The sequence below is a fragment of the Lemur catta genome, chromosome 1, assembly GCF_020740605.2.
Source record: "Lemur catta isolate mLemCat1 chromosome 1, mLemCat1.pri, whole genome shotgun sequence".
In the NCBI taxonomy this organism is placed as follows: Eukaryota; Metazoa; Chordata; class Mammalia; order Primates; family Lemuridae; genus Lemur; species Lemur catta.
The window spans coordinates 716,362-775,680 of NC_059128.1; the positions used below are offsets into that span (position 1 = coordinate 716,362).

At 46.7% G+C, this 59,319-nt stretch overlaps 1 pseudogene and 3 gene segments (V, D, J or C); all 4 read left to right on the forward strand.

The window, feature by feature from the left end:
* Positions 1-397: 397 nt before the first annotated feature.
* On the forward strand, positions 398-964 carry LOC123621808 (the record flags this gene model as incomplete). The annotated part of the segment is given in 2 exon segments: positions 398-522; positions 627-964. Coding segments are annotated over 2 exon segments (384 nt in total), but the record flags the coding sequence as incomplete, so codon positions are not given.
* Positions 965-2,109: 1,145 nt separating this feature from the next.
* LOC123643469 lies at positions 2,110-6,066 on the forward strand (annotated as a pseudogene). The gene is made up of 2 exons (XR_006736801.1): positions 2,110-2,126; positions 5,655-6,066. The product of XR_006736801.1 is annotated as an immunoglobulin heavy variable 3-23-like (transcript).
* Positions 6,067-20,085: 14,019 nt separating this feature from the next.
* Positions 20,086-20,649, forward strand: LOC123621859 (the record flags this gene model as incomplete). The annotated part of the segment is given in 2 exon segments: positions 20,086-20,233; positions 20,336-20,649. Coding segments are annotated over 2 exon segments (360 nt in total), but the record flags the coding sequence as incomplete, so codon positions are not given.
* A 10,251-nt stretch (positions 20,650-30,900) lies between these two features.
* On the forward strand, positions 30,901-37,335 carry LOC123643477. The segment is given in 4 exon segments: positions 30,901-30,946; positions 36,068-36,392; positions 36,956-37,058; positions 37,246-37,335. Coding segments are annotated over 4 exon segments (564 nt in total).
* Positions 37,336-59,319: the final 21,984 nt, after the last annotated feature.

The following is a 59,319-nucleotide window of genomic DNA, read 5'->3' on the forward strand; positions in this document are numbered from 1 at the left end:
TATTCTTATTACAGACTCAAGGGTCCAGATAGCATCCTCGCCTTCTCCAGCTCTAGTCTGCAGTGAGTCCCAGGGATCAAATTATAGGCCCAGACACTGAGCCTAAATCTTCCCAGATCTGTGCTACTTGACGTACCAGACACCCTCGATACCGATTTCGGACTACGTTTATGTCTCTAAAATACACGAACACTGACACCTACAGCACATGGTTTATGTGTGTTTGTAAATTGGATAAGTGAATAGGAGTCAATTATTTATCACAGTACAGTCATGTAGCTTTTCTCTGTATCCTGCCCTCTCCTCAGCCACCCCACCAAGTGCTTGGTATATAGCAGGGGACATGCAAATAGGGCCCTCCCTCTGCTGATGAAAACCAGCCCAGCCCTCACCCTGCAGCTCTGGGACAGGAGCCCCAGCCCTGGAATTCCCAGGTGTCCCCATTCGGTGATCAGCACTGAACACAGACACTCACCATGGAGTCTGGGCTGCGCTGGCTTTTCCTTGTTGCTCTGTTACAAGGTAATTCATGGAGAACTGGAGATATTGGGAGTGGGAGGGGATGTGAGGGAGAGAAACAGGGGTGTGTGTGGCAGTTTGTGACCAGGATGTGTCTGTGTTTGCAGGTGTCCAGTGTGAGGTGCAGCTGGTGGAGTCTGGGGGAGGCTTGGTCCAGCCTGGAGGGTCCCTGAGACTCTCCTGTGCAGCCTCCGGATTCACCTTTGATGACTATGCCATGAGCTGGGTCCGCCAGGCTCCAGGGAAGGGGCTGGAGTGGGTCTCAACTGTTTATACTGATGGTAGCACAAGCTACGCAGACGCCGTGAAGGGCCGATTCACCATCTCCAGAGACAACGGCAAGAACACGCTGTCTCTGCAAATGAACAGTCTGAGAGCCGAGGACACGGCCCTGTACTACTGTGCCAGTGACACAGTGAGGGGACATCAGTGTGAGCCCAGACACAAACCTCCTGCAGGGCAGCGCGGGGCCGCCAGGGGGCGCACAAGACACGGGAGCAGAGTCAGCCCAGGGCAGGTGCAGGTGGAGGGTGAGGGCTGGTTTCCTCTTGGGGTCGTGGCTTCCTCTCCATAAAGCGGTTTCCTCTGGGGAACTTCTCTGAATTCACGATTCTGTGTTTCCCTCTGCAGTCTCTGAGTTAGATATGTTTGTGGTAATGAGAGAAAATATTGTCACTTGCTCAAAAGGCAGAGGATGAGTTCCAATCACTTTCTCCTGTCCCCAAATTGACATTAATTGTCAACAATTCTGAATAAATCCACAAATACATAAAATATTTTGTCTTGGACAGCACAATGGAGCACAGCACACAGGACTGAACGTTCCTTCTAGCCGGCAAGCAGCATAAAGTGTCGTCAGGGGCAGAGGGAGTCAGCGTCCTAAGCAAGAGAAGGAAGACCTAACTCCTCGGTCGCATGTCATGAGTGGAAGGTTTTCAGTCTCCAAGATCATCAGCTTATCCTGAAGGTCGTGGGTCAACCGTGGCCTTCAAAATACCAGAAGCTTCACTGGTTCTATAAAAATTCTCACTTTGGCATCCTCCACTGCAGTAGCCAGCAAGTGCTCCGAGCTCTGAATTGATGCTGTAGTTGTCAAATATGAACCCAAGAATTGCCTCCCTGTAATTTCACTACTGTATTTTCTTAAAAGTCCTTACTAATATTCGTTCCAATATGGCCCAAGTGCATTGCTCTGATATCTCTTCCAGTACACACATTGTCCTGGTTGAACTTCATGAGGACTTTTACAAAGATGCAGTAAAAGGCAGCCTGAAGCTGTGAGTGACAGGAGTGGCTATAACACATGAATTACTTTCAAGAATTTTTAACTCTTCCATGCAGTAGGGAGAATGCTAGTACTCACGGTATAATCTAAGTGTTTGAACTGTGCAGCTACCAAGCCATAGGGTAGTAACTGATGTGTCCTCCAGGGAGGGGACCCTAATGCCACAGTGCTCATGGTAGAACCATTGGCCAAGGGAGTTCAGGAAACTCTTAACATTGTGACATTTTCAACTTAATAATGTCAATTTGATGAACATTTTCAGAAGACTTTTAATGAATGGATGGTGTGTTTTATAAGTAGTGGTAATGCCTTACAAGCTTAGGTGCGTTTATAAACGAGCTCAAGGCTGCTTTTTCACTGTAATGATATTCTACAAGACTTGTTTAACTCCCATGCTATTATTTTTTTTGCATGATTTCCAAAGTTACATTTGTCAGATCTCTAGGGCTTAGAACTTTATCTAAAGTCCCATAGCTTGTTGTTCATTTTGATAGGGTCTCCAGAAGTTGTGAGAAACACTTTTCTTTGCAAAGCATCCCAATTTCATGCACTACTGCAAAAACATATGAATTTTATCCCAGTTTTGGCTAATCCACAAGCTCTAAAAAGTGCAATGACTTCTGTCATGAAAGCCAGTTTTACACCAGGCTGAGGACTATATTCTAATGAAAAGTTTACATTAGTAATATGAATTACTGGTTATCAACCTCCAGCTTTATTATTGACATGTGATTCATATTTCATAGAGGTTGCATTAATTTGCAGTCACACCAACAGCGTGTGAGTGTACCTTTCTCTCCACATTCATGCCAGCATATAATGGTTTGAGACTTCTTGGTAAAAGCCATTGGAGTTAGGTGATATCTCATTGTGGTTTTGATTTGCATTTCCCTGATGATTAGGGACATTGTGAATTTTTTCAAATATTTATGGGCCATTAGTTGTTGAGCGTAAGAAATATTGATTTATAGAAACGTCCCCTATATTTTTAATAACAGAAATGATTTCAGGAGTGTTGCAAGGCTTTGCCCTAAAGGAAAATGTAAACATATTAGTTCGCATATCAAAAGCTGCCTGGCCTCAGGAGGGAGTCTCAATGGTCAGTAGCAGCTGCATTCCAAGGTGATGCTGCAGTCTCAAGCCTGTGGTTTTCACCTGCTTTGAAAGACAAAGCAGGTCTTGCATGGAGCCACAGGAAGTGGACCTGATCAACAAAGACAGGCCCCAGGAAATGAGAGCTGATCAGAGATAAAAGCTGATCAATAAGATATGCTTTACTAACAGGGCCCAGACTGAACCATGCAGGTAAAGTAAATAGCATAAGGGACAGCTCATGCTTGACTTCGAAAATCTCTCTTACACAATAACCAGAGCCAAGATGTCTCTGTTTTTCCTAAGTAATAGCCTTATCATAAAACTTAGAGGTTTGCCCTAAGAAGATTTTATAACCCATTGTTCACCTAAACAGAGTTAGTTAAAAGATCTATAGAAGCCTTTTAGAAGACTTTGACCCTAAGCCAAACTACCTGTTACTATGTCAGCCCTGCTACCCCTGGCAACCAAAACTCTGTACATTATAAATATCTGTGTAAAACTTCAGTCTTGGTTGCATGTCTGGTGGGAGGGCAGGTAATCTTCTGGGCACCCTCCTTTGCCTATCTTCATAAATCTTTACTTTATAAACTATATCTTTGGCTCTGTGTCTTATTTTTATATCTGATTCCTTCTATTTTTTCATCCTTTGTGACGACCCCTGTCTGAGGGACCCCAACTTTTGCTGGGAGCCTAGCTAACGCCCCACAAACTGGCGTAGTCAGCAGGATGTTCAGATAGGGTCTTGAAGGCCAAAGGCTTTGCATCAACCAAAGAACATTCCTGTATTTCATCACCAAGGGCCTGGAGAATGCTAAAAGTCGCACACGCATCTACCCAGAGAGAGGTAAGTTGGAAATCTCCAGGACATAAGTAAGAGTTAAGATTAACATTCTGCTCAGAGTAAAATAATGAGTAAGACTATCTCTTCCGAGTATCTGAAATTGTTGAGAACTTATTAAAGAGTACTAGAGTAGTTGCCAAAAAGAAAAATCTACAGGAATTGTTTCATTTAATTTCCAAACATTGTGATTGGTTCCCACCTCCAGATGATTTCAAGCTGCAGCAACAGCAGTTGGCACTAAAACATTATGAAAAGCCTTCTCTAAAGGAATTGGACGCATGCTAATCACAGAGCTAGTGGTCTTGCGTGAGTCCTTGTGTTTGGAAAGACACACACATGCACTGGATCCAGTCAAAGTGAGTTTCTGTACCTTCCAGAGTCAAAGGTCTTAGTGAATTTGCCATCAAGTGAATCCTTCACTCAGTTAAGGAGCCCTGTGACATCCATGGTAACAACCTCTGAAATCTTTCCTCTTACTGCCACAATAGTAGACTGTGGTTGGTTAGAAATCGTTGTTCCCAGGTAGGATCATTCCTACTGGGGACACAATGTGCTCCCCTGAATCTGAGACCTGGTCTGGTGCCACTGAATTGGGGTCCTCATGACTGTGGACCAGCCAAAAATGAAAGGCCCTTTCCCACCGATAGATACTAACTCTGCTTTGGAGGCTAAGCTTGTGTGTTCCCATGGAGGCAGGGGCAATCCCTTGGGCTGAGGCAGTTTCTGGGGTTTCTCCACTGCATTCCACACTGGGAAGGTCAATTGCATCAACCACATGGCTGCGGGTGGCCAAGGGACCGAGGACAACGGCTCTGCAGTGCTCAGGCCTGAGTCACTACATCAGGGAACAAGACACAGCAACCCTCACTGCAAAATGCTGCTGTGTGTTAGAAGGATCCATAGTTCAGGTGGGAGGGGACACTAGTGAATGTCAAGTATGACCACAGGGCCACCTGCAGCAGTGGAGAGTGCAGCCTGACCACTCACACTCACAGTGTGACTTCCACAGAGATCAGGGCTGGTTACTGTCCCAGGCACGTGGCAGCCCCATGGACTGTACCTGGGCCTGTGTGGGCCTGCCTGGCAAGAGGGAAATGTAAGGACAAACTGCAGTGGATCCTTCCAGGCCCCACTTATGTGCCCTGGGCCCAACACAGAGGAAACCGCAGTTGTATTAGACAGTTTGTGAAAACCTGAATCCCCTCAGCTGAGTGAGGCTCATGTCAAAGTTAATGCACAACAGTGTCAAGGGCAGTGTGGATTTAGGCGGTCCAAACTTTGATACAGCCTTGAAGTTGTAACGTTAGAATATAGCAAACTGCCATCACGTTCTCATTACAGAAAGGGGATTTTGCAAAACCTATGAGGCATGTTCACATCGATCCTGGAGCTGGTTCAGGGCAGCAGTAGGATGTAGTGTTGGGGTGCTCAGGCCAGATACTGCAGGTGCCTCTCACCAGATATGTGCTTCGCCTTGGGCACATTGCATGACTCCTCTATGCTTCTGTTTGTACGGTTTCATCTATAAAATACCATGACCTATGAAGTCCCCCAGGATTCTCACCTTATCTTTGGGCCCTGCCGTCACTCAGCTGTCCCACCCAGGGCTGGCTATATAGTAGGGGACATGCAAATAGGGCCCTCCTTCTGCTGATGAAAACCAGCCCAGCCCTCACCCTGCAGCTCTGGGACAGGAGCCCCAGCCCCGGCATTCCCAGGTGTCCCCATTCGGTGATCAGCACTGAGCACAGACACTCACCATGGAGTCTGGGCTCAGCTGGGTTTTCCTTGTTGCTCTGTTACAAGGTAATTCATTGAGAACTAGAGATATTGGGTGTGGGAGGGGACGTGAGTGAGAGAAACAGGGGTGTGTGTGGCAGTTTCTGACCAGGATGTGTCTGTGTTTGCAGGTGTCCAGTGTGAGGTGCAGCTGGTGGAGTCTGGGGGAGGCTTGGTCCAGCCTGGGGGGTCCCTGAGACTCTCCTGTGCAGCCTCCGGATTCACCTTCAGCAGCTATGCCATGAGCTGGGTCCGCCAGGCTCCAGGGAAGGGGCTGGAGTGGGTCACAGCCATCAGTAGTCCTAGTGGTAGCAGCACATACTACGCAGACGCCGTGAAGGGCCGATTCACCATCTCCAGAGACAACGGCAAGAACACGCTGTCTCTGCAAATGAACAGTCTGAGAGCCGAGGACACGGCCCTGTACTACTGTTCGAGAGACACAGTGAGGGGACATCAGTGTGAGCCCAGACACAAACCTCCTGCGGGGACGCGCGGGGACGCCAGGGGGCGCCCAAGACACGGGAGCAGAGTCAGCCCAGGGCAGGTGCAGGTGGAGGGAAAAATAATGGTTCATTTCCTGTCAGAGTTTGGGGCTTCCTCTCTAGAAATTTCATCCTGTGACCTATCTTGTTCTGTGTCTCTTTGCTCGTCACTGTAGGCTCTGAATTAGAAACGTCTTTTTCCAGTAAATGAACACGTTCTCACCTGCACACAAGGCAGAACGTCACTCACTTGGGCAGAAGTGACCCTGCGGTTGTCACAGGGGACAGAGGCCTGAGGGAGCCCAGGGGAACCTGCTGCGCATTTTCCAACCAGACTCAGCACAGACCTCAGTGTGACCCCTGAGTGGGACAGTCTTTGGGATTCAGATTGGGACATGCAGGGACCTGGGCAGGGTCAGTGTCTCATAAAACCTAATGGTTTTAGATTTTTCTCTCCTCATTTAAAACTAAACATTCCTGATGCAGAACTAATTCAGTTCTATTTTCTTCTGCAAGTCTGTTTTCTTTCTCCCTAGGTTCTATTTTCAAAACTTATCTCCTTCTTCTCCAAGAAAATGGAGGGTGTGGTCTCCGTGTCTAAATCCCAGGGCTCAGGCCCTTTACCTGGAGCTCAGGTGTGGCCCAGGCTGTGGCTCCTGTGGGACTGGGGAAATATTGATGGGACTGTGTCACCCACCACTGCTGGGACCCTCCTGCTGTCACCTGGGCCTGGACTCACATTGGAAACGCAAGTGGCCATTAGTAGCTGAGAGAATGAGAGTGATTGGTCAAAGTGGGACGTGTCCACTGAGACTCTCACAGAGTCACCTTCAACACCTGTGGCATCGGGGAGACCTGCAGGTGGAACCTGAATGTGCTGAGCTCCCTGTGGTGGCATCCAGGTCCTTGTGACTGGTATCTTTATGGCTCCACATGATGACACAGCACCCTGCAGTCAAGTCCCTCCTGTGTGAAGTGCCTGCCCCAGATGGTCCTTTGTCCAGGAGCCTCCTCATCCTCCCCCCTCTGCTCCTCCTGACTGCCCTCTCCTGTGTCCCCCTCCTTCCTGTGGAGAGCAAACTCGTCCCCTGGTTTTACTCTCACACCCACCGTCATCAAGAGGGAACCAGGGTCATGTATTGAACAAGGATTTGTCCCTAGACAACATGGGATTTGGAAAAGATTTCTTCCAAAATATAGTTTGTCATGAGAGACTCTCATGGAAAATGAGGTGCACCGTCCATCTTAGGAAGAAATTTCCATTCTTGAGTTATTTCTATGTCTACCTGTACACACAGATATGTCCTCCTCATAAGTAGGAAACAGTTGAATGTGTGAGAGGCTTTGCCACCTTGTACAGTCCCTGCCTATGAAATGGCTACAGTCAGACAGGAAGATGGTAACACTACACTGCACATCAGGGAGTATGGAGGAAGGGACAGGAGCAGCAGGACAAATGTGCCCACTGCTCCTTTAGAGTTATTCTGTTGAGTTTAGCTATTTATATAGTATTTTTAATTGTAAATTCCTACAGCACTAAAACACACTTGATTTATGTAAAGCCCAAGAGAGCTGCAAGCTCAGGTGTTGCTGAGCACATATCATGGTGCAGGACGCTGTGGGTGGCCCTGAGGTGGCCACAGGAGAAGGGTCACTCAACGTGAGGGTGAGGAACAGGGACATTATGACAAAGAAGGCAGGTGTCCTCCTGGGGACAACAGGACACGGGGACTCTGTGGGCTGAGTCTGCAAGGGCTCGGCCAGGGGCCCCAGGGTCTGTCCTAGAGAAGTGGCATCAGATGACAGGACCTGATGTTGAGCGGTTCTGGAATAAAGTGAGGAGCAGGGAAATCAGCCTGGGGGGCTCCCCTGAGGCCTTGAGAGAGGTTGCTCTATGAATGTGACACCATCTTGGAGCAGAGGAGCAGAGAGCCACAATGGAGCAGCCACCACCCCGGACCTGTTGGATGAGATCACGTGTGTGTGGAAGCAGCACAGCTGACGCACGGCAGGAACGGATGGCGTGGATGGGTGTGGCTGCACGTGTGTGTCGTGGGAAAGTGGGATCCGTGCAGGGCAACTCAGGTCAGCGCAGGATCCTCTCTTCACAGTAGCGCAGCTCGGAATGTTCACATCTACAGTTGGCAACATGCTTATTTTCTTGGTTTATTTGCTAAAGGCAACAATATATATTTTAAATAATTTATGATTATTTCATATTTCCTGATATGTATAGTGTTTTTTTTCTCAATAAATTTGGTAAACTGTCCCTGGCAGCCTGTTTAAATATGCCCCCATCAGAGCATAGCAACCAAATCTACAAGAGAAAAATGTTTCCCAGTTGTTGATTGACAGGAGTCAGCGATTTTAGTAAGATGCATATGGTGACAGCGTGTGGAGCCACAACATGACCTTTGCAGGCACCTACCGTGAGATGCCTTCATTCTCTCCCAGTGAAACACAGCAAATGGGGACGGCTACAGCAGACACAGTTGGGTTAATCTCCTCTGTTCTAACTGCTCTTGCATAATGGGTTTCACCTTTGAACAGTCTATTTTACCTTACGTCAGCGTAAGGAGATGATACATGGGGGTCTTGTTTTGTCATACCTAAGAGTAAGTCATAATGAAATAATTTAATTTTAAGTCACTACTCGGTGAGTCAGAGCATCCAAGCCCACAGGATAGTGTTTTGGGACAATGTGTGCTATTTCCATGGTGATTTAGGCAAGCGAATCCTTTCAGCGTTTAAGGTGAAGTGGACCTCCTTGTCCCTATTATATATGGCCAAACCCATAACAATATAGGGATACTTTTCAAAAATTTTTTCATGGGATTCCTAGATATAATTGTAATCTGTGCTTCCGTATTAAGGATATGCAATATTGTCAGTAGGTGAATATCTGCCGTGAGTAAGATATTTACAGCCTTTGTCAAAGGGACTAAAAGCCAGACGACACCCTGGTATATTTTATCATACATTATTTTAGTATATTTTGGATTTCTAATTGAGTCACTCACAGACTGCTCTCTGTTCTATTGCACAGTATAACCATGGTTAATAATAATGTATTGCATATTTAAAAATAGCTGAAACATTGGAATTTAATGTTCTCACTACAAAGAAATAACAAACATTTGAGGTGATGGACATGCTATTTATGCTGATTTGATCATTCCACAATGTATACATGTATGGTTATCCCGTCACATCCCTTCAATATATAGAATTATTGTCAATCAAAAATAAATAAAATTTTACCCAAGTGCCAAAAAATACATGAGTGGATTAATAAAATGTGATATCTGTATCACATGGAGTTCTACTCAGCTACCAAAACCAATGATGATCTGGCACCTCTTGCACTACCCTGGATGAGCTGGAGCCCATCCTGCTAAGCGAGGTATCACAAGAATGGAAACACAAGCACCGCATGTGCTCACCAGCAAATCTGTGCTGACTCATCAACACTACGGTGTTCACATGGTAGTGATACTCAGTGGGTGCCCGACAGGTGGGGACGTGGGGGGTGAACTGACAAGTAATGCACGTTGAGCGCACTGTGTGGGGGAAGGGCACTCCTATAGTCCTGCCTCGGGTGGGGCAAAGGCATTATATGCAACCAAAATATTTGTACCCCATAATATTGTGAAATAAAAAAGAAATAATAAATATTTTGGATGAGGAATATGATAATTTCATTAATTTGGTCAATATGTAAGGTATATATATACAAAACACATGTTATGAGATTAAGTATATGCATTATTTTTCAATTAAAATAAAATAAAATGTTTAAATGCAACGGTACAACAAAACCCACCCAGGTACATTGCTTTTGTGCAAATTGTATAATTTCTTGTATTTTTTATTTAATTTTTAACATATCTTTTTTTATTTCATAATATTACGGGGGTACAAATGTTTAGGCTACATATATTGCCTTCCTCCCACCCGAGTCAGAGCATCAACCGTGTCCATCCTCCAGACCCCAAAGGCAATCACAGCAACAACAAAAATCAGTAAATGGGACCTGATCAAATTATAAACTTCTGCACAGCCACGGACACAATCAGGAGAGCGAGCAGACAGCCTACGGAATGGGAGAAAATACTGGCATGCCGCACGTTTTATATTCTTTGTCTTTTCATCCGTGTCTGTACGCAGATCATATGCAAACTGGTCCTTGCTGTGAAAATGTACAGACCTCTCTGGAAGCTCCATGTGATCTCTCACGGCCTCTGGGCACCTTCAATGTTCAGTGAAAGAGAGGATGGTGTGAATATTGCAGTTCTTTTTCTTTTTTTTTTTTTAATTTCAGGATACTATGGTGGTACAAATGTTTTGGTTACATTTTATGTCTTTGCCTCACCCACGCGAGGATTAGAGGCATGTCCTTCCCATCTACAATGCTCACCTCATCCATTAGTTGTGAGTTTACCCCCCTCACTACCTAATCCCTGGAAAATATTACTACCGTGTGAGCACCATAGTGTTGATCAGTTAGTGCCAATTTCATGGCGAGTACATGTGGAGCCTATTCCTCCCATCTTGTGATACCTCGCTGCAGATAATGGGCTCAAGCTCAATCCAGGAAAATATAAGAGGTGCTAGATCACTGTCGTTTCCTATAATTGAGTAATATTCCCCTGTATACATATACCAAATCTGAATGATGCCCTCATGAATTGAGAGACACTTGGGTTGTTTCCACATCCTTGCAATACTGAATTGTACTGCTATAAATATTCGGGTGCAGATGTCTTTATTATAGAATGTCTTTTGCTCTTTTCGGTAGATGGCTAATAGTGCTACTGGTGGATCTAATGGTATTTCCATTTTTAGCTCTTTGAGGTATCTCTAAATTCTTTTCCACAGAGGTTGCATCAATTTTCAGTCCCACCAGTGGTATAAGAGTCCTGCAAGTCCTGGTCTCTCTGCAGATTTCAGGTTTGTTGTAGGTCATATAACTTTTATTATCTGAAATATTAAATAAAATGTGCTAATGTATGGCTCGTGCAGGTGTGTTGATGTGAATGATGACGCTGCTGTTGTTGATGTAAAAAGAAGAAGAGCTGTTTTCTCAGCTGCCTCCTTCTCCCAGGTGAAGAAAAGCTTTATCCATAATAGCAAGGAATTGGAAACAATCCCAACATTAATCAGTAGGTTAATAAACAAGTATTTTGTCCAAATGATGCATTAGGACACTGCATCATTGACAGCAATGGCTGTGTCAGGCACACTGCAGCGTGGCTGCATCCACAGTCTGTGCTGTGAGTAAAATAGACAAAAAGCACCTGCTACATGATTCCACTGTTACAAATTCGAGAGAGTGAAAACTGAAGTAACATAAACTATGTTAGCAGGTGCCTGGCTAAAGGGAGGGAGAAGAAAGGAGAAAGAAGGAGGAATTTTAGAAGAGGAAGTGGTAACCTTGGGGGAAATGGATTTCCTCCATATGGCAGCCAGGGTGACAGTGCTGTCAGCATCTTTCACTTGTACACTTGAACTGTGCTAAGGCCACTGTGTATCAACTATTCCTCACTAAAGTTGACATGAACAATTAATAGATGATTTGGTAGAGAAGGAGCAAATAGATAATAAGGGAAATTTTAGGTTCAGTTATCTACATTAATCCCGTGTGCCAGATATTCTATATATTTTTAAGAAAAAATAAGCAGAGAGACAAGATATTGGCTTTATGTTGTTATTGTAGAATCGGGGCTCTAGAATCCACCCTAGGCATGTCCAGGTTTGGTCTCCAGTGGGTTCCAAGGACGGGATCATGGCCCAGACACTGAGATTCCCACATATATGTTTCTGGATATATCACACAACTTCCATATGTGTCTAGGCCTACTTTTACATCTGTAAAATACATGGAAACTTCACACCTACAGCACATGTTTTCTATGTGTCTATAAGTTAAATAAGTGAACATGAGCTATTAATCACAGTACAGTCACCCAGTTTTTTTCTGGTCTTGCTCTCCCTCCACTGGCTACCCAGGGCTTGCTATATAGCAGGGGACATGCAAATAGGGCCCTCCCTGTGCTGATGAAAATCAGCCCAGCCCTCACCCTGCAGCTCTGGGACAGGAGACCCAGCCCCGGCATTCCCAGGTGGCCCCATTCGGTGATCAGCACTGAACACAGACACTCACCATGGAGTCTGGGCTGCGCTGGGTTTTCCTTGTTGCTCTGTTACAAGGTAATTCATGGAGAACTAGAGATATTGGGTGTGGGAGTGGATGTGAGTGAGAGAAACAGGGGTGTGTGTGGCAGTTTGTGACCAGGATGTGTCTGTGTTTGCAGGTGTCCAGTGTGAGGTGCAGCTGGTGGAGTCTGGGGGAGGCTTGGTCCAGCCTGGGGGGTCCCTGAGACTCTCCTGTGCAGCCTCCGGATTCACCTTCAGCAGCTATGACATGAGCTGGGTCCGCCAGGCTCCAGGGAAGGGGCTGGAGTGGGTCTCATACATTAGTAATGGTGGTAGCACATACTACGCAGACGCCGTGAAGGGCCGATTCACCATCTCCAGAGACAACGGCAAGAACACGCTGTCTCTGCAAATGAACAGTCTGAGAGCCGAGGACACGGCCCTGTACTACTGTGCGAGAGACACAGTGAGGGGACATCAGTGTGAGCCCAGACACAAACCTCCTGCGGGGCAGCGCGGGGCCGCCAGGGGGCGCCCAAGACACAGGAGCAAAGTCAGCCCAGGGGACAATAATGGTTCATTTCCTGTCAGAGTTTGGGGCCTCTTCTCTAGAAATTTCAACCTGAGACCTATATTCTTTTCTGGTTCAGTGCTCTTCCCTGTAGTGTCTGAATTAGAAGCGTCTTGTTGTAGTAAATGAACACGTTCTCACCTGCACACAAGGCAGAATGTCACTCACGTGGACAGAAGTGACCCTGCGGTTGTCACAGGGGTCAGAGGCCTGAGGAAGCCCAGGGGAACCTGCTGCGCATTTTCCAACCAGACTCAGCACAGACCTCAGTGGGACTCCGTGAGTGGGACAGTCTTTGGGCTTGAGATTGGGACATGCAGGGACCTGGGCAGGGTCAGTGTCTCATAAAACCTAACGGTTTCCAGTTTTACTCTACTCATTTAAAACTCTACATTCCTGATGCAGATACATTCCACTGTATCTGTTTGTGCAAGTCCGTTTTTTTCCTCCCTAGGTTCCATTTTCACATCTTCGTCTTCTCCTTCTTCCCCCTAGAAAATGGAGGGTGTGGTCTCCGTGTCTAAATCCCAGGACTCAGGCCCTTTACCTGGAGCTCAGGTGTGGCCCAGGCTGTGGCTCCTGTGGGACTGGGAAAGATTGATGGGACTGTGTCACCCACGACTGCTGGGACCCTCCTGCTGTCACCTGGGCCTGGACTCACGTTGGAAATGCAAGTGGCCATGAGTAGCTGAGAGAATGAGAGTGATTGGTCAAAGTGGGATGTGTCCACTGAGACTCTCACAGAGTCACCTTCAACACCTGTGGCATCGGGGGGACCTGCAGGTGGAAACCTCAGTGTGCTGAGAGCTCTGCGGTGGCATCCTGGTCCTTGAGAGTGGTGTCCTTGTGGCTCCACATGATGACACAGCACCCTGCAGTCGAGTCCCTCCTGTGTGAAGTGCCTGCCCCAGATGGTCCTTTGTCCAGGAGCCTCCTCATCCTCCCCCCTCTGCTCCTCCTGACTGCCCTCTCCTGTGTCCTCCTCCTTCCTGTGGAGAGCAAACTCGTCCCCTGGTTTTACTCTCACACCCACCGTCATCAAGAGGGAACCAGGGTCATGTATTGAACAAGGATTTGTGTATAAACCACATTTGCTTTGGAAAAGATTTCTTCCAAAATGTAGTGTGTCTTCATGAGAGATCCTCATGGAAAATGCCATGCTCTATCCTTCTAATGAAGAAATTTCCATTCTTGAGTTTTCTCCATGCCTATGTCTAGACACAGTTGTGTCCTCATTGAAAGTAGGAAACAGTTAACTGTGTGAGAGGCTTTGCCACCTTGCACAGTCCCTGCCTATGAAATGGCTACACCGTCAGACAGGAAGGTGCTAACACCACACGGCACATCAGGGAGTGTGCAGGAAGGGACAGGACCAGCAGGACAGATGTGACTACTGCTCCCTTGGAATAACTTTGTTGATTTTAGTCTTTTTATTTCAGCATACTATGGGTGTACAAAACTTTAGCTAATGCATATTTCCCTTGCCCCACCTCCCCCTGAGTCAGAGCTTCAAGCGCGTCCATTCCCCAGACCCCAAAGGCAATCACAGCAACAACAAGAGTAAGTAAATGGGGCCTGATCAAATTAAAGAGCTTCTGCACAGCCACGGACACTGTCAGGAGAGCAAACAGACAGACTGGGAGGAAAGACTCACATGCCACACATTTTATACACTTTACGTGTTTCCATCCATGTCTATATGCAGATCATATGCAAACTGGTCCTTGCTGTGAAATGGTACAGACCTCTCCGGCAGCTCCAGCTGCTCTTTCATGGCTTCTGGGCATCTACAACGTTCAGTGACAGAAAGTATGGTGTGAATGTTTTGGTTCTTTTTTCTTAACATCAGAAAGAGTAATAGGGGGTGGGCACCAGTATCCGTGTTTCCACTAAATCCACCTTAGAAGACATGCAACTGCCGGTCTCTTTCTCCAGGTGCATACTTTGTCCGCAGACCCTCATGCTCACCTACGTGGGGAAGATGAGAATGTCCACCCACTGACTGTCCCCCACTGCACACACATCCCAGTGTCTCCAGGCTATGGGAGGGTGGCATCTGTGTGTGGGAGCAAATGTCCTGGGGTGATGTCCTGTCTATGCTTCCCCAGAATCCCACCATAGTGGGTGATGTGCTATGAAAATGCTGTTGGCCACCTGAGCAAAAGCTCATGTAGATGTGCAGAGGTGACATCTATTTTGAAATAAACTTTGGAATCTGGCTTGAAATGACAGATGATTGCACCTTCCGATGATCTGGGAATGGGCTGGCGACAGGCAGAACTGGGGCAACTGTGGCTTTGTCTAATAACAGCCTGGCGCTCGGTCACTGCACTGAGTGCAGTGGGGACCCCAACACACACTCGCATATTGCAGCGACTGAGGTCCTATACTAATGCGTTTCATTATCATTGAGCCAATTATGCATTTAAGTTGCATCTGTGTACATGTTGTGAAAGCCTGGGAGTTCCAAAGAATACTCCAGTGGAATTACTGGCATCTAAACATATTCCTCCCTTACTCACTGTGTAAACGCAGCCACACCCTAATGCTATAGTCCCTGCCCTTGCAAAGACTGTGACTGTTTCCTGCCCTGCTAATCTTTTGTGTGAGAAGCTTAAATGTGTTGGGCAGCACCACGTGTTCCTCAGATGGGGCGCTGGGAGTGAAGCCAGATAAAGTGCAGGGCTGGTGCTATGCCTACTCCTGCTCCTGTTATTCCCATGAAATGTCCATAGACTCGGATACAGCTGCATCCTGCTGGATTGCAGCCCTTCCCCGCAGTACAGGGAACTATGCACATGCATGCGGGAAGCCCCATTGCACTTGAGGCCCCAACACTTGTGCAACTGCAACAGCGAGAAGGGACGCTATTCGAGGTGCTTGGTAACCTCACCAAAATACCCCACTGGTTCCACTACGAGTTCCTGACGAGGCCGAAGGCAGTTCCTCTCGAGGCTTGGTTGGTGGAAGCAATCTTCGGCCCGGGCGGAGAGCACATTCCGGACATCGAGTGTGTGTCCCACGTCCTTCTTCACGTGAATCGGTGGGACCTGGAAGGTGAGGCTGAAATCTTGCTATTTGGGCGGCCCTATTACCAGAACGACACAGCCAAGTTTCTCATGAACTTGGCTGACCATCACCGCCAGCTCCGAGCGCAAGGCTCAGAGGAAGTCGCTAGTGAGGAAACCAAGGCTCAGCAGTTTCCGAAGGCCGTCCAGGAGGTCCGGACCCAGCGGTCTCCTGAAGCTAACGGGGAGGCTGGGACCCAGCGGTCTCCCGTCCAACCTGGGAAGTCGGGACTCAGCGGCCTCTGGTCTGGGTCCGGGAGGCGGGCACCCAGCAGTGTCTGGAGGCTGCGGGGGAGGCCGGGACACACAGGTCTCCCGAGGCTGCATGGGACCCAGTTACCAGGTTATAAAGGCATCTCAGGTCCTGAGAGCCCGATCCTTCTTGGCCCTATTTCTACCACAGATGTTGGGGGGAGAATGGTGTGGATTGTCTTTGTTTTCCCCTTCTGTTCAATGTTTGCAAACACACACTTAGAGTTGTAATAAAGAATTGCATTGGGAAAAAAAAAATGAAAACGGTTTTCATGAAAATGAAAACCAAAATAAAGCAGGGGTAGTTAGACATATATGAAACACGATAGACTTCAAATCAGAAGTAGTAATTAGAGAAAAGAAGGACCTTCCATAATTATAACTTGTGAATTCATAAAAAGGATATCCCTTTTGTAAATAAATACCTCCTGTCGTCAGGGCACTGAAATATATAAAGCAATTATGTAAAAATCTGAAGGGATGAAAAGGCTGCAATATGATAGAGTAGGAGACTTCATTGCCCCATTTTCAGTAATGGGCAGGCAGATCATTAAAAGAGAAAAAAAAGAAAATATGAAGCTTCTTGATTTCAAACCAACCTCCCTGACAAATATATGTGGGGCACTCCATCCATCTATAGCACAGCAGGACGACTGTAGTTAACAAATTAATACGTACTATACATTTTCAAGTAGCTGAAAGACAGCACTTTGCATATTCCAAACACAAAGAAATGATAAATGTCTGAGGTTATAAATTTGCTATTTACCTGATTTGATCATTAGACATTTTATACACATGTAATACAAAAAATCTAAACTTATCAAGCAGAAATTAAAAATTTCAAAAGTCCTTTCTATTTAGATAGGATGCTATTGTCACACATTAAAAACAAACCAACACAGAGCTGAAAATGGATATTATTTTACCTTTTAATTGTACATTTCCTAAAAATGATACATGCATTCAGTTTTATCAAAATATATTTAATTGTATTTTATAATACTGGTTGAAATAGACCCACTTTCACTTAGAAAAATATTATCTCCACTTTGCACAACTACTTCATGCCATGAACACAAATATTTTCAAATGAACCAAGTGGAAAGAGTAATATTGGGGCAGGGCACGTGTGTGTGTGAGACGTGTGGGAGCCCTTGCAGGTGCACAGACCTACGTCCATGGTGGATGTGTTGTGTGTGTGTGTGTGTGTGTGTGTGTGTCTATGCGTGTTTATCCAGCTTCAAATTCTAGGAGATTCTTGTGTATGTTACTTCGGGTTTGTCATAATATTTGGAAAAGTGTTGCCTGTATAATTCTTCAAATATTTATTTTTTTTGTCTCTTTGTTTTTAATTTTCCTTTTGTAATTTGAAACATATCCATATTACAATTTTCATAGGGATATTCTGTTTTCTTCACTCTTTTTGTCTTTGCAACTTATCTTGTGTAATTTCCAATGACACTTTTTTAAGTCCCTGGTTTCATTTTTGGGCTGAGTCCACTCTACTGACGAGTGCACCCAAGGCTTCTTCAATTCTCAAGCACATTGTTTGATTATTTCATGCTTTACATTTCATTATTGATGTTTCCATCTGTCAGTAGCAGGCACCTATCTGATCCTACAGTCTGCCTGTATTTTCCTGTAGAGATTTTTGTATAATAGTAATTGTGGTCATTTTAAATGTTCTATTGAATTAGATCCTTCTAACACTGTGTCATTTACAAATCACATTCCGATCATTTGTCAGTTATGACTTTGATCTTTGTCTTGAAAAAGTCTTACAATTTTTGTGGATAGCCAGACACATTGCATTGGACAGTTGGTGGGGCCTTCGTACCTATGCTGTATTTATGCATCTTCTGCCTGCAGTTTCTCATATCCTACCTTGACTAGGACTTCATTGTGGAGGTTTCTGACAACCTCCTCGGGGCCACATTTGGAATCAGTTTCTGCTGGGTCTACCACAGTTGAAGGCTGTTCCTTCTACATCCACCAGAGACTTCAGATTCCTCCAGTGACCCTGGTTTCTGTTTCCTGCTAGGCTTTATGTTTGCACCTTCTGCTGTCCTGCAGAGGTCTGTCTGTGTCAGCTCTGCCACACACATTCCCCTGTGATGTCCCCCTGACAATTGTCAATGGATGGGGGGTGGGCTGAGGTGGGATTCTCTGCCCTTCAGCAGAGCTGTACTTCTAGTGGGCTGGTGGCCCGGGGTCTGGGTGCTGCCTCCAAGTGTCTCCATCTCTGCTCCAGAGGAGCTGATGGTCCAGCATTCTTGCCCGTCCTCCTGGGGTACAGTGTCCCTGGTTGTCCCTCATTGTTCTCTCTCAGAGCTGCAGGGGTTCTCCCTCGGTGTCCTTACCTTCCAGATGCGCTGCCCTTCCCTGCAGATCGAGGCTTTTCTTCCACAGGGAACGGGGAGGTGGCTCTGGACATAACCTTGCTGGGGACGTCTGTTTCCCTCCCAGGTCCTACAGGGTCCATCTGTGCCCCCAGGATGCCAGTTTTGTGGGTTTTGCAGCAGATCAATTCTCAGTTGCACAGTGGTGATGGGGGTGGCTCTGGATGCACTTCCGAAGTGTGTGCATCCCTCTGTCCCAGAGAGAACCTTCACAAAAGGGAGGTTTTGTGACTGTCCCTGTTATAGAGGACAGAGTCTAAAGGAGGGGAATCCCCTTAAACACGTGGCCCCTGAGAATTCCCCAGCAGGATGCCTTTGCCATGCTCAGCCTCCAGCAGTCCAGTGCACGCTGATAGCTGCATCCTGCCGTAGCCTCCATTGCATATGGCAGCCCCTGCCCCGGAGCAGCTAGTTCCCTGGCTCTGTCAGTTCCTGCAAAACTCATCTCTCCCCCATCTCAGGTTAGTTTTTAGTCTTATAGTATCAGTTATCCAAGGTATTAAATAATGTTTGCAAAATTGCAACTACTGCAGTTTACCTATTGTTGTCAAAGTTGTTCTAAGAATAAAATTTTAAAAAATATGTTTCTCACTTGTGTACACCTTCAAGCTGAGTAGCAGATTTATTTTTAAGACCCAGAAAATGTAAGTAATGTGTATCGATCAACATCTTAACAGAAAATATACTGTAACTTTGTTCATTGGAATACTACGCCTTGTTATCATCTAGGAACGTATGATACACAACACAGCACCACTGTTACTCACCTTTACACTGAGTTAATGAGAATACAGGTTACATTATTCCATTTTTACTTATTCTAGAAAATGAAAGCTAAAGTAGTTTAACAAGATCAACATCTCTCCAGGGGATGGTGGAGGAAAGTTAGCAGACAGAAGGGAAGACAGAAGAAAAGATGAAAACATTACTGAGAGCTGATTTGCTCACTGTCTTCATAACGATTGTGGATGTATCAATATTTATCAATTGCACACTTTAAATATATGAAGTTCTCCCCATGTCAATTATAACTCATTAAATTTATATCACATAAATAATAAAAATACTATTGGTAAGAAGTCTTACAAAGATAATATATTACATGTCCAAACACCCAGAAAATTCACCAGCATCCACCTTGGCCTCTGCCTATGTTGGGGTAAAGTCCAGGTGTGGAAAACCACACATGTTCTCAGACAGAGTCCTTGAACCCGCACTAGGCGTGTTCACTCTGTGCGGGAGACGGTTCGTGGGTGAGGCATGTGCAGTGCTGACGAGCACAGGCTCAGGTCCCAGAGCTCACTGTCACCAGACGCGAGCTCCTGCCACATTACACAGGCCCTCGATGCCCTGGGGTGACTCTCACATTTGTAACATGGAACAGAGATGGACACTTACAGCACATGGTCCATGTCCATGTGCCAATAGGAAGTACGATGATGGATGCTCAGTATTTATCACATTACGATCTCATAGGAAGAATTTATAATGTATAATAAACTCTTACAATTCTCATACAACTTCAGCCAGACACTCACATCTAATCTGGACCCTGCCCTCCCTCAGCTGTCCCACCCAGGGCTTGCTATATAGCAGGGGACATGCAAATAGGGCCCTCCCTCTGCTGATGAAAACCAGCCCAGCCCTCACCCTGCAGCTCTGGGACAGGAGCCCCAGCCCCGGCATTCCCAGGTGTCCCCATTCGGTGATCAGCACTGAACACAGACACTCACCATGGAGTCTGGGCTGCGCTGGGTTTTCCTTGTAGCTCTGTTACAAGGTAATTCATGGAGAACTAGAGATATTGGGTGTGGGAGGGGATGTGAGTGAGAGAAACGGGTGTGTGTGGCAGTTTCTGACCAGGATGTGTCTGTGTTTGCAGGTGTCCAGTGTGAGGTGCAGCTGGTGGAGTCTGGGGGAGGCTTGGTCCAGCCTGGGGGGTCCCTGAGATTCTCCTGTGCAGCCTCCGGATTCACCTTCAGTGACTACTACATGCACTGGGTCCGCCAGGCTCGAGGGAAGGGGCTGGAGTGGTTGGCAGACATTAATGGTAATGGTGGCAGCACATACTACGCAGACGCCGTGAAGGGCCGATTCACCATCTCCAGAGACAACGGCAAGAACACGGTGTCTCTGCAAATGAACAGTCTGAGAGCCGAGGACACGGCCCTGTACTACTGTGCCAGAGACACAGTGAGGGGACATCAGTGTGAGCCCAGACACAAACCTCCTGCGGGGCAGCGCGGGGCCGCCAGGGGGCGCCCAAGACACAGGAGCAGAGTCAGCCCAGGGCAGGTGCAGGTGGAGGGTGAGGGCTGGTTTCCTCTCAGGGTCGGGGCTTCCTCTCCATGAAGCGGTTCCCTCTGGGGAACTTCTCTGAATTCACGATTCTGTGTTTCCCTCTGCAGTCTCTGAGTTAGACATGTTTGTGGTAATGAGAGAAAATATTGTGCCCTGCACAAAAGGCCGAGGTTGGGTTCTAGTCACTTTCTCCTGTCCCCAAATGTACACTAATTATCAACACTTCTCAGTGAGTGCGAAAATCAATAAAAGATTCTTTCCTGGACAGCACGATGCAGCACAGCACACAGAGGGAAACGTCCCTTCCAGCCGGCAAGCAGGATAAAGCGCCTACAGGACGTCAGGGGCAGACGGAGTCAGCGTCCTAAGCAAGAGCAGGAGGACCCCGTGGGGCTCCGTGTCCCAGCACCAGGCTCCCAACATGGATTCTATCTGACAGGATTCGAGGGCAGAGGGACCCACCGACATGTAGTGCAGATGTTGGCTCTGATGGTGTCAGACACCTGCACACACAGGCAGGCACAGACACACACACACACACACACACACACACACACTGAGTGGACACGGGAAGGGTTAGTCTCTCCACTACTGAGGTGTCTGCAGAGCAGGGCAGGCCCCTCAACACAGTCCCAAGTGGCTTCGTAGGGCAGGAAGGGAGACGGGCTCAGGTTTCTACAACAGTTCCCTGGTGGAGCAGGGAGGGTCTGCTGGTGTCTGGGCCTGTGACAGCCATCTGGTGAGAAAGCACCTGTGATTCCTCCCTGGGATTCCCATGAGTGGGACAAACAGGGAAGAGGAAGGATGGGCCTTCAGATGTCAGTGGACAGACATCAGCTAGGAGAATCTGACTTCTTATTCCACTCAGCAACTATTAAATATTTTTAATATTTTTGAAAAGCCAGCAAAGGTCATTATGGGTGGAATACAATGAGGTCTTCCAAAAAATAGAAGACATTTCATTAGTTTGAACAAATCATACTACCAATGAGGATGAGCAGGAGGAGGAGTTAGACAGGGTCTTGGTCCAATGTCATGGGGGGAAGCTTTTCACTGTCCAAGGTCATCAGCTTATCCTGAAGGCCGTGGGTCAGCTCTGGGCTTCAAAATACCAGAAGCTTCGCAGGTTCTACAGGGATACTCCGTTTGACTTTCTCTACCACAGCAGCCTTCCAAGTGTCTAGAATTCTGAACTGATGCTGTCGTTGTGAAATATGAACCCGAGGGTTTCCTCCCTGGAATTGCACTGCTGTGTTTCCCTTAAAGTCCTTAAGAGTATTTGTTCCAGTATGGCTCAAGGCCAGTATTTTCCTGATGTTTCTCCAAAGCACACTCTGTGCTGGTTGAACAGGATGAGAGACTGCTAAAAAGATGTAGTAAAAGGACCCTGATCTGTGGTGATAGGAGTGTCTATAATGCATAAACTGCTTCCAAATTGTTTACTCTCGCATGCAATAGGGAAAATGGTAGTGGTTGTGGTAAAATCTAAATGTTTGTTCAGTTGCTACCAAGTCATAGGGTAACAACTGATGTGTCCTTCAGGGACTGGACCACAATGGTGTAAGCAAGTGCTCATGGTAGAATGGTGAAGGAGTTCAAGAATTGCTTAAAACTGTGACATTCAAATTTCATAATGTTAACTTGATAAAAATTTTCAAAATTTTCAAAATATTTCCAATGAGTGGACAGTGTGTTACGTGAGCAGTGGTGATCCCTCACAAGCTTAGACAGCATCACAAACTAGGTTTACTCTCCTTGTTCTGGGTAATGACATCCTACAACATTTGTTTAACCCCTGTGCTGGTTTTTTTGCATGATTCCTGTTTACTTTAGTTGGGTCTCTAGGATTTAGAAGTCTATCTAGAAGTTCCTTAGGTTTTTGTTCATTTTGATAGGTTTTCCAGAACTCTTGAGAAACCCTTTTGTTTGCAAAATATCCCAAGTTCATGTACTACTCTAAAAACATACCAATTCAATCCAAGTTTTTTTGCTAATTGACAAGCCCTACAAAGGGCAATGACTTCTCCCACATGGGCTGATTTTACCTCCAGTTGAGCACAACATTGTAATGGAAACTTTTCTTCCATGATATGAAACTCTGTTTAATAACTTCCAGTTTTATTACTGAAGTGTGATTGATCAACAAATAATATTCTCTCAAGGGTCTCCATGAGCATCTCATCCAGGGAATACACAGAACTTTTCGCTGATGCAGACAAAATAGCTCCGTGCCCACACTTAGCTTTCAGCCCCGTGTCCTAGCACACAGTGAACCGCACGCCACTGTTCACCTCAGCTGGGGCTCCTGACTAGGAAATCAGGTACTTTGGGTTTTAATGCCTCTAGGCCATCATATCTGGCTATTTTAGCAAAAAGTAAAGGCAACATGAAATAACGAAACAATAAGGAAAATCATAACCTAATGAAACAAGAAGCCGGGGTGTGAGTGGCTCCATCTTTGCCAATTTCAAAAGCTCATGCACCCAAGGAGCTTCTTGTCTCAACGTTTCACACTGATATGCAGAAAACGTCCGCTTCATCCCCCAGGCCCCTCTTGTGTGGGTGGTGAGAGTGTTTTCAGGGTCACGCAGATAGGACAAGGGTGGAAGAGAGAGGACACCTTTCTGAACTTTCCCCTGAAGGATCAGCAAGGTCACAACAGAGAATCTCTCCTGCCTCCGTGACTAGAACTCTGTCACCCGCCCACATGCACACGAATTCCTGATGGGCATAAATGCTACAATGATGAGGCTGACCATTTTATCACACAAAATTACTGGAATCTGACATAAATATTTGTTTTGCCTTTTTCTCTTTTATTCTTCTTCTTTGTTCTTTTGGAAAGAGGGTCGTGTTATGCAATCTAGGCTACAGAACAGATATTCATAGCTCACTGCAACCTCAAGTAATGGGCACAAGTGATCCCACTGCCTCAGCCACCCCAGTATCTGGGACTACAGGTGTACCAACAGTGGCCGGGTGAGATATATATATGTATAAAACATCGTCTCACTGGGCTGACAGCCAGGCTGGCCTCAAACTCTCAGCTTAAAGTGATCCCCCTACTGTGGCCTCCCAAAGTTATGGGTTTACTGGCATGGGTCACAGCGTATGATCAACATATTCAATGACTAATTTTCCTCCAAATAAAGTTAATTACTTTTCGATCATTACCTGAACTTTCACTGAAACATTCCTACTGTGATTGAGTTTCATTTCCATTTCCAATGTTCAAAACTCGGCCTCCATGAGAGTCTAGAGCATAAAAACACATCCCCCCAGACACTCACATCTGCTCTGGGCCCTGCCCTCCCTCAGCTGTCCCACCCAGGGCTTGCTATATAGCAGGGGACATGCAAATGGGGCCCTCCCTCTGCTGATGAAAACCAGCCCAGCCCTCACCCTGCAGCTCTGGGACAGGAGCCCCAGCCCCGGCATTCCCAGGTGTCCCCATTCGGTGATCAGCACTGAACACAGACACTCACCATGGAGTCTGGGCTCCGCTGGGTTTTCCTTGTTGCTCTGTTACAAGGTAATTCGTGGAGAACTAGAGACATTGGGTGTGGGAGGGGATGTGAGTGAGAGAAACAGGGGTGTGTGTGGCAGTTTGTGACCAGGATGTGTCTGTGTTTGCAGGTGTCCAGCGTGAGGTGCAGCTGGTGGAGTCTGGGGGAGGCTTGGTCCAGCCTGGGGGGTCCCTGAGACTCTCCTGTGCAGCCTCCGGATTCACCTTCAGTGACTACTGGATGAACTGGGTCCGCCAGGCTCCAGGGAAGGGGCTGGAGTGGGTTGGTTTTATTAGAAACCAGGCTAGTGGTGGGACAGCAGAATATGCTGCATCTGTGAAAGGCAGATTCACCATCTCACGGGATGATTCCAAAAGCACTGTCTCTCTGCAAATGAACAGTCTGAGAGCCGAGGACATGGCCCTGTACTACTGTGCTAGAGACACAGTGAGGGGACATCAGTGTGAGTCCAGACACATACCTCCTGCGGGGCAGTGCGGGGCCGGCAGGGGGCGCCCAAGACACAGGAGCAGAGTCAGCCCAGGGCAGGTGTAGGGGACAATAATGGTTTCCTGTCAGAGTTTGGGGACTCCTCTCTAGAAATTTCATCCTGGGACCTATCTCCTTTCCTGGCTCAGTGCTCGTCCCTGCAGTGTCTGAATTAGAAGCGTCTTGTTGTAGTAAATGAACACGTTTTCACCTGCACACAAGGCAGAACGTCACTCACGTGGGCAGAAGTGACCCTGCGGTTGTCACAGGGGACAGAGTCCTGAGGGAGCCCAGGGGAACCTGCTGCGCATTTTCCAACCAGACTCAGCACAGACCTCAACGGGACTCCCTGAGTGGGACAGTCTTTGGATTCAGATTGGGACATGCAGGGACCTGGGCAGGGTCAGTGTCTCATAAAACCTAACGGTTTCGAATTTTACTCTATTCATTTAAAACTAAACATTCCTGATGCAGAACTAATTCAGTTCTATTTTTTCCTGCAAGTCTGTTATGTTTCTCCCTAGGTTCTATTTTTCACATCTTTGTCTTCTCCTTCTTCTCCAAGAAAATGGAGGGTGTGGTCTCCGTGTCTAAATCCCGGGGCTCAGGCCCTTTACCTGCAGCTCAGGTGTGGCCCAGGCTGTGGCTCCTGTGGGACCTGGGAAACATTGATGGGACTGTGTCACCCACCACTGCTGGGACCCTCCTGCTGTCACCTGGGCATGGACTCACATTGGAAACGCAAGTGGCCATTAGTAGCTGAGAGAATGAGAGTGATTGGTCAAAGTGGGATGTGTCCACTGAGACTCTCACAGAGTCACCTTCAACACCTGTGGCATCGGGGAGACCTGCAGGTGGAACCTGAATGTGCTGAGCTCCCTGTGGTGGCATCCAGGTCCTTGTGACTGGTATCTTTATGGCTCCACATGATGACACAGCACCCTGCAGTCGACTCCCTCCTGTGTCAGGTGCCTGCCCCAGATGGTCCTTTGTCCAGGAGCCTCCTCATCCTCCCCCCTCTGCTCCTCCTGACTGCCCTCTCCTGTGTCCCCCTCCTTCCTGTGGAGAGCAAACTCGTCCCCTGGTTTTACTCTCACCCCCACCGTCATCAAGAGGGAACCAGGTTCATGTAGTGAACAAGGATTTGTCTCTAGACAACAAGGGCTTTGGAAAAGATTTCTTGCAAAATGTAGTTTGCCATCATGAGGGATTCTCATGGAAAATGAGGTGCACCATCCACCTTATGAAGAAATTTCCATTCTTGAGTTATTTCTATGTCTACCTGTACACACAGATATGTCCTCCTCATAAGTAGGAAACAGTTAACTGTGTGAGAGGCTTTGCCACCTTGTACAGTCCCTGCCTATGAAATGGCCACCGGTTCAGACAGGAAGGTGGTGACACCACACTGCACATCAGGGAGTGTGGAGGAAGGGACAGGACCAGCAGGACACATGTGGCCACTGCTTCTTTAGAGTTACTCTGTTGAGTTTAGCAATTCATATAGTATTTTTAATTCTAAATTCCTACAGCATTAAAACACACTTGATTTATGTAAAGCCCAAGAGAACTGCAAGCTCAGGTGTCGGTGAGCACATATCGTGGTGCAGGTCGCTGTGGGTGGCCCTGAGGTGGCCACAGGAGACCGGTCACTCATGGACATTATGGCAAAGAAGGCAGGTGTCCTCCTGGGGAGAACAGGACATGGGGACTCTGTGGGCTGAGTCAGCAAGGGGTTGGGCAGGGGCAGCAGGGCATGAGATGACAGGACCTGATGTTGAGCGATTCTGGAATAAAGTGAGGAGCAGGGAAATCAGCCTGGGGGGCTCCCCTGAGGCCTTGAGAGAGGCTGTTCCTTAAACGAGTGGGCACCACAATTGGAGGAGGGGGGGCAGCAGCACTGTGGAGGAGATGCCACTCCGCACCTGTTGGATGAGATCATGCGTGCGTGGAAGCAGCACAGCTGACGCACGGCAGGAACAGATGGCGTGGATGGGTGTAGCTGCACGTGTGTATCGTGGGAAAGTGGGATCCGTGCAGCACAACTCAAGTCAGCGCAGGATCCTCTCTTCACAGTATCGCAGCTTGGAATGTTCATATCTACAGTTGGCAACATGCTTATTTTCTTAGTTTATTTTCTGAAGGCAGTAGCATATGTTTCTAGTAATTCCTGATTATTTTATATTTACTGGTGTTTATAGATTCTTTTTTTCAAGAAATTTTCTAAACTGTAGCTGGTAGCCTGTTTAAATATGTCCCTATCAGAGCATAGCAATGAAATCCATAAGATAAAAACAGATTTACCAGTTGCTGATTGACAGGAATCAGCGATTTCAGTAAGATGCATGTGGTGACGGTGTGTGGAGCCACAACATAACGTTTGCAGTCACCCTCCGAGAGATGCCTTCGTTCTCTCGTAGTCAAACACAGCAAATGGGGACGGCTACAGCAGACACCGTTGGGATAATCAGCTTTGCTCTAAACTGCTCTTGCATAATGGGTCTCTTCTTTGCAGGGTCTATTTTAACTCACATCAACCTGTATTTACTATTTAAGGAGATGATGCATGGGGTCTTGCTTTGTCATAACTAAGAGTAAGTAATAATGAAATAATTTAATTTTATCTTGCTACTCCGAGGCTCAGAGCATCTAAGCCCACAGTAGCATATTTTGGGACAATGTGGGCTATGACCATGGTGATTTAGGCAAGGAAATCCTTACAGTGTGTTTAGGGTGAGGTGTACCTCCTTGTACCTATTATATATGGCAAAACCCATAACAGTATAGGGATATTTTTCAAAAATTTTTTGTGGGATTCCTAGATACAATTGTGATCTGTGCTTCCGTGTTAAGGATATGCAATATTGTCAGCAGGTGAATATCTGCCGTGAGTAAGATACTCATAGCCTCTTTCAAAAGCACCAAAACCAGACGACACCCTGTTATATTTTACCATATATTATTTTAGTATATTTTGGATTTCTAATTACATCAATCACAGACTGCTCTCTGTTCTATTGCACAGTATAAGTATAGTTAATAGTAATGTATTGCATATTTGAATATACCGGCAACTTAGGAATTTAACATTCTCACTACAAAGAAATAACCAATATTGGAGATGATGGACATGGTAATTATGTTGATTTTTTCATTCATCAATGTATACATGTATTGACATCCTGTTGCATCCCTTCAGTATATATAATTATTATTTGTAAATGAAAAATAAATAAAATTTTACCCAAGTGCCCAACAATACATGAGTGGATTAATAAAATGTGGTATGTGTATCCCATGGAGTTCTACTCAGCCACAAAAAACAATGGTGATCTAGCACCTCTTGTATTAACCTGGATAGAGCTGGAGCCCATTCTGCTAAGCGAGGTATCACAAGAATGGAAAAACAAGCACGGCATGTGGTCACCATCAAGTTGGTACTAGCTGATGAACATTAAGGTGTTCACATGGCAGTGGGTGCCCAACAGGTGGGTGCACAGGGGGGTGAACTCACAACTAATGGATGGGGACCAAACTGTGTGGGGGAAGGGCACTCCTGGAGCCCTGGCTCAGGTGAGGCAAAGGCATATATGTAACCAAAATGTTTGTACCACCATAATATAGTGAAATAAAAAATAGAACTAAAAATGATTAATATTTTGGATGAGGAAAATGTGAGGTTTCTTAATTTGATCAATATGCAAGGTATACATATATGAAAACACATTTTATTTCTAACATTTATGCATTATTTGCCAATTAAAATAAAATAAAATTTTTAAATCTAGCAGTACAAAATCCCACCCAGGTTTATTTCCTTTTATGCAAATTGTATAATTTTTTTATTTTTTATTTATTTTTTAATAAATCTTTTTTATTTGAGAATAGTATGGGGCTACAAATGTTGAGGTTACAATAAAATATTGCCTTTACCCCACCCATGTCAGAGCTACAAGCCTGTCCATCCTCCAGACCCCAAAGGCAATCACAGCAACAACAAAAATCAGTAAATGGGACCTGATCAAATTATAAACTTCTGCACAACGAGGACACAATCAGGAGAGTGAACAGACAGCCTACGGAATGGGAGAAAATACTGGCATGCCACACATTTTATATTCTTTGTCTTTTCATCCGTGTCTATACGCAGATCATATGCAAACTGGTCCTTGCTGTGAAAATGTACAGACCTCTCTGGAAGCTCCATCTGATCTCTCACGGCCTCTGGGCACCTTCAATGTTCAGTCACAGGATAGTGTGAATATTTCAGTTCTTATTCTTTTTTTTAATTTTATTTCAGGATACTATGATGGTATCAATGTTTTGGTTACATTTTATGTCTTTGCCTCACCCACGCGAGGATTAGAGGCATGCCCTTCCCGTCTACAATGCTCACCTCATCCATTAGTTGTGAGTTTACCCCCCTCACCACCTAATCCCTGGAAAATATTACTACCGTGTGAGCACCATAGTGTTGATCAGTTAGTGCCAATTTCATGGCGAGTACATGTGGAGCCTATTCCTCCCATCTTGTGATACCTCCTTGCAGATAATGGGCTCAAGCTTAATCCAGGAAAATATAAGAGGTGCTAGATCACTGTCGTTTCCTATAATTGAGTAATATTCCCCTGTATACATATACCAAAGTTGAATGATGCCCACATGAATTGAGAGACACTTGGGTTGTTTCCACATCCTTACAATACTGAATCGTGCTGCCATAAACATTCGGGTGCAGATGTCTTTATTATAGAATGTCTTTTGCTCTTTTGGGTAGATGCCTAATAGTGATATTGGTGGATCTAATGGTATTTCCATTTTCAGCTCTTTGAGGTATCTCCAAAATCTTTTCCACAGAGGTTGCATTAATTTGCAGTCCCACCAGCGGTATCAGAGTCCTGGAAGTCCTGGTCTCTCTGAGGATTTCAAGTTTCTTCTTGGTCATATAACTTCCATTACCTGAAATATTAAATAAAATGTGCTAACGTATGGCTCGTGCAGGTGTGTTGATGTGAATGATTATGATGTTGCTGTTACTGTTGTTGATGTAAAAAGAAGAAGAGCTGTTTTCTCAGCTGCCTCCTTCTCCCACATAAAGAGAAGCTTTATCCACAATAGCAATGAATTGGAAACAATGCCAACCTTAACCAGTAGGTTAATAAGCAAGTGTATTTTGCAAATGATGCATCAGGACACTGCATCTTTGATAGCAATGACTGTGTCAGGCACACTGCAGCATGGCTGCGTCCACAGTCTGTGCTGTGAGTAAAATAGGCAAAAAGCACCTGCTATGTGATTCCACTGTTACAAATTCGAGACAGTGAAAACGGAAGTAACATAAACTATGTTAGCAGGTGCCTGGTTAAAGGGAGGGAGAGGAAAGGAGAAAGAAGGAGGAATTTTAGAAGGAGAAGTGGAAACATTGAGGGAAATCGATTTCCTCCATATGGCAGCCAGGGTGACGGTGCTGTCAGCATGTTTCACTTGTACACTTGAACTGTGTTGGGCCACTGTGTATGAACTATTCCTCATTAAAGTTGACATGAACAATTAATAGATGATTTGGTAGAGAAGGAGCAAATAGACAATAAGGGAAATTTTAGGGTCAGTTATCAGCATTAATACTGTGTGCCAGGTTTTCTATATATTTTTAAGAAAAAAAAAGCAGAGAGACAAGATATTGGCTTTATGTTATTATTATAGAATCAGGGCTCTAGAATCCACCCTAGGCATGTCCAGGTTTGGTCTCCAGTGGGTTCCAAGGACGGGATCATGGCCCAGACACTGAGATTCCCACATATGTGTTTCTGGACATATCACACAACTTCCATATGTGTCTAGGCTTACTTTTACCTCTGTAAAATACATGGAAACCTCACACCTACAGCACATGGTTTATATGTGTCTATAAGTTAAATAAGTGAACTTGAGCTATTAATCACAGTACAGTCACCCAGTTTTTTTCTGGTCTTGCCCTCCCTCAGCTGGCTACACAGGGCTTGCTATATAGCAGGGGACATGCAAATAGGGCCCTCCCTCTGCTGATGAAAACCAGCCCAGCACTCACCCTGCAGCTCTGGGACAGGAGCCCCAGCCCCGACATTCCCAGGTGTCCCCATTCAGTGATCAGCACTGAACACAGACACTCACCATGGAGTCTGGGCTGCGCTGGGTTTTCCTTGTTGCTCTGCTACAAGGTAATTCATGGAGAACTAGAGATATTGGGTGTGGGAGGGGATGTGAGGGAGAGAAACAGGGGTGTGTGTGGCAGTTTCTGACCAGGATGTGTCTGTGTTTACAGGTGTCCAGTGTGAGGTGCAGCTGGTGGAGTCTGGGGGAGGCTTGGTCCAGCCTGGTGGGTCCCTGCAACTCTCCTGTGCAGCCTCCGGATTCACCTTCAGTGACTACTACATGAGCTGGGTCCGCCAGGCTCCAGGGAAGGGGCTGGAGTGGGTTGCTCTTGTTAGAAACAAAGCTAATAGTTACAAGACAGAATATGCTGCATCTGTGAAAGGCAGATTCACCATCTCAAGGGATGATTCCAAAAGCACTGTCTCTCTGCAAATGAACAGTCTGAGAGCCGAGGACACGGCCCTGTACTACTGTGCCAGAGACACAGTGAGGGGACATCAGTGTGAGCCCAGACACAAACCTCCTGCGGGGCAGCGCGGGGCCGCCATAGGGCTCCCAAGACACGGGAGCAGAGTCAGCCCAGGGCAGGTGCAGGTGGAGGGTGAGGGCTGGTTTCCTCTCGGGGTCGTGGCTTCCTCTCCATAAAGCGGTTTCCTCTGGGGAATTTCTCTGAATTCACGATTCTGTGCTTCCCTCTGCAGTCTCTGAGTTAGACATGTTTGTGGTAATGAGAGAAAATATTGTCACCTGCTCAAAAGGCAGAGGTTTGGTTCCAATCACTTTCTCCTGTCCCCAAATTGACATTAATTGTCAACACTTCTGAATAAATTCAAAAATACATAAAATATTTTGTCTTGGACAGCACATGGAGCACAGCACACAGAACTGAACGTTCCTTCTAGCCGGCAAGCAGCATAAAGTGTCGTCAGTGGCAGAGGGAGTCAGCGTCCTAAGCAAGAGAAGGAAGACCTAACTCCTCGGTCGCATGTCATGAGTGGAAGGTTTTCACTCTCCAAGATCATCAGCTTATCCTGAAGGTCGTGGGTCGACTGTGGCCTTCAAAGTACCAGAAGCTTCACTGGTTCTATAAAAATGCTCACTTTGGCAGCCTCCACTGCAGTAGCCAGCAAGTGCTCAGAGCTCTGATTTGATGCTGTAGTTGTGAAATATGAACCCAAGAATTGCCTCCCTGTAATTTCACTGCTGTATTTTCTTAAAAGTCCTTACTAATATTAGTTCCAATATGGCCCAAGTGCATTGCTCTGATATCTCTTCCAGTACCCACATTGTCCTGGTTGAACTTCATGAGGACTTTTACAAAGATGCAGTAAAAGGCAGCTGAAGCTGTGAGTGACAGGAGTGGCTATAACACATGCATTACTTTCAAGAATTTTTAACTCTTCCATGCAGTAGGGAGAATGCTCGTACTCACGGTATAATCTAAGTGTTTGAACTGTGCAGCTACCAAGCCATCGGGTAGTAACTGATGTGTCCTCCAGGGAGGGGACACTAATGCCACAGTGCTCATGGTAGAACCATTGGCCAAGGGAGTTCAGGAAACTCTTAACATTGTGACATTTTCAACTTAATAATGTCAATTTGATGAACATTTTCAGAAGACTTTTAATGAATGGATGGTGTGTTTTATAAGTAGTGGTAATGCCTTACAAGCTTAGGTGCGTTTATAAACGAGCTCAAGGCTGCTTTTTCTGTGTAATGATATTCTACAAGACTTGTTTAACTCCCATGCTATTATTTTTTTTGCATGATTTCCAAAGTTACATTTGTGAGATCTCTAGGGCTTAGAACTTTATCTAAAGTCCCACGGCTTCTTGTTCATTTTGATAGGGTCTCCAGAAGTTGTGAGAAACACTTTTCTTTGCAAAGCATCCCAATTTCATGCACTACTGCAAAAACGTATGAATTTTATCCCAGTTTTGGCTAATCCACAAGCTCTAAAAAGTGCAATGACTTCTGTCATGAAAGCCAGTTTTACACCAGGCTGAGGACTATATTCTAACGAAAAGTTTACATTAGTAATATGAATTACTGGTTATCAACCTCCAGCTTTATTATTGACATGTGATTCATATTCCATAGAGGTTGCATTAATTTGCAGTCACACCAACAGCGTGTGAGTGTACCTTTCTCTCCACATTCATGCCAGCATATCATGGTTTGAGACTTCTTGGTAAAAGCCATTGGAGTTAGGTGATATCTCATTGTGGTTTTGATTTGCATTTCCCTGATGATTAGGGACATTGTGAATTTTTTCAAATATTTATTGGCCATTAGTTGTTCAGCGTAAGAAATATTGATTTATAGAAATGCCCCCTATATTTTTAATAACAGAAACGATTTCAGGAGTGTCACAAGGCTTTGCCCTAAAGGAAAATGTAAACATATTAGTTCGCATATCAAAAGCTGCCTGGCCTCAGGAGGGAGTCTCAATGGTCAGTAGCAGCTGCATTCCAAGGTGACCCTGCAGTCTCAAGCCTGTGGTTCTCACCTGCTTTGAAAGACAAAGCAGGTCTTGCATGGAGCCACAGGAAGCGGAGCTGATCAACAAAGACAGGCCCCAGGAGATGACAGCTGATCAGAGATAAAAGCTGATCAATAAGATATGCTGCTCTAACAGGACCCAGACTGAACCATGCAGGTAAAGTAAATAGCATAAGGGACAGTTCATGCTTGACTTCGAAAATCTCTCTTACACAATAACCAGAGCCAAGATGTCTCTGTTTTTCCTGAAGTAATAGCCTTATCATAAAACTTACAAGTTTGCCCTAAGAAGATTTTATAACCCATCGTTCACCTAAACAGAGTTAGTTAAAAGATCTATAGAAGCCTTTTAGAAGACTTTGACCCTAAGCCAAACTACCTGTTACTATGTCAACCCTGCTACCCCTGGCAACCAAAACTCTGTACATTATAAATATCTGTGTAAAACTTCAGTCTTGGTTGCATGTCTGGCGGGAGGGCACGTAATCTTCCGGGCACCCTCCTTTGCCTATCTTCATAAATCTTTACTTTATAAATGATATCTTTGGCTCTGTGTCTTATTTTTATTTCTGATTCCTACTATTTTTTCATCCTTTGTGACGACCCCTGTCTGAGGGACCCCAACTTTTGCTGGGAGCGTAGCTAACGCCCGACAAACTGGCGTAGTCAGCAGGATGTTCAGATAGGGTCTTGAAGGCCAAAGGCTTTGCATCGAGCAAAGAACATTCCTGTATTTCGTCACCAAGGGCCTGGAGAACGCTAAAAGTCGCACACACATCTACCCAGAGAGAGGTAAGTTGGAAATCTCCAGGACATAAGTAAGGGTTAAGATTAACATTCTGCTCAGAGTAAAATAATGAGTAAGACTATCTGAGTATCTGAAATTGTTGAGAGCTTATTAAAGAGTACTAGAGTGGTTGCCAAAAAGAAATACCTACAGGAATTGTTTCATTTAATTTCCAAACGTTGTGATTGGTTCCCACCTCCAGATGATTTCAAGCTGCAGCAACAGCAGTTGGCACTAAAAACATTATGAAAAGCCTTCTCTAAAGGAATTGGACGCATGGTAATCACAGAGCTAGTGGTCCTGAGTGAGTCCTTGTGTTTGGAAAGACACACACATGCACTGGATCCAGTCAAAGTGAGTTTCTGTACCTTCCAGAGTCAAAGGTCTTAGTGAATTTGCCATCAAGTGAATCCTTCACTCAGTTAAGGAGCCCTGTGACATCCATGGTAACAACCTCTGAAATCGTTCCTCTTACTGCCACAATGGTAGACTGTGGTTGGTTAGAAATCGTTGTTCCCAGGTAGGATCATTCCTACTGGGGACACAATGTGCTCCCCTGAATCTGAGACCTGGTCTGGTGCCACTCAATTGGGGCCCTCATGAGTGTGGACCAGCCAACAATGAAAGGCCCTTTCCCACCGATAGACACTAACTCTGCTTTGGAGGCTAAGCTTGTGTGTTCCCATGGAGGCAGGGGCAGTCCCTTGGGCTGAGGCAGTTTCTGTGGTTTCTCCACTGCATTCCACACTGGGAAGGTCAATTGCATCAACCACATGCCTGCGGGTGGCCAAGGGACCAAGGACAATGGCTCTGCAGTGCTCAGGCCTGAGTCACTACATCAGGGAACAAGACACAGCAACCCTCACTGCAAAATGCTGCTGTGTGTTAGAAGGATCCATAGTTCAGGTGGGAGGGGACACTAGTGAATGTCAAGTATGACCACAGGGCCACCTGCAGCAGGGGAGAGTGGAGCCTGACCACTCACACTCACAGTGTGACTTCCACAGAGATCAGGGCTGGTTACTGTCCCAGGCACATGGCAGCCCCATGGACTGAACCTGGGCCTGTGTGGACCTGCCTGGCAAGAGGGAAATGTAAGGACAAACTGCAGTGGATCCTTCCAGGCCCCACTCATGTGCCCTAGGCCCAACACAGAGGAAACAGCAGTTGTATTACACAGTTTGTGAAAACCCGAATCCCCTCACCTGAGTGAGGCTCATGTCAAAGTTAATGCACAACAGTGTCAAGGGCAGTGTGGATTTAGGTGGCCCAAAGTTTGATACAGCCTTGAAGTTGTAACGTTAGAATATAGCAAACTGCCATCATGTTCTCATTACAGAAAGGGGATTTTGCAAAACCTATGAGGCATGTTCACATTGATCCTGGAGCTGGTTCAGGGCAGCAGTAGGATGTAGTGTTGGGGAGCTCAGGCCAGATACTGCAGGTGCCTCTCACCAGATATGTGCTTCGCCTTGAGCACATTGCATAACTCCTCTATGCTTCTGTTTGTACGGTTTCATCTATAAAATATCATGACCTATGAAGTCCCCCTTATCTTTGGGCCCTGCACTCCCTCAGGTGTCCCCACCCAGGGCTCGCTATATAGCAGGGGACATGCAAATAGGGCCCTCCCTCTGCTGATGAAAACCAGCCCAGCCCTCACCCTGCAGCTCTGGGACAGGAGCCCCAGCCCCGGCCTTCCCAGGTGTCCCCATTCGGTGATCAGCACTGAACACAGACACTCACCATGGAGTCTGGGCTGCGCTGGCTTTTCTTTGTTGCTCTATTACAAGGTAATTCATGGAGAACTAGAGACATTGGGTGTGTGAGGGGATGTGAGTGAGAGAAACAGGGGTGTGTGTGGCAGTTTCTGACCAGGATGTGTCTGTGTTTGCAGGTGTCCAGTGTGAGGTGCAGCTGGTGGAGTCTGGAGGAGGCTTGGTCCAGCCTGGGGGTTCCCTGAGACTCTCCTGTGCAGCCTCTGGATTCACCTTCAGCAGCTACTGGATGAGCTGGGTCCGCCAGGCTCCAGGGAAGGGGCTGGAGTGGGTCTCATACATTAATGGTAACGGTGGTAGCACAAGCTACGCAGACGCCGTGAAGGGCCGATTCACCATCTCCAGAGACAACGCCAAGAACACGCTGTCTCTGCAAATGAACAGTCTGAGAGCCGAGGACACGGCCCTGTACTACTGTGCCAGTGACACAGTGAGGGGACATCAGTGTGAGCCCAGACACAGACCTCCTGCTGGTGCCCGTGGGGCCGCCAGGGGGCGCCCAAGGCACAGGAGCAGAGTCAGCCCGGGGCAGGTGCAGGTGGAGGAAAAAATAATAGTTCATTTTATGTCAGAGTTTGGGGCCTCCCCTCTAGAAATCTCATCCTGGGACCTATTTCATTTCGTGGCTGTGTGCTCGTCCCTGTAGTGTCTGAATTAGAAGAGTCTTGTTGTAGTAAATGAACACATTGTCACCTGCACACAAGGTAGAACGTCACTCACGTGGGCAGAAGTGACCCTGCGGTTGTCACAGGGGTCAGAGGCCTGAGGGAGCCCAGGGGAACCTGCTGTGCATTTTCCAACCAGACTCAGCACAGACCTCAGTGGGACTCCCTGAGTGGGACAGTCTTTGGGATTGAGATTGGGACATGCAGGGACCTGGGCAGGGTCACTGTCTCATAAAACCTAATGGTTTTACATTTTTCTCTCCTCATTTAAAACTAAACATTCCTGATGCAGAACTAATTCAGTTCTATTTTTTTCTGCAAGTCTGTTATGTTTCTCCCTAGGTTCTATTTTCTCATCTTCGCCTTCTCCTTCTTCTCCAAGAAAATGGAGGGTGTGGTCTCTGTGTCTAAATCCCAGGACTCAGGCCCTTTACCTGCAGCTCAGGTGTGGCCCAGGCTGTGGCTCCTGTGGGACTGGGGAAAGATTGATGGGACTGTGTCACCCACCACTGCTTGGACGCTCCTGCTGTCACCTGGGCCTGGACTCACGTTGGAAACGCAAGTGGCCATTAGTAGCTGAGAGAATGAGAGTGATTGGTCAGAGTGGGATGTGTCCACTGAGACTCTCACAGAGTCACCTTCAACACCTGTGGCATCGGGGAGACCTGCAGGTGGAACCTGAATGTGCTGAGAGCTCTGCGGTGGCATCCAGGTCCTTGTGAGTGGTATCTTTATGGCTCCACATGATGACACAGCACTCTGCAGTCGAGTCCCTCCTGTGTGAAATGTCTGCCCCAGATGGTCCTTTGTCCAGGAGCCTCCTCATCCTCCCCCCTCTGCTCCTCCTGACTGCCCTCTCCTGTGTCCCCCTCCTTCCTGTGGAGAGCAAACTCGTCCCCTGGTTTTACTCTCACACCCGTCGTCATCAAGAGGGAACCAGGGTCATGTAGTGAACAAGGATTTGTCTCTAGACAACATGGGCTTTGGAAAAGATTTCTTCCAAAATGTAGTTTGTCATCATGAGGGATTCTCATGGAAACTGAGGTGCACCATCCATCTTATGAAGAAATTTCCATTCTTGAGTTATTTCCATGTCTACCTGTACACACAGATATGTCGTCCTCATAAGTAGGAAACGGTTAACTGTGTGAGAGGTTTTGCCACCTTGTACAGTCCCTGCCTATGAAATGGCCACAGGTTCAGACAGGAAGGTGGTGACACCACACTGCACATCAGGGAGTGTGGAGGAAGGGACAGGACCACCAGGACACATGTGGCCACTGCTTCTTTAGAGTTATTCTGTTGAGTTTAGCAATTCATATATTATTTTTAATTCTAAATTCCTACAGCATTAAAACACACTTGGTTTATGTAAAGCCCAAGAGAGCTGCAAGCTCAGGTGTTGGTGAGCACATATCGTGGTGCAGGACGCTGTCGGTGGCCCTAAGGTGGCCACAGGAGAAGGGTCACTCAGCGTGAGGCTGAGGAACATGGACATTATGGCAAAGAAGGCAGGTGTCCTCCTGGGGAGAACAGGACACGGGGACTCTGTGGGCTGAGTCTGCAAGGGCTCGGGCAGGGGCCCCAGGGTCTGTCCTAGAGAAGTGGCATCAGATGACAGGACCTGATGTTGAGCGATTCTGGAATAAAGTGAGGAGCAGGGAAATCAGCCTGGGGGGCTCCCCTGAGGCCTTGAGAGAGGTTGCTCTATGAATGTGACATCATGACATTTGGAGCAGAGGAGCAGAGAGCCACAATGGAGCAGCCACCACCCCGGACCTGTTGGATGAGATCTCGTGTGTGTGGAAGCAGCACAGCTGACGCACGGCAGGAACGGATGGCGTGGATGGGTGTGGCTGCACGTGTGTGTCGTGGGAAAGTGGGATCCGTGCAGGGCAACTCAGGTCAGCGCAGGATCCTCTCTTCACAGTAGCGCAGCTCGGAATGTTCATATCTACAGTTGGCAACGTGCTTATTTTCTTAGTTTATTTGCTAAAGGCCGTAGTACATGTTTCTAATAATTCTTGATTATTTTATATTTACTGGTGTTTATGGATTCTATTTTTCAAGAAATTTTCTAAACTGTAGCTGGTAGCCTGTTTAAATATGTCCCTATCAGAGCATAGCAATGAAATCCATAAGATAAAATCAGATTTACCAATTGCTTATTGACAGGAATCAGCGATTTCAGTAAGATGCATGTGGTGACAGTGTGTAGAGCCACAAAATAACATTTGCAGTCACCCTCCGTGAGATGCCTTCATTCTCTCCTAGTCAAACACAGCAAATGGGGACGGCTACAGCAGACACCGTTGGGATAATCACCTTTGCTCTAAACTGCTCTTGCATAATGGGTTTCATCTTTGAACAGTCTCTTTTAACTCACATCAGCCTGTATTTACTATTTTAAGGAGATGATGCATGGGGTCTTGTTTTGTCATAACTAAGAGTAAGTTATAATGAAATAATTTATTTTTATCTTGCTACTCCGAGGCTCAGAGCATCCAAGCCCACAGTAGCATATTTTGGGACAATGTGGGCTATGACCATGGTGATTTAGGCAAGGAAATCCTTACAGTGTTTAAGGTGAGGTGTACATCCTTGTACATATTATATATGGCAAAACCCATAACAGTATAGGGATATTTTTCAAAAATTTTTTGTGGGATTCCTAGATACAATTGTGATCTGTGCTTCCGTGTTAAGGATATGCAATATTGTCAGCAGGTGAATATCTGCCGTGAGTAAGATACTTACAGCCTCTTTCAAAAGCACCAAAACCAGACGACACCCTGTTATGTTTTACCATATATTATTTTAGTATATTTTGGATTTCTAATTACATCAGTCACAGACTGCTCTCTGTTCTATTGCACAGTATAAGTATAGTTAATAGTAATGTATTGCATATTTGAATATACCGGCAACTTAGGAATTTAACATTCTCACTACAAAGAAATAACCAATATTGGAGATGATGGACATGGTAATTATGTTGATTTTTTCATTCGTCAATGTATACATGTATTGACATCCTCTTGCATCCCTTCAATATAATTATTATTTGTAAATGAAAAATAAATAAAATTTTACCCAAGTGCCCAACAATACATGAGTGGGTTAATAAAATGTGGTATGTGTATCCCATGGAGTTCTACTCAGCCACAAAATACAATGGTGATCTAGCACCTCTTGTATTAACCTGGATACAGCTGGAGCCCATTCTACTAAGGGAGGTATCACAAGAATGGAAACACAAGCACGGCATGTGGTCACCATCAAGTTGGTCCTAACTGATCAACACTAAGGTGTTCACATGGTGGTACTATTCACTGGGTGCCCGACAGGTGGGTGCACAGGGGGGTGAACTCACAACTAATGGATGGGGACCAAACTGTGTGGGGGAAGGGCACTCCTGGAGCCCTGGCTCAGGTGAGGCAAAGGCATATATGTAACCAAAATGTTTGTACCACCATATTATGGTGAAATGAAAAATAGAACTAAAAATGATTAATATTTTGGATGAGGAAAATGTGAGGTTTCTTAATTTGATCAATATACAAGGTATACATATATCAAAACACATTTTATTTATAACATTTATGCATTATTTGTCAATTAAAATAAAATAAAATTTTTAAATCTAGCAGTACAAAAAAAACCACCCAGGTTGATTTCCTTTTATGCAAATTGTATATTTTTTTTATTTTTTATTTAATTTTTAATAAATCTTTTTTATTTCAGAATAGTATGGGGCTACAAATGTTGAGGTTACAATAAAATATTGCCTTTGCCCCACCCATGTCAGAGCTACAAGCCTGTCCATCCTCCAGACCCCAAAGGCAATCACAGCAACAACAAAAATAAGTAAATGGGACCTCATGAAATTATAAACTTCTGTACAGCCACGGACACAATCAGGAGAGTGAACAGACAGCCTACGGAATGGGAGAAAATACTGACATGCCACACATTTTATATACTTTGTCTTTTCATCCGTGTCTATACACAGATCATATGCAAACTGGTCCTTGCTGTGAAAATGTACAGACCTCTCTGGAAGCTCCATGTGATCTCTCATGGCCTCTGGGCACCTTCAATGTTCAGTCACAGGATAGTGTGAATATTTCAGTTCTTATTCTTTTTTTAATTTTATTTCAGGATACTATGATGGTACAAATGTTTTGGTTACATTTTATGTCTTTGCCTGACCCAAGCGAGGATTAGAGGCATGCCCTTCCCATCTACAGTGCTCACCTTGTCCATTAGTTGTGAGTTTACCCCCCTCACCACCTAATCCCTGGAAAATATTACTCCCCTGTGAGCACCATAGTGTTGATCAGTTACTGCCAATTTCATGGCGAGTACATGTGGAGCCTATTCCTCCAATCTTGTGATACCTCGCTGCAGATAATGGGCTCATGCTCAATCCAGGAAAATATAAGAGGTGCTAGATCACTGTCGTTTCCTATAATTGAGTAATATTCCCCTGTATACATATACCAAATTTGAATGATGCCCTCACGAATTGAGAGACACTTGGGTTGTTTCCACACTCTTGCAATACTGAATTGTGCTGCCATAAACATTCGGGTGCAGATGTCTTTATTATAGAATGTCTTTTGCTCTTTTGGGTAGATGCCTAATAGTGCTACTGGTGGATCTAATGGTATTTTCATTTTTAGCTCTTTGCGGTATCTCCAAATTCTTTTCCACAGAGGTTGCATCAATTTGCAATCCCACCAGCGGTATACGAGACCTGCAAGTCCTGGTCTCTCTGCAGATTTCAAGTTTCTTCTTGATCATATAACTTCCATTATCTGAAATATTAAATAAAATGTACTAATCTATGGCCCGTGCAGGTGTGTTGATGTGAATGATGATGATGTTGCTGTTACTGTTGTTGATGTAAAAAGAAGAAGAGCTGTTTTCTCAGCTGCCTCCTTTTCCCACGTAAAGAGAAGCTTTATCCACAATAGCAAGGAATTGGAAACAATGCCAACGTTAACCAGTAGGTTAATAAACAAGTGTATTTTGCAAATGATGCATTAGGACACTGCATCTTTGACAGCAATGACTGTGTCAGGCACACTGCAGCATGGCTGGGTCCACAGTCTGTGCTGTGAGTAAAATAGGCAAAAAGCACCTGCTACGTGATTCCACTGTTACAAATTCGAGACAGTGAAAACGGAAGTGACATAAACTATGTTAGCAGGTGCCTGGCTAAAGGGAGGGAGAGGAAAGGAGAAAGAAGGAGGAATTTTAGAAGGAGAAGTGGAAACATTGAGGGAAATCGATTTCCTCCATATGGCAGCCAGGGTGATGGTGCTGTCAGCATGTTTTACTCGTACACTTAAACTGTGTTAAGGCCACTGTGTATCAACTATTCCTCATTGAAGTTAACATGAACAATTAATAGATGATTTGGTAGAGAAAGAGCAAATAGATAATAAGGGAAATTTTAGGTTCAGTTATCTGCATTAATCCTGTGTGCCAGGTTTTCTATATATTTTTAAGAAAATGAAAAGCAGAGACACAAGATATTGGCTTTATGTTGTTATTATAGAATCGGGGCTCTAGAATCCACCCTCGGCATGTCCAGGTTTGGTCTGCAGTGGGTTCCAAGGATGGGATCATGGCCCAGAGACTGAGATTCCCACATATATGTTTCTGGATATATCACACAACTTCCATATGTGTCTAGGCTTACTTTTACATCTGTAAAATACATGGAAACTTCACATCTACAGGACATGGTTTCTATGTGTCTATAAGTTAAATAAGTGAACATGAGCTATTAATCACAGTACAGTCACCCAGTTTTTTCTGGTCTTGCCCTCCCTCCGCTGGCTACCCAGGGCTTGCTATATAGCAGGGGACATGCAAATAGGGCCCTCCCTCTGCTGATGAAAACCAGCCCAGCCCTCACCCTGCAGCTCTGGGACAGGAGCCCCAGCCCCGGCATTCCCAGGTGTCCCCATTCGGTGATCAGCACTGAACACAGACACCCACCATGGAGTCTGGGCTGCGCTGGGTTTTCCTTGTTGCTCTGTTACAAGGTAATTCATGGAGAACTAGAGATATTGGGTGTGTAAGTGGATGTGAGGGAGAGAAACAGGCGTGTGTGTGGCAGTTTCTGACCAGGATGTGTCTGTGTTTGCAGGTGTCCAGTGTGAGGTGCAGCTGGTGGAGTCTGGCGGAGGCTTGGTCCAGCCTGGGGGGTCCCTGAGACTCTCCTGTGCAGCCTCCGGATTCACCTTCAGCAGCTATGACATGCACTGGGTCCGCCAGGCTCCAGGGAAGGGGCTGGAGTGGGTCTCATACATTAGTTATAGTGGTAGCAGCACATACTACGCAGACGCCGTGAAAGGCCGATTCACCATCTCCAGAGACAACGGCAAGAACACGCTGTCTCTGCAAATGAACAGTCTCAGAGCCGAGGACACGGCCCTGTACTACTGTGCGAGAGACACAGTGAGGGGACATCAGTGTGAGCCCAGACACAAACCTCCTGCGGGGCAACGCGGGGCCGCCAGGGGGCGCCCAAGACACAGGAGCAGAGTCAGCCCAGGGCAGGTGCAGGTGGAGGGTGAGTGCTGGTTTCCTCTCGGGGTCGTGGCTTCCTCTCCATAAAGCGGTTTCCTCCTGGGAACTTCTCTGAATTCACGATTCTGTGCTTCCCTCTGCAGTCTCTGTGTTGGATATGTTTGTGGTAATCAGAGAAAATATTGTCACCTGCACAAAAGGCAGACAGTGGCTTCCAGGCACTTTCTCTTTTCCCCAGATGGACATTCATTATCGACACTTCTCAGTGAGTCCGAAAATCAATAAAAGGTTTTTTCCTGGACAGGACAGTGCAGCACAGCACACAGAGAGAAACGTCCCTTCCAGCCGGCAAGCAGGATAAAGTGCCTACGGGACGTCAGGGGCAGACGGAGTCAGCGTCCTAAGCAAGAGCAGGAGGACCCCGTGGGGCTCCGTGTCCCAGCACCAGGCTCCCAACATGGATTCTACCTGACAGGATTCAAGGGCAGAGGGACCCACCGACATGTAGTGCAGATGTTGGCTCTGATGGTGTTAGACACCTGCACACACAGGCAGGCACAGACACACACACACACACACACACACACACACACAAACACTGAGTGAACACGGGAAGGGTTAGTCTCTCCACTACTGAGGTGTCTGCAGAGCAGGGCAGGCCCCTCAACACAGTCCCAAGTGGCTTCATAGGGCAGGAAGGGAGACGGGCTCAGGTTTTCACAACAGTTCCCTGGTGGGGCAGGGAGGGTCTGGTAGGGTCTGGGCCTGTGACAGCCATCTGGTGAGAAAGCACCTGTGATTCCTCCCTGGGATTCCCATGAGTGGGGCAAACAGGGAAGATGAAGGATGGGCCTTCAGATGTCAGCGGACAGACCCCAGCTAGGAGCCTTTGACTTTTTATTCCTCTCAACAACTAGGTTTAAAAACGATAAAAAAAAAAAAAGATTAAATGATATTGTGTGTAGACAACAACCAGGTTTGCAGAAAAATAGAAGATATTTTGTTAGTATGAGATGATATTAATAATAATTAGGATGAGTAGGAGGAGTTAGATGAGGGTCTTGGTCACATGTCTTGGGTGGAATCTTTTCACTGTCCAAGATCATGTGCTTACGGTAAAGGTGGTGCTGTGGGCTTCAAAATACCAGAAGCTTCACAGGTTCTATAAAAAGGCTCCCTCTGGTATCCTCCACTGCCGTAGCCCTCAAGTGCCCAGAGTTCTGCATGGATGCTGTAGTTGTGAAATATGAACCCAAAAATTGACTCCCTGTGATTTTACTACTGTATTTTTTTTTTTTTTTTTGGAGGCAGAGTCTCGCTCTGTTACCCGGGCTAGAGGGAGTGCCGTGGCGTCAGCCTAGCTCACAGCAACCTCAAACTCCTGGGCTTAAGCGTTCCTCCTGCCTCAGCCTCCCGAGTAGCTGGGACTACAGGCATGTGCCACCATGCCCGGCTAATTTTTTTCTATATAAATAATTTTAGTCCAAATCATTTCTTTCTATTTTTAGTAGAGACAGGGTCTTGCTCTTGCTCAGGCTGGTCTCAAACTCCTGACCTCAAGCGATCCTCCCGCCTCGGCCTTCCAGAGTGCTAGGATTACAGGCATGAGCCACCGCACCCGGCCTCTATTTTCTTAAAACTCCTTAATGATGTTAGTTCCAATATGGCCCAATTGCAGTGCTCTGATGTTTCTTCCAATACGCACAATGTCCTGGTGATCTTCATGGGAAACTTTTAAAAAGATGTAGTAAAAGACAGCCTGAATCTGTGGGTGAGAGGAGTGGGTATAACACATGAATTACTTTCCAGGGTTTTTTTTTTTAATCCCAGCTGAACTGCCTTTATTTTTAACACTTTCCACCACCTGGTAAGCAGATGACATTGTTTCTTTTTTTTAATTTCAGCATATTACAGGGGTACAAAAGTTTAGGTTACGTATATTGCTCTTGTCTCCCTGCCCCCCCCAAATCAGAGCTTCAAGAGTGTCCATCCCCTAGACAGTGCGCATCCCAGTCATTATGTATGTATACACCCATGCCCTCCCCACCCACATCTGCCCGACACCCGATTACTGTTATTCTTAAATGTGCTCTTAGGTGACGATCAGTGAAACCAGTTTGATGGTGAGTACATGTGGTGCCTATTTTTCCATTCTTGGGATACTTCACTTAGTAGGATGGGTTCCAGCTCTATCCAGGAAAATATAAGAGGTACTATATCACCATTGTTTCCTATACCTGAGCAGAACTCCATGGTATACATATACCACATTCTATTAATCCACTCATGTATTGATGGGCACTTGGGTGGTTTCCACATCTTTGCAATTGTGAATTGTGCTGCTATAAACATGTGAGTGCAGATGTCTTTGCAGGAGGGAGAATGCTAGTACTCGTGGTGAAATCTAAGTGTTTGATCTGTCCAGCTACCAAGCCATTGGGTAGTAACTGATGTGTCCTTGAGGGAGGGTCCATAATGCCACAATGCTCATGGTAGAACCACTGGCCAACGGAGTTCAAGAATCTCTTATAATTATGACATTGTGAACTTAATACTGTGAATTTGATCAACATTTTCAGAAGAGTTTTAATGAATGGATGGTGTGTTTCATGAGTAGTGGAAATGCCTTACAAGCTTAGGTGCCTTTATAAACGAGCTCTAGCTGCTTTTTCTGTGTCATGTATTGTACAACACTTGTTTAGTTCTCATGCTACTTTTTTTTTCTTTTTGCACTCTTCTTAGCTTCCAGTGTGCTGCATCCCTCTGTAGATTAACGCTTCTAATCCACACGATGGAGAGGAACTGTGGTAGACCACACTTTCTGTATCGACCCATCTGTTGACAGACATGTAGGCCTATGGTGTTTCCAGGGCATGCAGGCACAGTGGGTGTGGAAGAGGAAAAAGGCCTGGAGAAATTCCTGGAGACTCTGTGGGGAGGGACCTGGCTGTGTCCGGACCTACATAAGAGAAGGAGGTTTCAGGTGTGGGTTGGAAGCAGACGCCACTCAGCCCAGCTGGCCTCGTCGCCACGCAACATTCCCTGCAATGACCTCCTTTTGGATGGAGGGAAGGCAAGGTCAGCCTCTCACCTAACAGCGGTAACGGACCAGTCTCTCAGGGGAGACGGGAACCACAGTACATGGGAGGTTCAGGGAAGACAGCAGGAAGGACCAACACGAGCCAGATCTCAGTCCCTTCCCTGTGCGAGCACGAGGCTTTCCCAGGTGAAGGTTTCTCCTCAGTCTCTAGGACAGAGTAGATCTACTAATGGGCTGGGTACGGTCACAGCGCCCTCCTTAGACAGGGCCGGGGGTCTGGGGAAGGCGGCGCTGTGGTCGGGAAGAAAACGGGACTGCTGCGTCCCCTGCTTGGCTGCTGCCAGCTGCATGAGGCGTCTCTGAGGTCGGACGTGCACCCGGTGCGAGGCCTCTGCTGCACGTGGCTGGCGGAAACCCAGGTTCCGTGTCCTAAGGTGTCACTTCCAAGGTGCGGCCGCAGGAGTCGGGCTCAGGGCTGGTGACCCCATCTCAGACACTGTCCCTCCCCTGTGTCACCTCTGCACTGTCCATCCCACGCTGTGGGTACCGCTAGAGCTGCGTCTGCGAGCCCTGGGAACCAGGACGGGACCGCGTCAGGAACACACGCTCCGCAGGGAGCGCAAGTTGCACCGTGTCCCGCCAGAGCTGAGCTGCCACGTCCTGATCACTGTCCAAGAACCAGCTGTCCCTGCAGCTGAGCTCTGTGCCCACGAAGGACAGGGCCGGATTCACCGTGGGACACACAGTGAGGGGACATCAGTGCGGGCCCAGACGCAGACCTCCCTGCAGGGGCGCTCGTGGCCGCCAGGGGGCGCGCGGGACCCCCGAGCCCAGAGCCGGCCTGGGAGGGGCGGGGGAGGGGAAGGGCCGGGTTCCTGTCGGGGTCGTGGCTTCCTCTCCATAGACCCGTCTCCTCTGGGGGCTTCGCTGAGTTCCCGACCCTGAGCTTCCCCTGCAGTCTCAGATACGTTTGTGGTCACGAGAGAAAATACTCTCACCTGCTCAAAAGGCAGACAGTGGCTTCCAGGCACTTTCTCCTGTCCCCAAATGCACATTAACGACCAGCACTTTGGAATAAGTCTGTAAACGGATCAGAGACTTTCTCCTGGACGACAGGATGCAGCTCAGCACGCAGCAGCCGGCAGGCAGGACCCAGACCCGCGGGACATCAGGGGCAGACGGCTCCTCCCCCAGCTGGGGACCCCAGAGGGGCTCATTTCCCAGCTCAGGAGCAGGTGCCGAGGGAAACTGAGGTTTCCTTTCAGACCCCGGAGTTTCCTGTCTCTGCCCGTCACTCTTCTCCCTCAGGAGTCCAGGGTTTTCTCCTTGTAATGCCCTGGTCTCCTGCACCTGAAATGGGATGACTCAGGGCCTGAATTCAATGCAAATTTAAGCCTTAATTTTTTTCACTTTTCTGCTCTCCATAAACGTTCAGTACAATATTTGGAGTATGCAATCAGCCACCCGCAATCCACACCCTTGTGACAGGAACGGATTTTCTGTTTCGTATGCTGTGTTGGTCACTCAGGAGCAAACACTTCTCTGCAGAGATGATTCTGTATGTGCTGGGGGTTTGTTTGGCCCCTGGAAAATTTAAACTGCAATCCCTTTAGCAAGTCCAGCTTCCAGCGATCCAGTGCCTACGTCCAGTGGAGTCTTGTCCCAGCCCAGGTGCCGCCTGGTGGGCTGTGCCTAATAAGCTAATGCTCTGGCCCTGTTTCTCTCTGCAAGTGCTGGTCTCTCCGCAGATATTAGGTTTGTTTTTGGTCAAATAACTTCTGCTATTTGAAATATTAAATAAAATGTGCTACTCTAGAGCTTCTGCAGTCATGCTTTATAGATGACGATGATGTTGCTGTTGTTGTGGCTGATGTAAGAAGAGCTTTCTCAGCTGTCCACTTCTCCCAGGTAAGGATAAGCTGTATCCTTAATGTCAAGAAATTGGGAACAATCAAAATATTAACCAGTAGTTTAATACATAAGCATTTTGTGCAAATGACACATTAGGACACGGCATCATTGACAGCAATGGCTGTGTCAGGCACACTGCAGCGTGGCTGCATCCACAGTCTGTGCTGTGAGTAAAATAGGCAAAAAGCACCTGCTACCTGATTCCACTGTTACAAATTGTAGAGAGTGAAAACTGAAGTAACATAAACTATGTGAGCACTGCCGTTGGTAAAGGGAGGGAGAGGAAAGGAGAAGGAGGAGGAATTTTAGAAGGATAAGTGTAAACATTGAGGCCATGCCTGGTGGCTCATGCCTGTAATCCTCCCACTCTGGGAGGCCGAGTCGGGAGGTTCACTTAAGGTCAAGAGTTTGAGACCAGCCTGAGCAAGAGCTAGACCCTGTCTCTACTAAAAAAAAAAAAAATAGAAAGAAATTAGCTGGACAACTAGAAAATTATATATACAAAAAACATTAGCTGGTAATGGTGGTGCATGCCTGTAGTCCCAGCTACTCGGGAGGCTGAGGCAGGAGGATCGCTTGAGCCCAGGAGTATGAGGTTGCTGTGAGCTAGGCTGACACCATGACACTCTAACCCGGCAACAGAGCGAGACTCTGTCTCCAAAAAAATAAATAAATAAGTGTAAATATTGAGGGAAATCGATTTCTTCCATACCTCAGACAGGGTGATGGTGACTTCTGTACTTTTAATTTGCACAGTTAAAAATATGTTAATGAAACTGTACATCAGTTATACATAACTAAATATGAACAATTAAATGGATGATTTGTTAGGGAAGGAGTGATAGACAAATAGGTAAAAATAAGTGAAACATTAAGTGCATGAAAATGCTTCTGCATTGACCCCATGTGTTCCCAATATTTCGCACATATTATTTAAGTAAAAACAGCAAGGCATAAATTTGCTTTATATTCTCATTACAGAGCCAAGGGTCCAGAAAGCATCCTAGGCTTGTCTAGCTCTGGTCTGCAGTGGGGTCCAGGAATGGGATTATAGACCCAGACACTGAGCCTAAATCTTCCTGGATATTTGCTCCTGGACATACCAGACAGCCTCTATATGCATCGAAGTTTACATTTATGTCTATAAAATACATGAAACACTGACACCTACAGCGCATGGTTTATGTGTCTTTGTAAATTAGATAAGTGAACAAGAGTTAATTATTTATCACAGTACAGTCATGCAGTTTTTCTCTGGGTCTTGCCCTCCCTCAGCTGTCCCATCCAGGGCTTGCTATATAGCAGGGGACATGCAAATAGGGCCCTCCCTCTGCTGATGAAAACCAGCCCAGCCCTCACCCTGCAGCTCTGGGACAGGAGCCCCAGCCCCGCCATTCCCAGGTGTCCCCATTCGGTGATCAGCACTGAACACAGACACTCACCATGGAGTCTGGGCTCACCTGGGTTTTCCTTGTTGCTCTGTTACAAGGTAATTCATGGAGAACTAGAGATATTGGGTGTGGGAGGGGATGTGAGTGAGGGGAACAGGGGTGTGTGTGGCAGTTTGTGACCAGGATGTGTCTGTGTTTGCAGGTGTCCAGTGTGAGGTGCAGCTGGTGGAGTCTGGGGGAGGCTTGGTCCAGCCTGGGGGGTCCCTGAGACTCTCCTGTGCAGCCTCCGGATTCACCTTCAGTGACTACTGGATGCACTGGGTCCGCCAGGCTGCAGGGAAGGGGCTGGAGTGGGTGGCAGTTATACGGTATGATGGAAGTAAGCAACACTACGCAGACGCCGTGAAAGGCCGATTCACCATCTCCAGAGACAACGGCAAGAACACGCTGTCTCTGCAAATGAACAGTCTGAGAGCCGAGGACACGGCCCTGTACTACTGTGCCAGAGACACAGCGAGGGGACATCAGTGTGAGCCCAGACACAAACCTCCTGCGGGGCAGCGCGGGGCCGCCAGGGGGTGCCCAAGACACAGGAGCAGAGTCAGCCCAGGGCAGGAGCAGGTGGAGGGTGAGGGCTGGTTTCCTCTCGGGGTCGTGGCTTCCTCTCCAGAAAACGGTTTCCTCTGGGGAACTTCTCTGAATTCACGGTTCTGTGTTTCCCTCTGCAGTCTCTGAGTTAGATATGTTTGTGGTAATGAGAGAAAATAGTGTCACCTGCACAAAAGGCGGACAGTGGCTTCCAGGCACTTTCTCCTTTCCCCAAATGGACATTAATTATCAACACTTCTCCGTAAGTCCGAAAATCAATAAAAGATTCTTTCCTGGACAGCACGATGCAGCACAGCACACAGAGGGAAACGTCCCTTCCAGCCGGCAAGCAGGATAAAGCGCCTACGGGACGTCAGGGGCAGACGGAGTCAGCATCCTAAGCAAGAGCAGGAGGACCCCGTGGGGCTCCGTGTCCCAGCACCAGGCTCCCAACATCGATTCTATCTGACAGGATTCCAGGGCAGAGGGACCCACCGACATGTAGTGCAGATGTTGGCTCTGATGGTGTTAGACACCTGCACACACAGGCAGGCACACACACACACACACACACACACACACACACACACACTGAGTAACACGGGAAGGGTTAGTCTCTCCACTACTGAGGTGTCTGCAGAGCAGGGCAGGCCCCTCAACACAGTCCCTAGTGGCTTCGTAGGGCAGGAAGGGAGACGGGCTCAGGTTTCCACAACAGTTCCCTGGTGGGGCAGGGAGGGTCTGGTGGGGTCTGGGCCTGTGACAGCCATCTGGTGAGAAAGCACCTGTGATTCCTCCCTGGGATTCCCATGAGTGGGACAAACAGGGAAGACGAAGGATGGGCCTTCAGATGTCAGCGGACAGACACCAGCTAAGAGACATTGACTTTATTCCACTCAACAATTATTAAATATTTTTAAATTTTTGTTTGAAAAGCAGGCAAAGGCCATTATGGGTGGAAAACAATGAGGTCTGCCAAAAACTAGAAGACATTTCATTAGTTTGAACAACTCAGAGTACTAATGGGGATGAGCAGGCGGAGGAGTTAGACAGGGTCTTGGTCCAACGTCATGGTGGAAGCTTTTCACTGTACAAGATCATCAGCTTATCCTGAAGGCCTTGTGTCAGCTGTGGGCTGCAAATTACCAGAAGCTTCCCAGGTTCTACAGGGAAGCTCAGTTTGACTTTCTCTACCACAGCAGCCTTCCAAGTGTCTGGAATTCTGAACTGATGCTGTCATTGTGAAATATGAACCCGATGGATTCCTGCCTGTAATTGCACTGCTGTGTTTCCCTTACAGTCCTTAATAATATTTGGTCCAGTATGGCTCAAGGCCAGTATTTTCTTGATGTTTCTCCAACACACACTATGTCCTGGTTGAAGGTGATGAGAGACTGCTAAAAAGATGTAGTAAAAGGACCCTGAATCTGTGGTGATAAGAGTGTCTATAATGCATGAACTGCTTCCAAAATTCTTTACTCTCACATGCAATAGGGAAAATGCTAGTAGTTGTGGTAAAATCTAAATGTTTGTTCAGTTGCTACCAAGTCATAGGGTAACAACTGATGTGTTCTTGAGGGACTGGGCCACAATGCTGTAAGCTAGTGCTCATGGTAGACTGGTGAAGGATTTCAAGAATTGCTTAAAACTGTGATATGCAAATTTCATTATGCTAATTGGATAAACATTTTCAACATTTACAAAATATTTCCAATGAGTGGATGGTGTGTTACGTGAGCAGTGGTGATGCCTCACAAGGTTAGACAGCATCACAGACTAAATTTAGGCTGCTTGTTCTCGGTAATGACCTCCTACAACACTTGTTTAACCCCCATGTTATTTTTTTGCATGATTTCTATTTACTTTAGTTGGATCTCTAGGATTTAGAATTCTATCTAGAAATTCCTTAGTTTTTTGTTCATTTTGATAGGTTTTCCAGAACTTTTGAGAAACCGTTTTGTTTGCAAAATATCCCAAGTTCATGTACTATTTTAAAAACATATGCTTTTAATCCCGGATTTTGGGTAATTGACAAGCACCAAGAAGGGCAACGACTTCTGCCACATGGGGTAATTTTACTTCCAGTTGAGCACAACATTGTACTGGAAACTTTTCCTACATAATATGAATCACTGCTTAATAACATCCAGGTTTATTATTGAAGTGTGATTGATGAACAAATAATATAGTCTCAAGGGTCTCAATGAGTATCGCATCCAAGGAATATACAGAAGTTTTCGCTGACGCAGACAAAATAGCTCTGTGCCCACACTGAGCTTTCAGCCCCGTGTCCTAGCACAAAGTGAACCGCACACCACTGTTCACCTCAGCTGGGGCTCCTGACTAGGAAATCAGGTACTTTTGGTTTTAATGCCTCTAGACCATCACATCTGGCTATTTTAGCAAAAAGTAAAGGCAACATGAAATAACGAAACAATAAGGAAAATCATAACCTAATGAAACAAGAAGCCGGGATGTGAGTGGCTCCATCGTTGCCAATTTCAAAAGCTCATGCACCCAAGGAGCTTCTTGTCTCAACGTTTCACACTGATATGCAGAAAACGTCCGCTTCATCCCCCAGAACCCTCTTGTGTGGATGGTGAGGGTGTTTTCAGGGTCATGCTGGTAGGACAAGGGTGGAAGAGAGAGGACACCTTTCTGAACTTTCCCCTGAAGGATCAGCAAGGTCACAACAGAGACTCTCTCCTGCCTCCGTGACTAGAACTCTGTCACCCGCCCACATGCACACGGATTCCTGATGGGCATAAATGCTACAATGATGAGACTGACCATTTTATCACACAAAATTACTGGAAACTGACATAAATATTTTCTTTTCCTTTTTCTGCGGGGAGTTAGCTACGCTCCCTGCAAAATTTCGTGTCCCTCAGACAGGGGTTGTCTCAAAGGATAACATAATAGTAGGAAACAGAAATAAAAATAATACACAGAGCCAAAGATATAAAGTAAAGATTTATGGAGATAGATAAAGCAGAGTGCCCGGAAAGTTACATCTCTTCCCACAGAAATGCAACCCAGACTGAATTTTTACAGAGATACTTATAGGGCAGATACAGGTTGTCCTTCCGGTGAACCCCATGCTGAGTGTCTTTTACTGGGCAATGCAGCCCTTGGCCCCAGGAAATGTCAGGCTGCCACCATTAATTGAATTGGATGCACGGTAATCACACAGCTAGTGGTCCTGAGTGAGGACTTGGGTTTGGAAAGACACACACGTGCGCTGGATCCAGTCAAGGTGAGTTGCTGCACCTTCCAGACTCAGAGTTCTTAAGGAATTTTGTCATCAAGTGACTCTGTGACTCAGTTCAGGAGCCATGTTGAGGTCACTGCTGGTCTCTTTTGCTCGCAGACCTCAGATCAGGCAGAGGACGATCTCAGTCTGCCTTGGTCGGTGAAAGCACATGAAGTTGGGTGATGCACGTCACCCAGCCCTGCCACTGTGGCCACTTAATTCATGGACCATTCGGGTGGCGCTGGAGTCGCTGGTTGCAGAGGATGACTGTTGTCCACTGGCTAATTCCAGGCGCGTGACTGTCAGTGTGACTGCACAGGGAGTGCACTCTACAGATGCCGGGACGCAATGCAGAGGGCTTCTCACCAAGGCCCAGACAACACACTCATGAATAACCCACATGGTGGTGACAGGTGCTGCCTGCAGGGAGAATGGACGAAGATGGTGAATTTTATTACCTGGTAACACACACTCAAATGTCACATGGCCCTTTAAGACTGAGCAAGAAAGGTTCTACAGGTGGCCCAGGACCGAGCACAGGTGTCATCAGGACACTTTCAGTGGTGCCCACATGCAGGGCCCACCTCCCACGCAGGCTTCCGTCCAGTCCCTGCACCAGCCCTCACACAGGGGACTGGGGAACAGTCCTGTGTGAGTTCCTCTACCGTACTGGCTGCGGGAGATAAATTATGGTGTGGGTTAAACCGGTTATCTGCCGTGAATTAACTTTTGTGAGTGGAGAGCAGAAGAATTATAGAAGCAAATGTTGGAAAACTCTTCTACATACAAGCTTATGCCACAAGTTATTAAGACCACAATGGTAATCACAGCAACAAGAAAAATTAATATGTTGGTCTTGATTAATCTACACCAAGGTCCCTTGCAGGGATTTCTTGGTCACAACAAATGCAGCATGTGCTGGGCACTACAGAGTGCTATGGCACCTGGGTCTGCTAATTAGGGGTAGAGGTGAGATTAATCCCTATCCACACTCCATGGTGACAACTTGAGAAATCTTTCTCTTTATTGCCCCAATGTTAGGCTGTGATTGCTTAGCAGTTGTAGTTCCCAGGAAGGATCACTCCTACTGGGGGCACAAAGTGCTCCCCTGAACCTGAGACCTGGTCTGAGGCCCCTCTGTGGGGTCCTCATGACTATGGACCAGCCAGCAATGACAGGCCCGCTCCCACCGATAGACACTAACTCTGCTTTGGAGTCTAAGCTTGTGTGTTCCCATGGAGGCAGGGGCAGTTACTCGGGCCTAGGCAGTTTCTGTGGTTTCTCCACTGCATTCCACACTGGGGAGGTCAAGTGGATCAATCACCTGCCTAAGGGTGGCCAAGGGCCCAAGGACAATGGCTCTGCAGGGCTCAGGCCTGAGTCACTCCATCAGGGAACAACACGCAGAAACCCTCGCTACAAAGTGCTGCCGTGTGTTAGAAGAATGTGTTAGAAGGTTCCAGAGTTTAGGTGGGAGGGGACACTAGTCAATGTCAAGCATGACCACAGGGCCACATGCAGCCGTGGACAGTGGAGCCTGACCACTCACACTGACATTGTGACTTCCACAAAGATAAGGGCTGGCTACTGTCCCAAGCTTCTGTCAGCTCCATAGACTGAACCGGGGCCTGTGTGGACCTGCCTGGCAAGAGGGAAACGTAAGGACAAACTTCAGTGGATCTTTCTTGGTCCCACTCATGTGACCCGGGCCCAACACAGAGGAAGCACAGTTGCATTTGACAATTTGTGTGAACCTGAATCCCCTCAGCTGAGTAGACTCATGTCACAGTTAATGCACAACAGCGTCAAGGGCAGTGTGGGTTCCGTGGCCCACAGTTTGATGCAACCTTCAAGTTGTAAGACTAGAATGCAGCAAAATCCCATCATGTTCTCATTACAGAAAGAAGATGTCGCAACCCTATGAGGCAGGTTCACATTGATCCTGGAGTTGGTTCAGGGGAGCAGCAGGGTCTAGTGTTGGGGAGCAGAGGCCAGATACTGCAGGTGCCTCTTACCAGATATGTGCTTGCTCTTCCACACATTGCACAACTCTTCTATGCTTCTTTTTTTACAATATCATCTTTGAAATGTCATGACCCACAAACTCCCCCAGTACTCTCACATCTTCCCTGGCATGTGCCTTCTCTACCCCAGCACTTGCTATATAGCACGGGACATGCAAATGGGGCCCTCCCTGTACTGATGAAAACCAGCCCAGCCCTCACCCTGCAGCTCTGGGACAGGAGCCGCAGCCCCGGCATTCCCAGGTGTCCCCATTCGGTGATCAGCACTGAACACAGACACTCACCATGGAGTCTGGGCTGCCCTGGGTTTTCCTTGTTGCTCTGTTACAAGGTAATTCATGGAGAACTAGAGATATTGGGTGTGGGAGTGGATGTGAGTGAGAGAAACAGGGGTCTGTGTGGCAGTTTCTGACCAGGATGTGTCTGTGTTTGCAGGTGTCCAGTGTGAGGTGCAGCTGGTGGAGTCTGGGGGAGGCTTGGTCCAGCCTGGGGGTTCCCTGAGACTCTCCTGTGCAGCCTCCGGATTCACCTTCAGCAGCTACTACATGAGCTGGGTCCGCCAGGCTCCAGGGAAGGGGCTGGAGAGGGTCTCAGCCATTGGTAGTGGTGGTAGCACATACTACGCAGACGCCGTGAAGGGCCGATTCACCATCTCCAGAGACAACGCCAAGAACACGCTGTCTCTGCAAATGAACAGTCTGAGAGCCGAGGACAGGGCCCTGTACTACTGTGCGAGACACAGTGAGGGGACATCAGTGTGAGCCCAGACACAAACCTCCTGCGGGGCAGCGCGGGGCCGCCAGGGGGCGCCCAAGACACAGGAGCAGAGTCAGCCCAGGGCAGGTGCAGGTGGAGGGTGAGGGCTGGTTTCCTCTTGGGGTCGTGGCTTCCTCTCCATAAAGCGGTTTCCTCTGGGGAACTTCTCTGAATTCACGATTCTGTGTTTCCCTCTGCAGTCTCTGAGTTGGATATGTTTGTGGTAATGAGAGAAAATATTGTCACCTGCAAAAGGCTGAGGTTGGGTTCCAATCACTTTTTCCTGTTCCTAAATGTGCATTAATTATCAATCCTTCTGAATACGTCTACGGGACGTCAGGGTCAGACGGAGTCAGCGTCCTAAGCAAGAGCAGGAGGACCCCGTGGGGCTCCGTGTCCCAGCACCAGGCTCCCAACATGGATTCTATCTGACAGGATTCCAGGGCACAGGGACCCACCGACATGTAGTGCAGATGGTGGCTCTGATGGTGTTAGACACCTGCACACACAGGCAGGCACAGACACACACACACACACACACACACACACACACACACACACACACTGAGTGGACACGGGAAGGGTTAGTCTCTCCACTACTGAGGTGTCTGCAGAGCAGGGCAGGCCCCTCAACACAGTCCCAAGTGGCTTCGTAGGGCAGGAAGGGAGACGGGCTCAGGTTTCCACAACAGTTCCCTGGTGGGGCAGGGAGGGTCTTGTGGGGTCTGGGCCTGTGACAGCCATCTGGTGAGAAAGCACCTGTGATTCCTCCCTGGGATTCCCATGAGTGGGGCAAACAGGAAAGACGAAGGATGGGCCTTCAGATATCAGGGGAACGACACCAGCTAAGAGATTTTGACTTTTTTTTTCCACTCAACAACTAGGTTTAAAAACGATAAAAAAAAAAAAGATTAAATGATATTGTGTGTAGACAACAACCAGGTTTCCAGAAAAATAGAAGATATTTTGTTAGCATGAGATGATATTAATAATAATTAGGATGAGTAGGAGGAGTTAGACAGGGGTCCTCGTCACGTGTTTTGGATGGAATCTCTTCACTGTCCAAGATCATGTGCTTACGGTGAAGGTGGTGCTGTGGGCTTCAATATACCAGAAGGGTCACAGGTTCTATAAAAAGGCTCCCTCTGGCTTCCTCCACTGCCATAGCCAGCAAGTGCCCAGAGTTCTGCATGGATGCTGTAGTTGTGAAATATGAACCCAAAAATTGACTCCCTGTGATTTCAATACTGTATTTTTATCATTATTATTATTTTTTGAGGCAGAGTCTTGCTCTGTTGCCCGGGCTAGAGTGAGTGCCGTGGCGTCAGCCTAGCTCACAGCAACCTCAAACTCTTGGGCTTCAGCGATCCTACTGCCTCAGCCTCCCGAGTAGCTGGGACTACAGGCATGTGCCACCATGCCCGGCTAATGTTTTTTCTATATATATGATTTTAGCTGTCCAGATTATTTCTTTCTATTTTTAGTAGAGACGGGGTCTTGCTCTTGCTCAGGCTGGTCTCAAACTCCTGACCTCAAGCGATCCTCCCGCTTCAGCCTCCCAGAGTGCTAGGATTACAGGCATGAGCCACCGCACCCGGCCTCTATTTTCTTAAAACTCGTTAATGATATTAGTTCCAATATGGCCCAATTTCAGTGCTCTGATATTTCTTCCAATACACACAATGTCCTGGTGAACTTCGTTAGAGATTTTTAAAAACATATAGTAAAAGACAGCCTGAATCTGTGAGTGAGAGGAGTGGCTATAACACATGAGTTACTTTCCAGTGGTTTTTTTTTTTTTTTTTTATCCCAGCTGAACTGCCTTTATTTTTAACACTCACCACCATCTGGTAAGCAGACGACATTGTTTCTTTTTTTTTATTTCAGCATATTACGGAGGTACAAAAGTTTAGGTTAGGTATATTGCTCTTGTCCCCCTGCCCACCCCAATCAGAGCTTCAAGAGTGTCCATCCCCTAGACAGTGCGCATCATGCTCAGTATGTATGTACACACCCATGCCCTCCCCACCCACATCTGCCCAACACCCAATTAATGTTATTCCTAAATGTGCTCTTAGGTGACGATCAGTGAAACCAGTTTGATGGTGAGTACATGTGGTGCCTATTTTTCCATTCTGGGGATACTTCACTTAGTAGGATGGGTTCCAGCTCTATCCAGGAAAATACAAGAGGTGCTATATCACCATTGTTTCTTATAGCTGAGTAGAACTCCATGGTATACATATACCACATTCTATTAATCCACTCATGTATTGATGGGCACTTGGGTTGTTTCCACATCTTTGCAATGTGAATTGTGCTGCTATAAACATGTGAGTACAGATGTCTTTGCAGGACGGAGAATGCTAGTACCCGTGGTAAAATCTAAGTGTTTGATCTGCCCAGCTACCAAGCCATTGGGTAGTAACTGATGTGTCCTTGAGGGAGGGTCCGTAATGTCACAATGCTACTGGTAGAACCACTGGTGAAGGGAGTTCAAGAATCTCTTATAATTATGACATTGTGAACTTAATAATGTGAATTTGATCAACATTTTCCGAAGACTTTTAATGAATGGATGGTGTGTTTTATGAGTAGTGGAAATGCCTTACAATCTTAGGTGCCTTTATAAACGAGCTCTAGCTGCTTTTTCTGTGTCATGTATTCTACAACACTTGTTTAGGTCTCATGCTACTATTTTTTTTTTTTTTTTGCACTCTTCTTAGCTTCCAATGTGCTGCATCCCTCTGTAGATTAACGCTTCTAATCCACACGATGGAGAGGAACTGTGGTAGACCACACTTTGTGTATCGACCCATCTGTTGACAGACATGTAGGCCTGTGGTGTTTCCAGGGCATGCAGGCACAGTGGGTGTGGAGGAGGAAAAAGGCCTGGGGAAATTCCTGGAGACTCTGTGGGGAGGGACCTGGCTGTGTCCGGATCTACATAAGAGAAGGAGGTTTCAGGTGTGGGTTGGAAGCAGAGGCCACTCAGCCCAGCTGGCCTCCTGAACACGCAACATCCCCTGCAATGACCTCCCTTTGGATGGAGGGAAGGGCAGGTCAGGCTCTCACCTAACAGCGGTAACGTACCAGTCTCTCAGGGGAGACGGGAACCCCAGTACATGGGAGGTTCAGGGAAGACGGCAGGAAGGACCAGCACGAGCCAGATCTAAGTCCCTTCCCGGTGTGAGCAC